Here is a 72,089-nt window from a genome sequence, read left to right on the forward strand (position 1 = left end):
ATATTATTTCTGAATCCCAGTGTTTGGTTGTAACATCTAATGACAACCACTCCATCTGCTGCACGATAACAGGCACAGGCACACACCCACACAGGCTGAAACCACTTGTTTCAAGCAGGGTTGCGGTGAACTGGAGCCTAACCCAGCAACACAGGGCATAAGGCTGGAGAGAGAGGGGACACACCCAGGACAGGATGCCAGTCCATCGCAAGGCACCTCGAGCAGGACTCAAACCCTAGACCAACCAGAGAACAGGATCCAGCCAAGCCCACTGCACCACCGCACCCCCTCTCATAACACGCACCTTTTTTTTCTTTGATTCTGTCAGTGGTCTACAGCGATTGTGATTTATATACAAAATTATTGTTTAATTTGCAGAATGTTTTTGTGATTCCATTAAAGTTTTTATTTAAAATGGCTAGCTAGCAAAAAACATGAATATTCCCATGGAGCAGAAAAGAAAAAGAAAATGAAAAAATGCAAAAAAGTCAAAATAACAGAAAAAAAATAAAAAGTAACTATAGTAGGGAATTGTAATATTGTACTGAATTTCTATTATTATTTTTCTACATTAATATTAACATTAATGTGTGTAATTAGTGGGAAAATATAGCAAAACCCTATTATACAACATAGTATTCATGCATTTCAATTGTTTATATATGGTTATGGTTTAAATGATATAATTCAGTATAGTATTTGTGGCAAAGTTGACTTATGAAAATGGTGTACTTCAAGGACTACCTGCATATGAAAAGCTGATTGAATGAATTCTTAAATCAGACTATTTTTTGACTTATGATTATTATCAGATCACATTTCAGCAATAATTATATATATATATATATATATATATATATATATATATATATATATATATAAAATTATATATTATACATGTAATTTTGATGAACCCACTTGAACACACCAAGACTTGCATTGTCACTGTAATATATGTAGTGCAAGCTAGTTGAATTTCTTCCAGTAGTTACTACTGACTGCTATTTTTTTCAGTTGTTTCATCCACTCAGAACAGTGTCTATCCCTGTGGAAGAGACTCATTAAACAGCTGTTCACTCCATCATTGTAAAAATCTGCTGAAAAACTCCTCCCTGGTCTGTCTCATTTATCACACGATGGTTGTAAACCATGTTTGCACAAAGGTTTACTAGGTAGCACTGGTGTCTCACATATGCAAGGTTATGGGTTTGAATCTGAATCATGTGTCTGTGCCTGTGTGTTTCTGTGTGTGACATATTACCTGGTGTTCCTAGGATTGTCTATTCCACAGTATCCCCTGTACTGAATAAGAGACTTCTGAAAATGGTCAGATGGCATACTGATACTTGAACTTCCAGTTGTAGTAAAGGTATACAAGTATAACATTTTTCAATTAATATCGCATTTATCACAAGAATAAGCAGTTGGTTTGCAAGAATAAAAATAGATTATTACCCTGTATGTAACTGAGGTGCCCTGTAAACCAGATGTCAGGTGTTCCATCTGTGATTTAAATACTGTGGTAAGTGCTGGATGAAAGAGGACAAGTGCTTTACATCAACAAGAGTTAAAGTTTAAGTACTTTTCAGTTTTCTTGGACGTTCTCTGTTGGAGTTTTCAAGCATGCGGGCACTAGATGGAACTGTTGTGCTTAGAAACAAACTGATACAGCAGTTGAAAAATTTTATTTATTCTTTGACTTTACTGCACATTAGTGAATACTAATAGTGCATGAACATCTCTCTAAGGACAAGACAAAAATAATATTTACCTTCTAGAAGATCTGCATACCTTTGTGTCAACTTTTAGACATACATATGCAATTCTTGAGAAAGAGGAAATTCATGGAAGCGTTTTTGATGTTCCAGTCAGAGGTGTTTTATTTATCTATTGGCTGTAATTTCAACTCTGAGCCAAAAGATATTGCATAATGGTGGTTCTGGGGCATGATGTATTCCTGTTCATTTAGGCTCTTTCACACTTTTTGTAGCTTTCCTGTTGACTCCATTGCCATTAGCAATATTGAGTGACTCAGCAGATACTTTTTTTCAGTGTGGCATGCAGTTTTCCCAATTTGTATAGCTCCATGTTTTTACTGCTGCAATTCAGGTTAATTATCATGTAACAGGTGGAATTGTCGCGCCCACGCCATCAGCCCAAGCGACAACACCCGCACCTGAATCAAAGCAGCAAGGTATAAAAGCACCACTTCGACTCACCGGGTTGCAGAACTCCTTCGGAACCACTGCTTTGACTATGTGTCCATAGAGTATACAGATACATTCCCCATCCCTCTCGATCCTCTTTGCCCCTACGTTCCTGATCCACTGGCTCCATGTCTTCGGTTCCAGACCTCAGCTTTACTAAATTGACCTTGGCTCCTTGGAACAATGTTCACCCCTCGACTGACTCTTGCTTGCCCCATGACTATGTTTCTGGTTTGCCCTTTTGGTGTTCTTCATTAAAAGTTAGCGTGACTGGATCCACCTATCCCTCTATCTTCCAGTCTCGTCCATGACAGTAATAGCAGGGACCTGAGCCAGCAATCCTTGGGTTGTGAAACAATGTGCTTAATCATATTGCTGTCTGCTTTTTCTCTGTACTGCCTTTATGGTGCTTACTTCCAGCCCAAAAATGAATTTACAAACATTACTTCAGTGTGAAGCCTCCTTACAATATCCTCAACAGCATGAAAGCAGATAGAACCCTTTACTCTGTCGATTTGGTCTTGTACTGAAAGAAAATGAATCTTGGCCTGTTCCAGCCCAAGTAACCTTTCAGTAAGGAACAGAAAACAATCAACTTGACAGACTCTCCTGTAAACTCAGTGCTAGACTTAAAATGAAATTTGGACCTACTGGCAGGCAGTTTGGGAGCTCATTTGGTGCAGCAGACATCCCTACGATTTTCCTCCCACTGTCATAGAGACATCAACACTGACAGCAAGAAATTGTGGGGACACCATTTATCCGAGTAATTAACAGCAGGAGCCAAATGGACAATAGCTCCCAGGACTTGCAGAGTAAAGCGGAGGGGCTAATAATCATGAATGTGTGTCTTTTCCAGATCCTGAAGACTTTAGGTCGACTGCAACCTCCCTCAGTGTTTAGTGATCACAATGCAGACAGTGTTGGCAAAACTTCCTCAGATATATTCCATTCACTTAAGAGGATTCCATAATTTGTTCCACTGTTGCAAGAGAGTGCCAGCAAGGATTTCCCTTCTCCTCCTAACTATTCATTTTTTTCTCAACCTGTGGCTATTAGGAACAATCAGGATAAATCTGGCAAAATAGTAGGGAAAGAGGACCATCCTCTTCCAACATTTCTCTGTATGCTGTATTGTATTTTTCTCTGAGATGTACATTGCTTGGGAGAAAAGTGTCTGCTAAATACATAAATAAATAAATGTAAATGTTAATGAAAATGCAAATGTAATTGCTGGTGATGTATTGTTATACTTAAGTAATCCTAAAACATTGGGCCCAGCAGTATTAAAGGTGATATTCTATTATAGTAAGCAGTCATGTTATAAAATCAGTTTGTAAATCTCTGGTTATTATTTTAAATACTCCTCTTAACTACAGCTGGTCTTCCCCCTTTAAACTACAAACTCTGGCTTAAGAGGCCTAAGAATTTTTGTTACTTCTGACTTAAATGACACTAATTAATAAAGTTAAAGATGAACTGGCTTCATGGACCTCTCTACCTCTTTCAATATTTGCTAGAATTAATGCTGTCTATATGAATGTTGTATCTCATTTGCTATACCTATTCTAAAGTCCACCCTGTTACTTGTTGCTGATTTATTTAGAGTTAAACACTATGGAAAAATAAAGGCGTAGAACTAAACTCTGAAAACATTGCTACACAGGCAAGGGTGAGGATACTATATTGAATATGAGATTATACTATTGGGCTGCACATATAAAACAACTGGTTAACTGGGCCAGGCTAGGCTAGATTCTCTGTGGACTGGAATGCTGTCTGCTTCATGTTACCCAAGATTTTTAATATCAATATTTTTTGTTCAGAAATTTCATAAGATCCCATCTTTATCTCAGAATTTCGTCATATTCATCACTCTACTAGTTTGAAGAGATGTTAAGAGATTCTTGGGAATTCCCATAGAGATTTCACAGATCTGTCAAAAAGGGCTGCAGAAACAGTTGGTTAAAGAGGTGTCATGTGGAACCAAGGCCACGGGGAAGGCTGGAGCTAAGAGAAGAATTGTTTAGTTGGAACCAAGGGGTCAGGTGAGTTCTCGTTGTCGGGGACGGGCAAAGAGTTGGTGAATCGGCAGTCAGCGTGGGAGCGAAGATCCATAGATGAAGGCAGGGGGTGTGGCTAATGGTCAGAAGCCAAGGGATTAAGAACAGGAACCAGGAACGAAGGAGAACAGGACACAGGCGCAAAGAGAGACAGTTTTCTCAATAAGATTCCGTGAGTGCGAAGGGACTGAGGAGGGTCTTTTAAAGCTGAGTGCTCTGATTGTCATCAGGTGCCCGATCGGCGACAGGTGCTGTTGATTGTGGTGCAGTTGTGGACGTGACAAAAAGTGTTTGACATATAATTTTTATTTGTAGCTCAAACAATGATAAGATTCCGTCACCTAAGATATCATTTTAATCGAGTCAATATGAATTTCTCTAAATACCGAGAACAATGTTACTTTAGTGCAGATCGCTTTCAACACAGTATCGGTTGTTTACACTTGCGGTTGTGTACACTCGTTCACGTAATCGCTACAGAGACTACGAGCATGGTTGAGTGGATGCTGCAGCTTGCTGCCATCGCCCAGCATCAGGAAAAAGTATCGTAATGCATATTACAAGTGTGGGAACAGATCACAATTCAAAATTCAAAGTACATGCATCACTATCCTACCATGGTAACTTCAAAAAATTGTAAGTCGACCCATCGTAAGTAAAGGAGTATCTGTACAGTTAAAAATCAGCTCATTACACACAACAATTCCAGGAGCTTGATCTCTGCATTATACACCATTTTATCAAGTGTCAGTACTGGCTTTTAAAATGTATTAAGGAAGACTTGGGAACAGAACCTTGACTTGTATTTTAGTGACTATGAATGGTCATCTATATGTGCTAAAGTCTTCCCTGTTTGCACCTCCCTGTGCATCCAGAAACAAAATTTCAAGGTAATTCACAGAATCTACTTCAATATTTCAAAGGCTGTTCCCAGGGGACGTCTTAGCTGCAAAACCTCTCCAGGCACTTTGATATGTTTATTTTGGATTGCGATAAGATAGACTGCAGTGTGGTTCATGCAACCATTTAGAAAAACCTTTAACAAAAGTTTTACATTTCTATATTTATTTTCCTTTTAAACCACGACTCAAATTCCTTTTTAAAGACGTAAGCAACTGAGCAGCAAACATTGTCCTTTGCTGCAATTTCTTGTTCATCGTCAAAGTTCAGAGCAGTGGTCAAGACCAAGGGTGTCTGGAGCAGGAGCAGGAAAGCAGGGCTAGGGTGAAGTGGTAGGAAATGCAGGATGAGGAGTAGAAGGAGTCGGGTTGCAAACGCAGAGGGGACGGTTGTCTCAGTGAGATTCCACAAACTGTGAACGGTGGTGTGGCGCCATTTATACTCGATCTTGCTGATTCAGATCAGGTGAGTTCGGGTGGAGTGTGGTTGAGGGTGTCACAATAGCCTGATCAATCTTACATACTTGGTAAGCAAATGTATTTTAATTCTGTGGTCACACCTGAAGTTCTCTCTGTTAATCTGCCATTGACCAAAATTTTTAAGTTTCTTTCTCTTGAAAAATCAGCATTAAATCTACCTTAAAATTTAAGGGAATTCCAAAATGTCTGGATGCCCTTTTGGAACTTATCAGAAGATACAGATACCCCTCGACTTATGTAAATAGACCGTTCTTCAACCCCTTACATAAGTAAAAAATTACATATGTCAGATTCCGCCTCCTCCTCCCACCATTCAACATCATCACATGCTCCTTCATACGTGCAGCATCCTTCACTATTGTATTTATAGGTGATATGGCTAAACCTTCATCCTATGTTATAGAAGATCATTTTCTGTCCACATTCATACCTCTTTATTGTGTTTCATTTCATCTCAAAATCAATTGCTGTCCACTTGTGAGATGGTTCTTGTTCTTCTTCAAGTGCAGGTTTACCACCAAGCATTGAGAATAATGAAAAGGGTTAAAAAAATATACGAAAAAAGCACTACACTAATGAGAGGATTTGTGCTCATGGCTCAAAACACACAAGAACTGGGAAGATGCAGCTTCCTGCCTTGTCTGGTTACATCGACTTGCGCTTTACGTATTTCAGATGTTTTGCATAAAATGAAAGCACTATCCATACATAATGTGTATGTCGGATTTTTTACGTGAAACCGGATTCATTTTAGTTAAATTTATGTAGGTAGAGGGGTATCTGTACTAAAAAAGACTTGCAGATTGTCTGTCATTGTGTCTGACCTGAGTATGTATGTTTTTTTAATTGTCCTATATCAATGCTTAGGAAATCTATACTGAAACCTTTTCATACAGATACTTAGGAAGCCTCCCTGCATGCAAAGCAGCCTCTGGGCATTGAGACGTCATTGTCCTGACAGATGCACTTCCAGCATCACAGTACATATCAAAGCTGAGATGAAGGAAAGCCAAGAGCAATGTGCATTTAGCAGGCACAGATGCACCACATGCTTTTACTGGGCTGGAGTCTGGGACCTTCATTTGCTCCCATTTCCCCACAGAGGGCTGCCAGGCAGAACTGGCTCTGAACGGGTCACAAATCCTTTTAAGAAAATTCCATTACAGTAATCACCGAGACAAGTGCCACCATCTCTGACGGACAGGTGACAGAGATTTTGGCTTGAATCTTATTTTGATTTACTTTAGCTCATGAAGGCTGGTGCTCGCTGTGTGGCAAGTCCAGGGTTCGAGTCCTGTTTGAGGTGCCTTGCGATGGACTGGCATCCCATCCCAGGTGTTTCCCCTCCCCCTTCAGCCTTGTGCCCTGTGTTTCCAGGATAGGCTCCAGCTCGCCGCAACCCCGCTTGGGACAAGCAGTTGTTGACATTGGTTGGTTGGTTGGTAGTTCATGAAGGCTGAAATGTGACTCAATTTTTTTGCCCTCCTTAAACTGCTCTAATGAAACATTTATTCGTTTGTGAAGCCAATCATTTAAGACTGCTGGTGTCCATGTGATAGTCTGCACCATTGTGTGTGTTCTTCTGTGTGTGATCTGTTATGTCTTGTAACCATATTTATTGTATGTCCTTTCATTTATTTGTTCAGGGGACAGCTGGTAACATAGAGATTATAGGTACTGTGCTTGAACCCAAAGGCTGCAGGCTTGAATCCCACCTCCAGCTGCAATACCCTAGAGCAAGGTACTGATTCTAAATTGCTCCAGTAAAGTTACCTACCTATATAAATGGAAAAATAGTTGTATGTTGCCTTGGAGAAAAGCATCATCTCAATGTATTCCTTTCTAGCTTTTCTTCCACACTATTCTAAATGCTTGTCTTTGGTTCATACATTTTGTATTTGAATTCACCTTTGCTGCTAAGCACCGGGAGGAAACTGGTTGTGAAGGATATTATACAAATATACATTGAACTGCCCCATGTCTGTGTTAGCGCTAAGGCCAGGAGAGGTAAGGGATTGGACTCAAGTGCGGGTGCGTTCGTAGGGACAGGAAAAACAGAGGTCGTGCACAGGTCTGGGTCTTTGAGGCACAGACGTCCTTTCCAGGGGCGAAGCAAAACTCGGCAATCGGGAGATCAAGCAGGGGTCAAAAACCAGGAGAGTCAAAAAAACAAAAAGGAAACTGGGTACAGGGAGAATAATGCTGAATGTCACAAAGCCACGTAGGGAGGCATTTGCAAGATTCCACACCTGGTACCAGGACAGCACTGCCTTTATACCTGGCCAGGCTAATTGGTATCTGGTGTTGCCGTTGTGCTAGCGGGTGTTGGCGTGATGCTGTTAATGCTGTCCAATGATTTAACCCAGTCTATGCAGTTTAATTATCATTATTAATAATTTTGAGTGCCCATTTAGATGTCATACTATATAATAACAATTGAGGTTTTATCACCTGTATGAATATATAATATTTATAATAATATTATTAAAAATTAATAATTATTAAGATTTGCATGATGCTAACCAGTGCTGTTTTTGTGCAACAACAAAAATCTGCACGAAAGTGACTTCCTGACACTGAGCCTGGAATACTAACAGAAAGGACTGGAACTTCCTTTCTTTTGTCCTCTCCTGACAATGTCTCAGTAGGGAGTGGGTGATGGCTTTTACTGTTATCTTTTAACAAACATCTCTGAAACAAAACGACATTTATCACATGATCCATTTTCAGTTTGTTCCCTAGGTGTCTTCCTGTTCAATAAATTCCACATCAGTTCAACACTTGGGAACTACTAATGCCCACAGACAAAAGAAAACTTTGCCCATCCTGCGAGCTGACATGATCTACCAGGTGCTTTGACCCGTTACTGCCTTGGAGTCCTGGTTTCAGTTTTTTAGCACAGCGTCACTTGTTACGGCATTTTATTTGGAATGCCACACCTTATTAAGTATTATGACAAAACCTCCTACAACAGACAGTCAGGAATGTGTCTGCAAGGCAGCGTGTCTTACCTGTAGCCCATCAGAAGTGTCTTTATGGTAGCATATAGCATTAATAAATGAGACATTCTAAACAAAATACTATAGTACCCCAGTTTTTTAAGACAGCCTTTGCCCTATGGCTATGATGAGTAGAGCTTATTTCAGGTGGCTCATATCAAAGTATCACCAAACACATTATGCATTTAAGTCGTATTCAAAAAAGAGATGACGCACTCAACTTAAGAATCCAGTTATAAAGGCTTGCATTTATTATAGCGATTTGTTGTAATTAGACTAAGTTTCTTTTACTGTTTCTGTTTATTATATTAGTCGCATTTTCACTTGTCATTTGGAGACAAGAATAAAGGAGCAAGACGCTCCTGGCTCGTGAGAATCGAGTTTGGCTTGCTTTTAAAACTGCGTTAACGTACTGGATGTGCATAACATGCAGGGAGAACGCCTGCGTGTTATTATCATGCACATCCAGTACGTTAACCAGTCAACTCATTCGCCGATACTAGTACACTTAGCATGACACAGAGCGCGAACTGAACTCGCACACGCGTTTTACAAGCCAAGGACAGTAACGTGGAGTTACGGCTGAATAAACAGAGTTTACACTACAGAGATTAAACTTAAAAGCAAGTAAACATCTGACTTAACCAATGTCTGCAAGAACTTCACAACTTACAGTTATTGCTTCCACGGGCGTAGGAAAAACACACAGATCTCAGACGCTTCCACTATGCCTATCCCGACAGTAGTGCATCATGGAAATTAGCACACGTGACACGTGGCGTGCACAAATCGCGTATTAACGGAAATAAAGGTTCCGCTCAACAAAGCAATTAATCACATGAACTAAACAAATCTGCGGGCAGAACAATAAGTATTTCAGTAAACTCGTGGGTGCTCTCATATCTTTGCTTTACTTGTATGCATAAGAGCAATGAGTTATTCGTTATCCTCTCTGCTGGAATTATAGAAAAATGGCAAAAGCCCCCATAGTCTGTTGCTAATTTAGATTCTTTGCACCTCAGCTCTTGTCTTGAAGAAAATTGTAGTATTTGACCAGGGGAAGACCTTAAATGTGATTAATCCATTTATAAATCTCCATGTTTGGCGGAACGAAAGGCTTTTCATGCTGACAAGCTCCATCATTGTCTGCATATAAGTAAGCATGAAAGATTCTGTGATAGTAGTTTCTTAACATCATGCATTACCAGTAAAGAATGTGAGGCTATCTAAAGTGCCAGAATCTCTAAATATGCTACTGCCAGTGAGGGACAATGGTGGTCACTGAAAAAGCGACATAAAGCAAAGGAAAGCAATGCTGGCTGATTAAATATCTGGAACAGATGAGGTGAGAGCATGATGAATAGGGCTTTGAAAATCTCCTGCTGATCTGGAGTCCTGAGCAGTGAAGAAGTCATGCAGAGTGGACAGCAGTGAAGACGACAATTTCCCTGGCTGTTAATCTTTCATTCCCAAAGTGTTTGGTATGATCCTGCCCACAGGGCATCACACTTTTACTGAAGCTGCTGACAGGAATGCTATTTTGAGTCTATCTGGGATGTTATCAGTGCTGTGGAGTCAGAGTCGGAGTCGTGGAGTCGGCATTGAAATCAATTATTGGGTTACTGGAGTCAGAGTCAGTAAAAATGTACCGACTCCGACTAAATGTATCATATATGTCGGCGTATAAATCGATCCAGCATAGAAATTGACCCCCAAAATACACACACACACACACACACACACACACACGCTTTCTGAACCGCTTGTCCCATACGGGATCACGGGGAACCGGAGCCTAACCCGGCAACTCAGGGCATAGGGCCGGAGGGGGAGGGGACACACCCAGGACAGGGCGCCAGTCCATCGCAAGGCACCCCAAGCGGGACTCAAACCCCAGACCCACCAGAGAGCAGGACCCGGTCCAACCCACTGCACCACCACGCCTCCCTCACCCCCAAAATAGTGTGCAACTTTTGGGCAGTGCTGTGGAGTCGGAGTCTGAAACAATTTTTGAGTTACCGGAGCCAGAGTCCAAGGTTTTTTGTACTGCCTCCACAGCCCTGGATGCTATAAAGGCAATCAAAACACAAGGTACCTGGGAATGACAAGCTTTATTCCTTGTTTTTTTCCTGTGGCGTCTATATAACACTGCTGCCTTACAGTTCCTCGGCTGTTCAGGTGTAGGTTGAAATCCAGCTCACTTTGTGTGAAGTCTGGATGTTCTCCCTGTGTTTGCATTGGTTTCCTCCCACAATCCAAAGAGGTGTACTTCAGCTAAATTAATGATGCTGAATTACTTGTAGTGTTTGAATGAGTAGTTTCTACCCTGTGATGGACTGGCATTATTTACCCCCCCAGCCTTGCATCCAGTGATGCCAGGATAGGCTCTGGACTGCCATGACCCAGACCTAGACCAGCAGTTAACAAATGTGAGTATATAAAGTTACAAGCTACATATGCTTTCAAAGAATGTTACTGATGCATCAATGCAATAAAAAATATCTGTTAGTTTATATTCTGGTTCTTCTGGGCACTTCACAGAGTCATCTCCCAACCCATACAGACCCATAATGTTCATGGCTTTTTAGGAATCCGGTCCTTTTGACCACCCTGGTGGTGGGACTAGCGTACATGATATTCTGTGAGAGTGTGTTACAGATTCCTAGCAGTGCACCAAGTGTGTGGTGTGGTGAACAACATTTTCATGAAGCTCAACAAGGCTGGATCCATGTGGTGTCTTCTATAATCATAAAGGCACACAGACTGAACCCAGGTGCAGATGAAAGATGAAATAGACTCCATAGCAGGACAGAGGAATCCGAAAAGACAAGTGAAGACAGAAATGTGAGGATGCAAATTTTGAGAATCTCAAGAAGGATGTCCACATTAGGAAACCAGGGACCAATTTGAATAATGACACAGAGAAGGTGCCCTCTGGTTTTCTTCCACTGTACTATCACTGGGAGCCTGACAGTTACTTACATTTACATTTATATTTATTCTTTTAGCAGATGCTTTTCTCCAAAACGACATACATTTCAGTGAAAATACGATTTGTGCATTTGATTAGGAGAAAGACATAGTTGTAGACATGTGATTCTTAAGTAAACCTAGTTTGTTTCTTTCTGCTTTATGCACCAATGTTTATGGCACGAGTAAGTGCAAAGTCCAAAGACATCCTTTTCAGGTTCCCCCATAGTGTGTAAGTCACATAGAGAGTGTGTTCCACTGATGTATGGATGAGTGACCCATTGTAAGTAGTGTATCTGGCAGTGTAAGTCACCTTGGTGGATAAGCTGTGTGGGCTGATAACGCTACATAGAGTTCATTGAAATTCAAATTGTTCGAATTGGAAGAAACTCGCTATGGTTCAACGAATCAACTCGTGCGATAAAGTTAGAATGTCGGAAATTAGAGCGTAAATGGCGTTCAACTAAACTAAACATTTATTATGTAGCCTGGTCCAATTGTCCAAAAAAATATAAAAAAGCACTTTTTCATGCCAGATCCAAATACTACGCAAAGTTAATTGATGAAAATCAGAAAAACCCTCGCTTCCTGTTTAATACCATCGCTTACTTAACTGGTAAACACAAAGATAAACAATGTATTTCTGCTACCATTACTAATGATGACTTTATGTCATATTTCAATAATAAATTAGTGAATATCCACAAATCCATAGTGCCCTCTAACTCGGTTTTAGCAAGCATAAGCGCTTCTGACGATGATAATATTTGTTGTCTGCACCATTTCAGTAGCTTCGGCGTAATAACTGTAGAGGAAATTACCATCCTAATTCGCTCTATGAAAAGTACTACTTGTCCTTTAGACCCAATCCCTACTAAATTACTGAAAGCTGCAGTTTCCGTGCTTGCAGAACCTATTGTTAATATTGTTAATACGTTGTTACTAAATGGCTGTGTTCCAAAAGCTTTTAAAATCGCCGTTATTAGACCCCTACTAAAGAAATTGGATCTGGACTGTAATAACCCATGTAATTATAGACCGATTTCCAATCTACCATTTTTATCCAAAATTCTAGAAAAAAATCGTAGCTTCCCAAATTGTAAAATTTCTTAATCATCATAATATATTTGAAAAATTTCAGTCTGGTTTCCGCACTGGTCACAGCACTGAAACGGCACTTACACGTGTTGTTAATGATATTCCATTTCTTCTGGTGCTGGTCAGATCTCTATTCTTATGTTACTTGACTTGAGTGCTGCGTTTGATACTGCTGACCATAGTATCCTACTGCGTAGACTTGGAAACCTGGTTGGACTAAGAGGTACCATTCTGAAGTGATGTGAATCGTATTTAGCTAACCGTGAACAATTTGTATTGAAATCTGATGACTGCACCCCCTCCATCTCTACTACGGTTCAGTATGGTGTGCCACAGGGCTCTGTGTTGGGTCCATTACTGTTCTCTCTTCATATGTTACCATTGGGTGACATTATTCGCAAACACAAAGTGAATTTTCTTTCGTATGCCGATGACACACAGCTTTATATATCGCTTAAGCCTGATGATCCATCACATGTGGTGTCATTAGCTAATTGTTTTACCAGTATAAAATTATGGATGAGTAATCATTTTTTTATCTCTAAGTGCCAGTAAAACAGAGGTTCTTGTGGTGGGTGGTGATGCTAAAACTCTCAACATAATCACGCCAATCTTTACAACAAATGGTATTACCTTCAAGCATTCTGATTGTGTCAAGGATTTGGGTGTCCTGCTGGATGGAAAGCTGTCATTTGTATCGCATGTAAATGTATTCACTAAGTTGTGCTTCATTCAGTTAAGAAGCATAGCTAAAATGTGGTGATTCCTTTGCAGACAGGATTCTGAGAAACTGGTTCATGCTTTTGTTTCCAGCAGGCTAGATTACTGTAATGCTTTATTGTCGGGTTGTCCATACCAGACTGTATCCAGGCTACAGTTGGTACAAAATGCTGCTGAGAGAATTGTCACAAGAACTAAGAAGTTTGACCATATAACACCGGTACTTAAATCGTTGCATTGGCTCCCGGTTGCTTATAGAGTTGATTATAAAATCCTACTTTTGACCTATAAGGCAGTACATGGCATTGCTCCGGCTTACCTTTGTGAAATCATTAATTTTTATATCCCAGGAAAATAGCTCCGCTCAGATGCAGGTTACCTTAAACTACCTGTGATCAATAAGACCTCAGTAGGAGGTCGCGCCTTTAGTTATAGAGCACCTAAACTGTGGAATAGTCTACCAGTTACAGTCAGAAATACCCCATCTGTTTCTGTTTTCAAATTCCGACTAAAGACTTACATGTTCACTCAGGCATTCCACCTCGTAATGTAATTCCACCTGCCTTGGTTGTTTATCACCTTTATAAAAATGCATATTAAATTTGCATAAGTAACAAGTTATTAACTCTGTTCCATCTTCTCATTGGGCACTACCTCGCTATATAAGACCTGAGGAGGCCGGCCAGTGTTGACAGAAGAATCCTCTGCTGACGTAGGCTGATGTCCATCTGCCATGACAATCGAGACGTTCCATGCCGAGCTGGGGATCCAAGATGCCATTTACCAACATTATCATTATTGTTACACACTGGCTTACAAATTGTTACTTTCTAGAATGCCCAGGAGGGGTGGGCAACCACTGGCCCGTGGACCCCCAGAGGTTTTTTCCCTCAGCCTTCAGGTGGGAGTTTTTGTTCCTTTCCCCGGCGGCCAATAGGTATACTTATAGCTCTATAATAAGTTCTTCTTTATGGTAGCCATTAGTCGGCTGTCTTCTTTGTTTGTATCTGTTTTTCTTGCTGTATGCCTGTGTTAAAGCGCTCTGTGTCTCTGCATGAAAAGAGCGCTCTATAAAAATAAAAATAAATATAAATAAATTGAAAGTTGCTTTGAAGAAAAGCGTCTGCAGAGTAAATGTAAATGTAAAATAAGGTGCATAAAACGCAGGAAATATGAATCCTGATAACTTTCGTACAATTTTTTTTTTTTTTTTTTTAAAAAGGTACACAAACACACACACACACACATTTTCAGAACCGCTTGTCCCATACGGGGTCACAGGGAACCGGAGCCTACCCAGTAACACAGGGCGTAAGGCCGGAGGAGGAGGAGGGGACACACCCAGGACGGGACGCCAGTCCGTCGCAAGGCACCCCAAGCGGGACTCGAACCGCAGACCCAGTGAAAAGGAGGACCCGGTCCAACCCACTGCACCACCGCACCCCCAGGTACACAAACATTTACATGCAATACATGAATAGCAGCTGTGTAAAGGCTTATCTAGGCATGATCATAAAGTTACAGTGCATGAACATTTACACCTTAGGTGAGCTTGAGAGATCATGGGCAAAGTGAGTCCAGGAAAGGTGAGTTTTCAGACCCTTCTTGAATGTAGACAGAGATTCAGCAGTTCTGAGTGAGATGGGGAGGTCATTCCACGACAACAGAGCCGGAACTGAGAATCTCTGTGCTTTACTTTTCATGCGCAGGAACACCAAGTGAGCAGAAGTAGATGAGTGAAGGGGTCTGGCTGGGGTATAGCGGTTGATCAAGTCATGTAAACAGCTAGGAGCAGTTCTATTGATGCATTTGTATTTAATAACCAAGGTCTTGAATTTGATCCAGGCAGCTATAGGAAACCAGTGCAGAGAAGTGAGTAGAGGAGATACATGGGAACACTTTGGCAAGTCAAACAACTTGTACAGCAGCATTCTGTATCAGCTGCAGGGGTTTGATGGCAGCAGTAAGAAGGCCACACAAGAGAGCGTTGCAATAGTGCAGACGAGATGTCGCCATGGCCTGGACAAGTAGTTGGGCAGAGTCATTTGTGAGGTAAGGATGTATCTGCAGGACCGGGATTTGGCTTCGATGTGCTGAGAGAAAGATAGGCTTGAATCAATCGTCGCTCCCGGACTCTTAGCCGAGGAGGTAGGCAAAATGAGTGAATTGTCCAGTTTCATCGATAGATTGTGACAGGAAGACAGGCCAGATGGGAGGTGAAGAATCTTTGTTTTGGAGAGGTTGAGTTGTAGGTGGTGATCAGACAACCATGCAGAGATGTCTTACAGGCAGGCAACAATGCGTGCAGAAATGTCTGATGCTCCAGGTGGAAAGGAGAGGAATAGCTGGGTATCATCAGCATAGCAGTGGTATTTGAATCCATGGGAGGCTATGACCAGGCAGAAGGAGGAGGTGTAGATTGAGAAGAGAAGAGGACCAAATACCGAGCCCAATGGGACACCAGTTGAGAGAGGCAGAGGAGAAGAAGAGGAGCTCTGCCAGACCACTTGATAGGATCTATCAGATAATTAGAACTCAAACCACCTTAGTGCCGCTCCTTTGATCCCAAGCTGACTAAGAGAGGAGAGTAGAATCCATTGGTTGACAGTGTCGAATGCTGCAGACAGGTCAAGGAGGATGAGGACCGAGGAGAGGGAGGCGGCTCTAGCCAACTGGAGAGCATCAGACACCGCCAGAAGTGCCATCTCCATGGAGTGACCAACTTTGAAACCAGATTGATATCCATTGAGGAGATGGTTCTGGGTGAGGAAATCAGATAGTTGATCACAGGCCACCAGCTCTAGAGTTTTAGACAGGAAGGAGAGGAGGGAGCCTGGTTTGTAGTTTTGGACCAAGTTGGGATCCAGGGAGGGTTTCTTTAACAGAGGTGAAATGAGAGCAGTTTTGAAGGCAGCTGGGAAGGAGCCAGAGGACAGTGAGGACTTGATGATCTTAGAGGGGAAGGTGGAGAGTTGCAGGGAGATGTTCTGTAGGAGTGACAATGGAATTGGACCAAGCAAGCAGGTGGTGGCTCTGTGTGATATTAGGAGGTCAGAGATTTCAGATTCGGAGAGCAGCTTGAATTTGGAGCACATAACTTTGCAGGGAGGTCCAGCGCAAATTGGGCAGTGTGATGCTGAGAAATTGTCTGTGATTGCATTGACTTTGTCTCTGAAAAACAAAGCAAAGTCATCATCAATCAGAAAAGAAGGAGGAGGAGGCGACAGAGGACACAGAAGGGATGAGAAGGTGGCTGTCACGGTGTTCCCCTGGAGTAGATGCATCGGACCCAAGTGCGGAGCACAGGAAGCATTCCCATGGGACAATCCAAAAGACAGAGCTTGGTCCTGTTAGCACGTAATGTATCATTCAGCCATGGAGTGGGAGTGGGGCTTGCTGGTCTGGAAGATAGTGAACAAAGAGAGCCAAGGGTGGACGATAGGGCAGGGAGGAAAACGTAAGTGGCATCGTCTGTTGATAGATCCGAGAACTGTGCAGCAGAAGGGAGAGCGGACAGTGTGGCAGTGGCAAAGCAGGAAGGTGACAGAGATTTTAAGTTGCGGCGGAAGGTGACAATGGGTGCAGAAAAAGGCAAGGAATTAGTGGAGAGGCAGGGTTGAAAGGAAATGAAGACGTGATCAGAGACATGCAGCGGAGTAATAGAGAGGAAAGGACAGTCACAGTTACGGGAAAATACAAGGTCAAGGCAATTGCCTACTTTGTGAGTAGCAGGGGATTGGGACAGGGAGAGAGATCAAAGGACTGTAGGAGCCACAGAAGGCCGCTTGCATGAATATCGTCGACATGCAAGTTGAAGTCACCCAGGAAAATCAACAGAGCATTGTTCCCTGGGAGAGAGCTCAACAAGATCTCAAGGTCATCCAAGAAGCAGCCAAGAGGGCCAGGAGAGCGATAAAGAATAAAGAACAACCATAACAAGAGTGATTGGAACAATGATAGAGACAGCATGCTCTTCAAAGGAGGACAGATCATGCAGGTGGAGAGGGAGACAGAATATGCCCACCGGGGAGAGATGTGCAGGCCTGTGCCTCCATCTCTGCCGGAGGGACGAGGGGTGTGAGAAAGGGAGTAGTTAGTGGAGAGAGCTGTAGGTGTGTCTATGTTGTCTGGGGTGATCCAGGTTGCAGTTAGGTCCAGGAGGTCCAGTGAGAGATGGGAGGTGTAGGCTGGTATGAAGTCAGCCTTTCTCACCACAGACTGGCAGTTCCACAGTCCCATGGATAAATTAAAGCCAGATGGAGGGCTTGACAGATGAGGGTAAACCAAGTTACTGTAGTAGCGGGAGTGTCCAGGTGGTGGCAACATCGCACAGCTCGGTTGCCATAGATAACTTTGATGGGCGACATGTTTGAAGCAACATCCCTCACGGAACACTCTGCCGGTGGCCTCCTTCGGTGGACTCCCACAGCTAGACTCCCTTGTCTTTGTACCCCAAGTCTTCACACCAAGAGCCTGCCACAACCACTGCTGCTATGGATCACCAGCTGCTATTTAAACCAGGCTAATTCATGTCAGCTGAGATTCCTAATCGAAATCCAAACTACTCCAACAGTGGTGACCAAACCCAACAAGCCAACAGACGCGATTAATCAATCAATGGAGTCACGCCCACTCTACACTACGGGACACAAAATTGTTCAGGTGTACATGCACCCTAACAAACCACAAAATACAATTCAACAAACAAATTAATAAAAATACCACCGACAACCACACAAACACACAGCCGATTGCTTCTGTCTATCTGCACAACTACACGACAAGAATGAGCGTTAGGAAAAAGCGGGAGCAACAGTCAACTTACCCGAAACATGACAATGCAGCGACAGACCTCCAACGTAAAATATAATGCACAATGAACAGGATCAACAGCTTCCACACAATTTACTTTGTTGCCATGGGAAGAATTACACACATCCCGTCTGAAACTGCTTTTTCCACACAGGGTCACAGGGAGCTGGAGCCTAACCCAGCAACACAGGGTGTAAGGCTGGAGGGGCAGGGGCACACCCAGGACAGGATGCCAGTCTGTCGCAAGGCACCCCAAGTCGCACTCGAACCCGAGACCCACCAGAGAGCAGGACCCGGTCCAAACCACTGCACCCCTGTGCTACTGCACCCCCACAAGAAACACATGCTTCTTTTTTATATACTAGTTAATACTAGTTTTCTCAGTTAAAGCACAATAAATTACTTTTAAAAATAGTATGAAGATATGCATTCTGAACATATCAGTACAGATACCACAGGCTGATTAAAATATTTCACATTAAGCAATATCTAGGGTGCAAAGGTTTAGCTTTTCATTGCATAAAATTTCCAAACTGAGCACCCCTAACATATAACAAATGTAAGATTACACCTAATTCAGAACCGGTTTGTAAATTGAATTAAAGGCATAAAAGCTTGATGTTTTATACTATCTAAACCATTACAAAAGCTTACTCTTCCTAAGGAAATTGGAGGGCATTAGTATAAGGAAATATAAGAATATTTATGAAGAATCCTGAAAAGAAGTGCTGTTGGAAGCTTTTCATCTCAACTTAGTATTCTACTAATACCCAGTAGGAAAACGTCTATGGGATGACAACTACATAGAAAGATGACTTCATGACTTCTACTTCTGTATTTTATTGTTATAACTCATTCACCATTTAGCTGGCCTACAGCATTTTTGACCTATTTATAATATACAACTGCATGTTTTTCCTGTATCGGGACAACTGGTAGTACAGTGGTTAGAGCTGCTCCCTTTGGCCTGAAAGGACAGGTTTAAATCTCACCTTTGGCTGTAGTACCCTTGAGCAAGGTACTCCCTGTAAACTGCTGCAATTAAAAAAAAAAATTACCCAGCTGTACGGGTAGGTAATTGTAGGTAGATTAATATTGTAAGTTGCTTTGGAGAAAAGTGTCAGCTAAATGAATATATGTATTGACATATATAACTTGACCAAGTACACCACAACAACCTTTACATTATCACTACATGTGCTTAACTGCTGCAGTGGATGGCACCATTACTTTAACCACTTCTTTTTCTTCACCAGCTTTGTATTTCAAGTTCATCTTGTGGTCAGGGGAGCCCTGAAGATAGGTTTTTAATTTTGTCTTTATATAATTAATTTATGCCAGTGGAACCATAATACCATTCAAGACCTACTGAAAGCAAGAATCCCCATTATTGCTAAAAAACAATATCTGTTTAAGTCCCTATGCAGTGGCATGATCTAGTCAGTTGCTCACCTCTTCCACAGGCCTCACAAGGCCAGAGCAAGGGCAAGCCAGCAGGGTGGTGGGATGGTGCATTGATTACACTGGAGAAGCATGTGCCCCAGTGACAAGGGTCTCACATGGCAGTCCAGAATCTCAGGCTCTGCCTTTCATTACCCGTGCCATTCAAATCCAATTCAAATGACCTAAATGGAGAGGAGTCCACTGTTGTCTTTTATATCTGTTTACCTTATTCTTTGTATGACACTTTCTTTTAGGTGTGTAGCTTTTTCAGCTTGTAAACTGCTGTCAAACTGGGTGTTGATATGTTATTTTCTTGAATTTCCTAGCATTATTTAGAATATTTATGGTGTCCGATTTAAATTTTCATTTTCTATTTCATAATTATAGGGAGCATGGTGGCACAGCGGGCTTGGTTGGGTCCCGCTCTCTGGCGGGTCTGGGGTTCGAGTCCTGGGTGTGTCCCCTGTCCTGCAGCCTTGTGCCCTGTGTTGCCAGGTTAAGCTCCAGCTCGCCACGACCCTGCTCAGGACAAGCGGTTTCAGTCTGTGTCTGTCTGTCTGTCTATCTATTTCATAATTGTGTGGTTGATTTTTTCAGATGATTTTCTTGCCTTAGGTTTTCTTTCACACCTGCTTTTAATTTACATTTACATTTATTCATTTAGCAGATGCTTTTCTCCAAAGCGAAGTACATCTCAAAAAAAATACGGTGTGCATTGCATAAGCAGAAAGAGAGACATAGATGCAGACACATGATTTTTAAGTTCATATAGTTTCTTTCCACCATATGAACCAATGTTCATCACACAAGTAGCTGCATAAAACTTTATCCGAATAACCACAATTCCAAATCACCTTATTAGCAATTTTTTTTTACATATATATAAACATTTGCTGGGGGGTGCAGTGGCGCAGTGGGTTGGACCACAGTCCTGCTGTCCGGTGGGTCTGGGGTTCGAGTCCCGCTTGGGGTGCCTTGCAACGGACTGGCGTCCCGTCCTGGGTGTGTCCCCTCCCCCTCCGGCCTTACACCCTGTGTTGCCGGGTAGGCTCCGGTTCCCCGTGACCCCATATGGGACAAGCGGCTCTGAAGGTGTGTGTGTGTATAAACATTTGCATTACATTACAGGAGTAGCTGTGTAAAGGTTTATCCAGGCATGATCTTAAAGTTATAGTGCATGAACATTTACACCTTACATGAATTTAAGAGATCGTGGGCAAAGTGAGTCTTTGAAGAGGTTAGTTTTAAGACTCTATTAAAATGTGGATGAAGATTCAGCAATTCTGAGTGACAGGGGGAGGTCATTCTGCCACAACGGAACCAGAGACGATAACTTTCATGCTTTACCTTTTGTGCGTGGGACCACCAAGCGGGAAGATGTGAAGGAGCGTAGTAGTCTGGTTGGGGTGTTGTGGATGATCTGTTTGGGGTGTAGCAGATGATCAATTGTGTATCATTGCTGCCATTACCTATGTTATTTGGTGCATGTTTTTTGTGCTCTTTGTAATATTTTTGCTGTCACGCAAATTGTTTGGAAGGACTCCATACATTCCTACACCATTCCAACTGTGCTAATGTTATACCACAATATTGCGACACATGGTGTTCAGAGGATATCTCTTCTTGATTGACAGTTCTTGATCCAGCACATGCTTGCTAGTAAGACTTTAAAAATGTTCTTGTAGAGGTCTCTGTTACAGTTACTGAATTAAATGGCAATTGGCACTGCAGTGTGGTGATGTTGTTTGTTTGAGAATGTTATTGCCAGATAAAGGCATGTGGCCTTACAGCTCACTCGCACCCCTCTGTCAAAACTCCCTGAGGTGTTGCATCCACATTAATTGACTGTGACAACCAACAACTACCAGGACAACTGTAATACTCTTCCATGCAAGTTTCCACACACACACACACACACACACACACACACACACACACACACACACACGTGTGCTTGCATGCGTGTGTCCACACACGTGTGCGTATTTCAGTAAATACTTTCTAGTTTTTTTTCCTTTGAAAGCATGTAGACATATTTTTCCTTGTAATATTGCAACTGCATATTTTTGCATTCTAATTTGCTTAAATGTTTATTATCATTATCTGGTGCTTGTTTGCCCCTGTTTTGTCAATTATGTATCCTCTTCTATGATTGCTGTTAAAGCAAAACTATATTTAGCATTTAAAGGACTGGAAACGCTCAGCAGGCATAAAAGTACTAAAGCCTGGATTTAGGAAAGCAAACAAAATATCTACAAACAACTTACCTTTTTTGGGGAGACATGATGGCACAGCGGGCTTGGCAGATCCTGCTCTGTGGTGGGTCTGGGGTTCGAGTCCTGCTGGGGTGCCTTGCAGCGGACTGGCGTCCTGTCCTGCCCTGTGCCCAGGAAAATTAGACTTGCAGGGATGATACGGAAGCTTGGTAAAACTCACAGGTCATTAAAAGATCAGTATATACTTCATGGGGGGTGCAGTGGTGCGGTGGTGCAGTGGGTTGGACCACGGTCCTGCTCTCTGGTAGGTCTGGGGTTCAAGTCCCGCTTGGGGTGCCTTGCGACGGACTGGCGTCCTGTCCTGGGTGTGTCCCCTCCCCCTCTGGCCTTACGCCCTGTGTTACCGGGTTGGCTCCGGTTCCCCGCGACCCTGTATGGGACAAGCGGTTCTGAAAATGTGTGTGTGTGTATATACTTCATCAATGGAGCTAGACAGCTCAGGGTGTGTTTTGGCTCCCTTCTAGGTGAATTATTGGTGGCACCATTTATATTTTTAATTTGATGGATTTCAAAGCGTTACTGTCTAAATCTTGTTAGTTCCCGTTAGCTGTTACACCACCATTAATGTATCTGTTTCTGAGGAAAAAATGTACAATAACAGTCTTTCATATTTAGCTGCTGAAAACCAGAAAATGGTGAACAGTTGAGAGGAACACATTTATGTCAATGTCATAAAATATTTGGCTTAAAAGATGTGTATATACACACACACACAAATAAATAAAAATTTCTTTTCCCCACTCGCCGCCTTTTGCAGGCGGTCTTACTCCTTCAAGCTCAGGTCCTCTACCAGAGGCCTGAGAGCTTGAGGGTTCTGCGCAGTATCTTAGCTGTTCCTAGGACCGCGCTCTTCTGGACAGAGATCTCGGGTGTTGTTCCCGGGATCTGCTGGAGCCACTCTCCCAGCTTAGGGGTCACAGCCCCAAGTGTTCCGATTACCACGGGGACCACTGTTGCCTTCACCTTCCACATCTTTTCTAGCTCCTCTCTCAGTCCTTGGTATTTCTCAAGCTTCTCATGTTCCTTCTTTCTGATGTTGCCATCGCTTGGGATGGCGACATCTATCACTACGGCTTTCTTCCTCTGTTTGTCCACCACTACTATGTCCGGTTGGTTAGCCATTACCAGTTTGTCAGTCTGGATCTGGAAGTCCCACAGGATCTTAGCTCGGTCATTCTCGACCACCCTTGAGGGTGTATCCCACTTTGATCTTGGGACTTCCAGCCCATACTCGGCACAGATGTTCCTGTACACTATGTCAGCCACTTGGTTATGGCGTTCCATGTATGCCTTGCCTGCTAGCATCTTACACCCTGGTATTATGTGCTGGATTGTCTCAGGGGCATCTTTGCACAGCCTGCACCTGGGGTCCTGCCTGGTGCGGTAGATCCCGGCCTCTATTGATTTTGTACTTAGAGCTTGTTCCTGTGCTGCTATGATTAGTGCCTCTGTGCTGTCTTTCAGTCCAGCTTTGTCCAGCCACTGGTATGATTTTTTCGATGTCAACCACTTCTTCAATCTGCCGGTGGTACATACCGTGTAGGGGTTTCTCCTTCCATGATGGTTCCTGTTCTTCCTCGTCCTCCTTCTCGGGTTTCTGTTGCCTGAGGTATTCACTAAGTATCTCATCAGTCGGGGCCATCTTCCTGATGTAGTCAAGGATCTTTGTTGTTTCATCCTGGACAGTGGCTCTGACGCTCACTAGTCCTCGGCCTCCTTCTTTCCGCTTAGTGTACAGCCTCAGGATGCTGGATTTGGGGTGGAACCCTCCATGCATTGTCAGGAGCTTCCTTGTCTTGATGTCAGTGGCTTCTGTCTCCTCTTTTGGCCACCTTATTATGCCAGCGGGGTATCTGATGACCGGCAGGGCATAGGTGTTGATAGCCCAGACCTTGTTCTTCCCGTTCAGCTGACTTCTCAGGACTTGCCTTACTCTCTGCAGGTATTTGGTGGTTGCTGCTTTCCTTGCGGCCTCTTCATGATTCTCATGCACCTGTGGGATTCCAAGGTACTTGTAGCTGTCCTCAACATCTGCTATGTTGCCTTCTGGTAGTACAATCCCCTCAGTTCTGACTACCTTCCCTCTCTTTGTTACCATCCGGCTACACTTATCCAGTCCGAATGACATTCCGATGTCATTGCTGTAGATCCTGGTGGTGTGGATCAGGGAACGATGTCTCGTTCACTCTTGGCATACAGCTTGATGTCATCCATGTAGAGGAGGTGACTGATGTTTACTCCATTCCGTAGTCGGTATCCATAGCCAGTCTTGGTGATGATCTGGCTGAGGGGGTTCAGGCCTATGCAGAACAGCAGTGGGGACAATGCATCTCCTTGGTAGATGCCACACTTGATGGTGACTTGCGCAATTTGCTTGGAGTTGTTTTCCACTGCCCCATTGAGTTCCTCATGAAGGCTCTTAGTGTCCTGTTGATCTTGTATAGTTTTAAGCATTCCAGAATCCATGAGTGAGGCATTGAGTCATAGGCTTTCTTGTAGTCAATCCAGGCGGTGCACAGGTTGGTCTGTCTGGTCTTGCAGTCTCGAGTGACTGTTCTATCTACCAGTAGCTGGTGTTTTGCTCCTCTGGTGTTTCTACCAATTCCTTTCTGGGCCCCGCTCATGTATTGAGCCATAAGCCTGTTAATCTTAGCTGCTATGATACCTGAGAGCAGCTTCCATGTTGTGCAGAGGCAGGTTATCGGGCGATAGTTGGATGGGACTGCTCCTTTCTGGGGGTCCTTCAGCATCAGGACTGTCTGGCCTTCTGTTAACCATTCAGGGTGGGTCCCATCTGTTAGCAGCTGGTTCATTTGTGTTGCCAGGCGGTCATGGAATGCAGTTAGCTTCTTTAGCCAGAAGGCATGGATCATGTCAGGGCCTGGTGCTGTCCAGTTCTTCATACTTGAGACTCTTTCTTGGATGTCTGCCACTGTGATGGTTACTGGATCCTGTTCAGGGAGGTTGCTGTGGTCTGCTCTTAGATCCACTAGCCACTGGGCTTTGTTGTTGTGTGATGCCTCCTTCTCCCATATGTTTTTCCAGCATTGCTCAGTCTCCAACCTTGGTGGGTCTGCTCTTATGTTATTACCCTGCCACTGAGAGTACACTTTGGATGGTTCTGTAGAGAACATCTGGTTTATTCTTCTGCCCTCTATCTCACTTGTGTACCTCTTCAGGTGGTTAGCCAAGGCTGTGAGTCTTTGCTTGGCAGTTTCTAAGGCCTCAGGTATAGATAGCTTGCTGTACTTCTTAGGCAGGGTCTTCATCACACCTTTCTGCAGTCCCGATAGCTGGCTAACTTTCCTTCGTGCTGCCTTGATCTTGGCCTCTAGCCTTCTTTTCCATGGAGGATACTGCTTCTTATGCATGGTATTCATCTTGTATCCAAGCATCTCAAGGATCACTGTTGCTGTGTTGTACATCAGCTGGTTGGTCTCAGTAGGGATTGTTCGTAGTGCTGCATTCACATCTTCTAGTAAACTTTCAGTAAGTACTTCACTTGGTCTTGGTAATCGGCCACAGGGGCTCCAGGTGTCTTCTTAGCCATTATCTTATCTCTTAGGTCAGCTGCTCTTGCATTCAGTTTACAAGGGCTCATTGTTCTTGGGGCTTGGTACCCAATCTCAGAGTGTGGGGATGATGATATCTCCCCCCTGACCTGTCCTGGCTCCCCCTTGCTGTAACATTTGTGCTGTACCTCATCAATCTCTAGTTGTGATAGCAGTTGTTTCTTGCAGATGTTGTAACACTGAGCTACTAGTTGTTTAGGCATTAGTCTTGATGTAGGGTTTCGAAGTATCCATAGGTCCCACATCCTCTTCATGTAACCCCTTTCACTGGGGTTACTTGTGTAGTAGCATTCCAACAGTTCCCTATTCTCATTTCTTGTCCATGCATGCCTTGTTCTAGTTCCAGTAGCCCACTTATCATCAGTATGTCCTGGTTCCCCAACATCTGGCACAGACCTTGTTAATCCAGGCAACATCTGAGCCAGCATGACTCTCTTTGTTTGTTTCGCTCTCATATCCGAGGTAGGCAGAGCCAAGCATAAGGAGGTCTTGCCTAGGCCAGAGGTAGGCCATGACCAGGATTCAAACCCCAGTTTTCCCATGTGAAAGGCAGCAATCTTACCACTACACTATACACTATACACTATACACTATACACTATACACTACACACACACACACACACACACACACACACACACACACACACACACACACACACACACACACACACACACACACACACACACACACACACACACACACAGGTTTCATTCAGATTTACCTTAGTCCTCTATACTTACCCAATCACTCATCAAAGTCAATTAGCATTATACTTAAGAATCCAGACTGAGATTAAAGGGATCCAGATTGAGAAGGAGAACAATATAACTGGTTTTTCATGAGGAACTTGGTTGAATTCAAGTGAGTGGTGCTGGATTTGAGTTGCCATGGCAATGCAGCAAGACCAAGATACATACAAAGTTATGTGGTTTGCTCATGAACCACCTGATGATCTCATTGAACCTGTACAGTGCAATTTAGTGAGATAGTGACCAAAGGTGTGAATCATTATGAAACTGTTGATTGTCAAGATTAAGTGTGTGTATATACAGTACTGTACGTAATAAGGATTAAAAACTGGAATCATAGCATTGTACTGTGTATGTCGCATTTCTATAGTTGATGCCAGCAGGATCAACAAGCTCATTGGGAAGCCCGGCTCAGTCCTGGGCATGAAATGCAGGCTCCCTGATGGAGGTCACACAGAGACAGACTCTGGATAAACTCCAGTCCATCGTGGACAGTAGCTCACACCCACTGCACACCAGCACATTAAAACACAAGAGCACTTTCAGCAACAGGCTGTGTGAGGGTATGGACAACGGATGGAAGCAGCAGTGGAGAATTGAAGTAGTGGACCAAAAGGTTTATTTCCCTTTACTAAAAAGTATTCTTCAAAACACATAAACCCTCAACCAAGTACAAAACAAACATAAAGTTATAAAGAACACGAGGCCTATGAGCCATGGGCTTAGCCCCTTATATCAACATTAATGCATAACTCTCCTATTCACTGCATGAGAGTAACTACATAAGTTTGTATCAATCTCTTCACTAGTGCCCTAATACAAACCTATATAGCAATAGCTCCGCCCTCTGATTATACCATAACAGCCTCAATTTATTTCAAAATACATTTCCCCCAAAAATTACATCTAAAATAAATACTTAAATACTAAAACATACAAACAATACTAAACATTTTTTACTATAAAAATCCCTACATACATCTTATAAAAACATTTCACACTACACAGTAAAACACCCCTGCCTAGTTGGTTGTGCCCAAGGACTCCCCCCTAGATATACCCCAAATAGTTGACTCCATCAGGTTTACAACACAAGGCACCAAACACAACAGAACACCAGACAGCTACATGGTAAGGAAAAAGTCCACAGAAATGTCCTTCTAAAAACAATAAATACATTCACTCTCCACACAGTTACATATACCTGCCATATCTTTATAAAAGAAATATTAGTTAATGACAACCAGACAGATACCGGTAGGCCTTTCCCGGCACCCAATCTAGTTCATACAAACAGTGTTAAATGGAATACAAAACCAGAACAAACAATATAAGAATACAAGATAAAATGCATGTGACAGGCAACAGCAACAAGGTTCAGCGTTACATTGATGGTACTTTGCCGGCATCTTGCTGATTCCTTGGAACCAACTTGCCTGTCACAGCTCAGTCTGTGACAGGCTGGTCCAGTTGAGGTGCTCCAAGGAGGTAATTTCTACCAGCAGCCATGAGGTTCTACAGCAAGTCCTCACACTGTCAAGGAAGTGAATGACCTTTTAATGATCCAGTAGCAATGGACTTTCATGTATCCCACTACATCCTGCGCCACCTTACTTGTGTAAAAATGCTAACATTCATTTACCTATCATTTATCTTATCTACTCACTTATCTTTGTGTCTGTAAGTATGTCTGTGTACTTACGGTGTATAATGTATGCTGCTGTGACGAAACAGAATTATCCCCTGGGCTTAATACAGTTTCATTCATTCATTCATTCATTCATTCATTCATTCATTCATCCAATCATATTTTTTTCTGTGGAGGATGTTTGATAGTAGACTGACACCTAGCATAATTTATTCCTTTTCAACAAGTGAGAATCAGACCATGTGCTTTCAAGGTAGGGGAGAGAGAGTTGGCACATGTTTAGCTTTTGGCAGCCAAGAATCTAAAGGCATCTGACAGGTCTGTAGGAGGCGCTGATGCTCTGGCCAACTCCCTCCAGGTCTGCTGACAAAACTATCACAATTAGTGTTCTAGTGCTGGCAGTCACTAGACAACTGCTGTAATAAAATGTAAATAAATAAGTAATAGCAAAAGTACTCCTAAAATGTGAAAAAAAATGGCACTAAATATTGCAAACACCTTTTGACACTGGACAGATTACTGTTTTGTGCTGGAGCGCATTGCTCCAGTTTGATTATTGTGATAACTGATAAGTTGTCTGTTGAGTTATTGTGCCACCAGATTTCCAACGAAGTGTGGATTCAATTGAAATAGTGACAATTTTCTTTTAACAAATGAGAAGTTAGTTTGCTGTGATGGCAGTTGTCCTCTGTGTTTTTCAAGAGGGATGTAGTCCATTAACCTTTGGAAAATAACGATTCATGGTACTTCATTTCTGCCCCAGTGCTCAGATCTCCCAAATGCCATGTGACACCTGTGTTCAACTGTAAGCTCTGTGGAGCCACTGACCTGGAAGGCCAAAAGAGTTCCCCCATTATCCCTTATCAATACATGTACTAATTAGGAGCATAACACACACAGCTGCCTGTTGATGATTAGCTGCCCCCAATGCATTATCATGAAATGTATGGATTCTGTGTTGAGTATTCTGAGTAGGTTCACACAGTGGAAAAAGTAGGTCTCTGCCTCCAGTGAGTGTAACACATCAATACACTGAAAGTGTGTCAGCAGCACAGCTAGACTATTAGTCCAGTGACAGGAAAGCACACATTCAGTACAGAAGTTTCTCTGGGACAGGAGCAGAGAGTAATCTGTTCCCATCTGGTGAGCCATGGTTCAGCTGGAGCTTTGGACAGTCAGAAACCGGACACTTTCCAGCCCCAAAATGCAGTATGGATCACCACGGCTGGATAGAGCAGTGGCGGCTGCCAGCACCAACAGCAATGGCACCCTTCCTCGGCAGTCTCACGTGAAGGTAGTGCCAGGCCGGCAGGAGCGGGGTTCCTGCTCCTCTACTGCATCTTGCCCCATGTTTTCCGAGCAGTGTGGAGACCCAGTGGTGAAACCACCTCCTGGGTCACCTTCCAGTCGCTCTTCACCCAGCCTGCGAAACTCTGTTGACAGTCTGCAGAGCTCCAGTTCTAGCCTGCAGAGCTCTAGCCCTGGCCAGCACAGTGGCAGCTCCAGTGAGGGCAGCAGCTGGGACACCAACAGTTGGAGCTCAGGTGCCACATGTCTGCTTCGCAGCACCATTAAGAAGCACAGTGAAGAGGTGTTTCGCGCACGCCTAGGCTCTGGCAGCTGGCCTGAGGGGGCCAATAGCACTGAGTTGAGATGTTCAGATGAAGAAAGAGGCAGGGGGAATTTCGCATGGACTGAGCTCCAAGAGGAGACGCAGCAGGGACTGGGGCGTAGGGATTCAGCGCAAAGCCTGTCCTCCAGCCAGGACACAGCCACCATGCTGACACAGCTGGAGCAGAAGATCGAGGCTAAGCTCAAGTTCTCTCAGTTCCTGGATGAGGTCACCTGCAGAGTGCTGGACCCTGGAAGCCTCCAGGCATTCGGTGCACTCCGGCAGCGGGAGTCGCCCAGCCCTTGGTCTGGAACCCTCAGCAGTACTGCCAGTAATGAACCCAGGAGGGGAAATATGGCTCACTCCATCTACCAGTGGAGCAAGAGCCTTCCCAGCTGCAAAGTCCTGGATGCCAGTGAGGCAACAAAAAAATCCCAAGAGGAGCCAAGTTTTCAGGAGCCAGTAAGGAAAACCTACCTTGAGACAGATATTGATAGTGTCCGGAGGGAGGACCAGCCAGAGGCAAACAGCTCCCGTGAGCCAAGGAAGACAAACCCCAAAGATAAGGACAGGGACAGGGAGAGAGAAAGAAGACCCACAGCAGTGCATACTGAAACTTCTCATGAAAGCTATGAGATGATGAAGTCCACAAGTTCCATCTTTAGTTGGAGCAATGGCTTTTCCAGACCCAACAGCAGGTCTACATCTCTGCCCAGACCCAACAGCAGCATGGTAAGTATGTGAAGCAGTGAAAATGAAGAAGGTGCTGTGAATCAATGGAAATCCTCAGACAACAGTCATAGGTTCTCTACCAAAAGGTTTATTTAATGCATTCTTAAACCATTTGTACCAGTCTCCTATGAATATCTGACAAAGGGGTTTAAATATGTCAAACTGCAAATTTCAGACATAAGCATCAACTAACCAAAGGTAGTAATAAGTCTGGGCAGTTTTTGATTTTCTGCCACATTAGTATGCATACAGGCCCCAAGGTGCCATAGAATAGATTTCTTTTTCAAAGTTACATAATTTGTGTTAAGTTACTTATTGTTGTCATCCTAAAGAAAACTTTGCAATAAAATATCAGAAGCATTGTGGCCCGCAAAGTTATTAGAAAGTAATGCCAGAAGACATTGTAAAAAAACCGTGGTGAAAGAAAAGGGGTACACCTACTATGATGCAATAATATTTTCAGTTAACTAAAACAACATGAATCCAAAATGAAAACCTCCAGAAAATACAGTATGAACATTGGTTTGATGGCTGTGATGGAGAACCTTTGTAGGGCTTAATAGTAATTCACTACTGAGCTTTTCCTTACTTTCATAAAGTTCAGGTTAAGAATGTGAATGTACACACACACACTTTCGGAACTGCTTGTCCCATACGGGGTTGTGGGGAACCGGAGCCTACCCGGCAACACAGGGCATAAGGGCGGAGGGGACACACCCAGGACAGGGGGCCAGTCCATCGCAAGGCACCCCAAGCGGGACTCGAACCCCAGACCCACTGGAGAGCAGGACCTGGTCCAACCCACTGCGCCACTGCACCCCCCCATGAATGTGAATGCATATCAGTAAATTGGATGTTACTGCACATAACAAATAGTTCCGCTATAGAGCATTGGCAGTGTTCTAAGGACAACAGTGCTTTGTACATAAGTGATAAATAAAACCTTGATAAATAGTAAAGAATAACAAGCAAACTCTTCATTGTTATAAAGATGCTGTTTGACAAAACTTGCAGTAATTATATTCAGCATGAAATTGTTAAAATTCAGTATTGAAACTGATCCACCGGATGGCTAGGTGCAGTGTGAACAGTGCAACTGATCATGTAAAAAGTAAAGAACCTCTGAAGTGAAGGGATGTCATATCTTTACAAAACCCAAGACATTTATCAGTGCAACTGTTATCACTGTTAGCATGTTGTCCTAACAAAAAAAATAGTTAACCGGCTTAAAATTTAGATTCAGCCACGGTTTCCCAAATCTCACTAATGATAATCTATTCTCTAGTGTAGACAGCTCAGAGATATGCTACCGCTGTAAATTAAAGAGAATAAATTATGAAATGGCAGTCACTGAATTTTCTTTTCATTTGATATTATGTGGTTATCTTAGCTGACGCTTAGGATGTGTGCAGTTTTGCGTCACAAAAAGAAGATGAATTTTTTGCTCATTTAAAACCTGGTGCACCCTCATGAAAAAAATAATGTTTTAGTGAGACTTTTCTCGGTCTCCAGTAAATAAAAAATTATATATTTTGAAGCATAAAACCATCTGTATTCAGGTTTGTCACAGTTTCACTCTAAAGGAGGACGGTCTCAAGCGCAGAGTTCTTCTGTAGTTGTTTATTAAAGCCGATAATCATAATCCAAAAGAGAAGTCAAGGGACAGGCGAAGGTTGGGCGATCGGTGACCAGAGTACAAGGGACAAGGCAAGAAGCGTGGTCGGAATATACATAAGCAATGGTCGAGGTAGGAAAGAGTAACAGGTAACACAATCACTAAGGAAAGAGAGGTCGCTGAACAAGGTTCCGCAGTCAGGTGTCTGTGGCATTCCTTTTTATCCCTGTTCCCATAAGGGAATAGCAGGTGTCGCCGATGTGCTGGTTGATGGAGACATGACAGTACCCCCCCCCAACGGGCGGCTCTGGATGCCCTCAGCAGGCACCCCCTGGAGCGAAGGGCCGGACACTCGGGATGGTCTCAGTGAAAAGATGCGATGAGGTCAGGATCCAGAATGTCAGATGCGCCTACCCAGGACCGCTCCTCCAGACCGTATCCCTCCCAATCAACCAGGTACTGCAGTCTGCCTCATCGCTGGCGCGAGTCCTACAGGGCCCGGACTGTGTAAGTCCGGTCCCCATCAATTGGTAACGGGGGGGACCGAGTTGCGTCCGCTGGCGGCTGGTGGAGGGACACTCCCACCGGCTTCAGGAGGAACACATGGAAGGTTGGGTGAACCCTGAGGTCTGGAGGTAGCTGCAAACAATAGGTTACCGGGGTCACTAGGCACAGGACCTTGACTGGGCCTCTGTAACGGGGCCAGAGCTTCTTTGAAGGGGTCTTCATACAATGTCCTGTTTGGAGAGCCATACTCGTTGCCCCGGCAAGAAGGAAAGAGTGCGCCGATGTCAATCTGCCTGACATTTTTGCTGCTCAGTACAGCGGAGCAGGTGGTCCCTCACCGTACGCCAGGCTCTGTCACTCTCCTGGTGCCAGGACTCCACTGCCAGGAAAGGACTCTGTGACGAGTCCCTAGGAAACAGGGCAGGTCGATACCCCAAGACACACTGGAATGGCGAGATACCGGTGGACGAGTGGGGAGCTGAGTTGTGGGCTTATTCAGCCCACAATAAATAGCGAGACCATTGATGGGGTTGTTGGGAACAGTAGGCTCGGAGGTACCTCACTTACCTGTCTTGTTGAAGGCGCTCAACCTGCCCGTTGGCCTGCGGGTGGTATCCCGAAGTCAAGCTTACCGATACCCCGAGCCGCTTCCAAAAGGCCTTCCAGACTGGGGAGGTGAATTGCGGTCCTCTGTCTGAGATGATGTCTTCCGGAATTTCATATAGTCGGAAGACCTCGTCAAATAAGATCTCCGCGACTTCCAGGACGGTAGGTAATTTAGGGAGGGGGACCAGACGACAAACTTGAGAGAAACGATCAATCACGGTCAGCACCACGGTCTTACCCTTTGAAGCAGGCAGATCCACTAGGAAGTCAAGGGCAACGTGGGTCCAGGGTCGAGTAGGTATGGGTAGTGGTTCCAACATACCCGCGGGTTTTTTAGGCAGGGTCCAGGTCTGAGCACATGTGACACCAGCCTGTACGAAGTCGCGGACATCATCTGCCTGGGAAGGCCACCAGAACTGTCCCTGCAGGAGAGAAAGAGTGCTCCGAATACCTGGATGCCCTGCTTCAGGGGTTTCATGAGCCCACTTCATCACGGCGGTGCGAAGCTAGATGGGCACATACTCCTTCCCGGATGGTTTCCCTGGGGGTTCAGGTTCTTGGGCCTGGACGTCTCAGATGTCCTGGAGCAGCTACCACCTGATAGGGCCCACGATACATCCTCAGGGCAGAATTCTCTCAGGAGTAGTCAGCGCTGGTTTGGGGTCATGGATATGGGATAGGGCGTCGGCTTTAGTGTTCTTGGAACCTGGCCTGTAGGACACTGTGAAATTAAAACTAGGGAAAAACAGCACCCATCGGGCCTGGTGGGAGTTCAGGCATTTGGCCTTCTACAGATATTCTAAATTCCTATGGTCAGTGAGTACAAGGAACGGGTGTACAGCCCCCACCAGCTAATGTCGCCATTCTTCAAGCGCAAGTTTGATGGCTTAGAGTTCCCGGTTCCAAATGTTATAGTTGCGCTCCGCAGGCGTCATCTTTCTGGAGAAGAAGGCACAAGGGTACATCTTTTGGAGGAGTCCCTTGCCTCTGGGACAGGACAGCACCTACGCCGACAGAGGAGGCGTCTACTTTGCCTGAGTCCATGGATATCCCCTGCCGGCTCAGGATGTACCCCAGGAAGGAAATCAGTTGTTGATGGAATAGACACTTCTCCCCTTTGACGAACACTCGGTGCTCTAAGAGATGTCGTAAAACTGCGCATACCTGGTGAACGTGGTCTTCTCAGGTCCAGGAGTAGGCCAGGATGTCATCCAGATACACAATCACACAATGGTTGATGAAATCTCCCAGCACGTGGTTCAGGAAGGCTTGGAAGACCGAGGAGGCATTTACCAGGCCAAATGGCATGACCCGGTATTCATAGTGGCCTAGGGTGGTGGAAAAAGCCATCTTCCATTCCTCCCCCTCACAGATCAGGATCAGGTTGTACACGCTGCGGAGATCAAGCTTGGTAAACCATGAAGACCCATGGATGCTTTCTAAAGCAGCAGTGATCAAGGGCAACAGGTGTGGATATCTTACAGTGGTCACATTTAAACCTTGATAGTCAATGCAAGGACGTAAACCACCGTCTTTCTTACTGATAAGAAGGAAACCTGCTGACACAGGAGAGGTGGAGAGCCAGATGAGACCTGAAGCGAGGGCCTCAGTGATGTATTCCTGCATGGCCCTCTGCTCCAGTAATGACAAGGGATACACCTGGCCCCAGGGTAGTGTGATGTCTGGCAAGAGGTCAATCATGCAGTCCCATAGTCGGTGAGGCGGTAGCTCAGCTGCTCGGGCCTTACTGAAGACCTCCTTCAGGTCTTCGTATTCGAGGAGGATCTCTGGCAGGGGGAGTCCCTTGACCCCCTCCACGGAAGTTGCTCGGCAAGGGAGAGTCAGGCACAAGGCATGACACTTTTCTTCCCAGGCCACCAGTTCATTTGTGCTCCATTTGAAAATGGGGTTATGTCGTCTCAACCAGGGATATCCTAGGATGATCGAGGCGTCTGATGTGCGGATTAGGAAGAAGGTGAGTTCTTCTTGATGACACACGCCCGTCTCAAGATGAAGAGGAGTGGTCTGAGTATCCACTACCCTGGAACCGAGGGGCTGGCCGTCGAGGGCCTTGACTCTTAGGGTGTTTTCACATGTTTTACGTGGAACATGGTGCACTCTCGCAAAGCCCCAACCCATGAAACAACCAGCGGCCCCAGAATCTATCAGTGCATTGGTTTGAACCCGGTGACTCTCCCAGACAATGCAAACCAGAAGGCGTAACTGACCCCTGTGATTCCCGGGCCTCACCTGTTGCTCTCGGGGGTTTCCTTGGGGTAGTCTTACTGGACAAGAAGAATGAAGGTGATCCGGGGAGCCACAATAGATGCACAGGTGCTGCTCCTGACGGCGACTCCTCTCCTCCAAGCAGAGCCGGCTCTTACCCAGATGCATGGGCTCCGGCTCTTCCTCCAACTGAGGAGCAGGACGGACAACCAGTTCCTCCTGCAACCCTTGGTTCCGGCTGAGAATGTCGATAGCGACGGCCGTCTCCACTAAGCGATCAAAGGTCCAATCCTCTCCTCAATATGTGAGCTCGGCCTGGATCCGTGGGTAAAGCCCGTTAGTAAAACAACTAAAAAGGGCCACCGAGTTCCACCCACTCCTCTCTGCAAGGGTATGGAACTCGAGAGCGTATTCAGCCAAGGTCCGGCTACCCTGGCTCAGACGCAGGAGACGGTCACCAGCCAAGCGCCCAGCGTGTGGGGGGTTAAACACGGCCACAAATTTGTCCTGAAAGACAGAGTAGGTGGTCTTTTGGCATGTTCGCAATTCGGCAGCCGCCCATGCACACGCTGGACCCAACAAGGACAGGACGAGTGCGATTTTAGCCTCCTCAGTCTGGTACATGCGGGGAGAGCAAGCAAACACCAATTCACACTGCATTAAAAATTCTTGACACTAATCCGGGGAGCCATCATACCTCTCCGATAGGGCGATGATGGTGTCCGGTTCTGACCTCCCCGGATGCACAGGTGGGGTGTGTCCCTCCATGACCGTAGGCACTGCTTCTGTGGTGGGCTGGAGAATCCCCGCTGTTTGAAAGGCTTGATGTAATCGGAAAACTGTGTTCTCCAGCCTCTCCTGTGATGGCGCCTGCAAACGGAGAGGCGGGCTCTGGGTAGCGGGTGAGGTCGGCATCTGGCAATACTCCGCTGAGTCCGGATAGGAGGTGAAACCTCGTGTCACGGTTTCGCTCCAAAGGAGGATGGACTCAAGCACAGAGTTCTTCTGTAGTTGTTTATTAAACAACTGGTTGATGGAGACGTGACAGGGTTAAAAGTAACACATTTTTCTATAAATTGCCTATCTCACATTACAAAACACACACACGCACTGTCTGAACCACTTGCCCCATACAGGGTCACGGGGAGCTGGAGCCTAACCCGGCAACACAGGGTGCAAGGCTGGAAGAGGAGGGGACACACCCAGGATGGGATGCCAGTCCGTTGCAAGGCACCCCAAGCAGGACTTGAACCCCAGACCCACTGGAGAGCAGGACCCGGTCCACGCCACCGCGCCCCCTCTATTACAAAACAACAATAAATGATAATAAATAACCAAACCTCTTTTGCAATAGAGCAATCTCTTCCAGATACGCACACATACTCACATATCAACTGGACTATTATGGAGAACTACCGCAGTACTGACATATCAATTAGAAAATAACGGGAAAGTAACAACTTGTGAAGCATATAATTTTCTCCATTAAATCCAAAATCTGTGTTGTTCATTCAAAAATTTTGTTTCTTACATGTACACTTATAAAATATCTACTCTTCCCGTAAACTGAAAATACAGGTGGTTATGTTCCCCCGAAACCCATCATAACTCAAAAATATTGTAAGTCGAAAATACATTTAATACACTTAATATACACCTCTTGTCACACCCACGTCTTCAGCGACACCTGGTGCTGATTAGGAGGAACCAACATAAAAGGGGCATCTCGGAAGCTTTTCACTGCGAAACCTCTTCACGAGATACTGCAGGACTCCGATCCCGTTTACTTCATGGTCCCTCGTTTGTTTGCTCCCTCCTTGGTTTCAGACCCTCACTTTGTCAGACTACAGCTCTTGGCTTCCTCTCGGATTCTGTTTGTACATCACATGAACCTCGTCTATCCTCTGACCATGTCTCCTGCTTAACCCTTCAGCTTAATAAAAGACTTTGTTGAGCAATGCACTTGAGTCCATTGCTCTGTGTAGCCCTGCATCATGACAGATGGTTCCACCCCACCTACGGACTCTGCAGAGCTCACCCAGCTGCCCAGTGACTTCGGATCGCAGGAAGCTGTACTGGCGTTTCATCAGCGCATCCTAGAGCAGCTGGAGGAGAAACTCCAAGAACTGACCTCCACTCTCAGGACCTGCAACCATCTCCAGATCCCAAGGGGAACAGAGGTAGCGTCATCCACTGAAACGCTTCCCGTGACTGCAAATCCCCTCAGATGGAGACCTCTACTGGTCACTCCTGAAAGGTACGATGGGTTTCCGGAACAATGTTCAGGATTCTTAATGTAGTGTCAATTGGTGTTCTCCTGCTTCCCACACCTGTATTCCATAAAGGAGTCCAAGATTGCTACCTGGTGGCACTGCTCACCAGTCCAGCACGTTAGTGGGTGACAGCGGGTTGGGGCAGGCGTCAGAAGACCACCTATGCCGACTTTTGTAAGAGGTTCGAGGCAGTATTTTCTTATCCACGCACCTCTCACGTCACCAGTGATCACCTCCTTCACCTACGACAAGGCAACCGGACCGTGGCCAAGTACACCTTAGAGTTCTGGACGCTTGTGGAACAAAGCAGGTGGAGCGAGACCTCCCTCCTTACCTGCTTCATGAATGGGCTCCAACCCTGGCTTCAGAAGGAGCTGATGTACAGGGGAGAGGATTGGACCCTGGACTGCATTGTGGAGACAGCAGTAGCCATAAAAAATCTCAGTCACGCGCAAGCTCCAAGAGGAGGGACGGCTATCCCTACTTCTATCCTCAGAGAGGAGGACCTGGAACCTTTGCGGTTAGGGCAGGGAGGGCTCAATCCAAAGGAGAGCAAGCAGCGCTTTCAGGCTTTTTTATGCTTCTCTTGGGAGCTCCTGGCCACTTCTGTACCACCCCCCCAAGGAGCCAAGTTGGGTTCCCTGGATGACCCCAGACAGCTTACTGTGCCCATTCACATAACCTGGACAGGGTGTCAGGCGCACACCCGCACATTGGTTGACACAGGGGCCACCGGTTGTTTTACAGACCTCTAGTATGCACGGCTACATGGCCTCCCAAGACAACACTGTGATGTCACGTTGCAGGTGAGTGCCCTGGACAGGCAGCTCTTGGGCTCGGGGGTCGTGGACTCCTGTAAGTCTGTTCTCCGCGGCCACATTGGAGCCTGTCACCAGGAGGACCTGGCATTTTCCCTAATTGGGCTCCTGACTCCCCGGTCATCTTGGGGTTTCCCTGGCTGGTTCATCACAACCTGGTGTTCAGATGGAGCACAGGGGAGCAGGTCTCATGAGGTGACCGGTATGTGAGTTCATGCTTACAGCTCCCTTGCTTGCAGGGCCACTTCGGTGGAAGGGGCAGTAGGGGCCCCCCAGGTCGAAATCTCCAAGGAATACGAAGACATCCATGAAGTCTTCAGTAAGGCAAAAGCCACAGAACCTCCCCGTCATCGGCCGTGGGATTATGCAATTGACCTCCTTCCAGGGACTACACCCTCCCAGAGGTAGTGTGTACCCCTTGTCCTTGCCTGAACAGAAAGTGGTGCAGGACTACATCAGTGAGGCTCTGGCTGCTGAGATCATCCGGCTCTCCACTTCACCTGCATCAGCTGGTTTCTTCTTTATAGGTAAAAAGGATGGCGGCCTACACCCCTGTATCAGTTATCACGGGCTCAATGCCATCACAGTCTGATACCCTCATCCCTTGCCACTGATCACTGCTGTCCTTAAGTGAATCCATGGAGCAGCCTGGTTCATCAAGTTAGATCTGCGCAGTGCGTACAACCTCATTCAGGTCAAAGCAGGAGATGAATGGAATACAGCGTTTAGCACCACCATAGGGCATTACAAATACCGGGTGATGCCGTTCAGTCTGTCCAACGCTCCTTTGGTGTTTCAGGCTTTTGTGAACCACATCCTCGGGGACCTCATTGACTGGTGTGTTATAGTATACCTGGATGATAGCCTGGTCTTCTCCAAGACCTGAGAGGAGCACGTCAGCCAGGTATGGGCAGTGCTGAGCCGACTTCTCCGCAATTGCCTGTATGTGAAGGGGGAGAAATGCCTGTTCCATCAGCGTCGGGTGTCCTTCCTGCATCACGTTCCCAGCCAAGAGGGGGTCAAAATGGACCCCCAGAAGGTAATGGCAGTGACCAAATGCACCCGACTCAACACGGTGAAGGCTCTCCAATGGTTTCTGGGGTTTGCAAACTGTTATTGCCAGTTCATCCGTGGTTTTAGCCCCCTCATGACACTCACGACCACCAAGGACTTGAGATTACCGTGGATAGACGCAGCCAAGATGGAGTTCCAGGTCGCAAAGGAATGGTCCACTTCCGCCCTGGTTCTCTGGCATCCCGACCCCTCCTTGCCGTTTGTTTGTCAAGGTTGATGCCTCGCTAGTCGGAGTGGGCGTCGTCCTGTCACAGTGCCAAGGGGACTCGCAAAAGCTGTATCCCTGCACGTATTTTTCATGGAAACTGACCCCTGCCAAGCAAAACTATGGCATCAGAAACCACAAACTTCTAGCGATCAACTTGGCACTTGAAGAGTGGGAGCACTGGCTTGAGGGTACCCTTTCCTTCTCCTGACTGATGACCAGAATCTGGAATATCTGGAGGCAGCTTGCAGGTTCAGCTCCCGACAGGCTCGCTGGGGCTTATTCTTTTCTAGGTTCTGGTTCACAGTGTCCTACACACTGGGATCCAAGAACACCACAGAAAATGCCCTGTCTCATTTGCATCATCCCGATCCTGCTCCGAAGATTCCGAGCCAGTCTCCCCAAGGGGTGTGTGGTCACTCCTGTTTGATGGCAGTTCTTCCAGGACCTGCAGGTGGAACAGGTGTCTGAAGTCGCTCCACCAGAGACACCAATGGGGAAGGAGTATGTGCCTAACCGAATGCGATCCACCTTGCTACAATGGGCACATGACTCTCCATTCTCAGGTCATCCTGTAGTCAGGAGGACTCTCTTTCTCTTAATGGGATGCTTTTGGTGGCCGCCCATTCCTGTCAATGTCCGAGAGTATGTGGAGACCTGTACCGCGTGTGCTCAGGCCTGGACCCCCACACGGAAACCCGCAGGCCTTCTGGAACCCCTGACAATCCCCTGTCGACTGTGGTCACATGTGGCCATAGACTTCCTGCTGGCTCTCCCTGTCTCGGACAGTAAGAGCACAATCCTTACGTTAGATGATAGGTTCTGCCTAAACTCCCAACTGCATTGGAGAACATCGAGCTCCTGTTCTGCGAGGTGTTCCAACAGTTTAGCCTACCAAAGGACATTGTCTTGGACCGAGGGCCCCAGCTCACTTCAAGGCTCTGGCAGGCTTTCTGGGACTGACTCGCGGATCCAGGGGATTCTCACCTTGGGGTACCATCTGTAGGCAAATGGTCAGGCCGAACGCCTCCAGCAGGACATCTCCTATTATTTAAGGTCCTATTGAGCGCAAAATTAGCAGCAATGGGCCTGATTCTTGCTTTGGGTAGAATATGCCCACAATGCTCTTACCCACACCTCCACCGGGTTGTAACTTGGGTACCAACCTACCTTGCTCCCGTGGGAGACCACACCCAACCAGGTGCCCGCAGTGGAGGACTGGCACCGGGAGAGTGGCCAGACGTGGCGATTGGTCAAAAACCATCTAGAGGCCAGCACGGCTTGGTATAAGCACCAGGCTGACCTACACCGGCGAACTTTGTCCGTTGTACCCGGGCAGTGCATCTGGCTGTCCACAAGGGACCTCCGGTTGCGGCTGTCCTCCAGGAAACTCAGCCCCAGATACATAGGGCCATTCAAGGTAATCCGCTAAGTATACCCGGTCACCTACAAATTGCAACTACTGCCGGGCATGAGAATACACCCCACTTTCCATGTGTCCTTCCTGAAGCCTTGTGGGACCGCGCTCTTATAGCTGGCTATGTCCAGCTCACCCCCGCCTCCGGTGCAGGTCAACAGGGAACCAGCGTACACTGTCAAGGAGTTACTGGATTCCCGCTGTCAGAGGAGGGTGCTGCAGTACTTCGTCGACTGGGAGAGGTCCTGGGTGAGTGCCCGTGACATTTTGGATCATGATCTTATTGTAACCTTCCACAGAGATCACCCGGATCAGCCGGCACCACATCCCTGGAGAGACCCCCTTCCTGGCGTAGGGCGGCTAGGGCCGCCCATGGAGGCAGGGTGCTGTCAAGCCCACGTCTTCAGCGACACCTGCTGCTGATTAGGAGAAACCAGCATGAAAGGGGCGTCCCAGAAGCTTTTCACTGCGGAACCTCTTCACAAGACACCGCAGCGCTTCAATCCTGTTTACTTCCTGGTCCCTCGTTTGTTTGCTTCCCCCTCGGTTTCGTATCCTCGCTTCATGAAACTACAGCTCTTGGCTGCCCTTCGGATTCTGTTTGCACATCACATGAACCTCATCTGTCCTCCAACCACGTCTCCTGTTTAACCCTTTGGCTTAATAAAAGACTTTGTTGAGCAATGCTTTTGAGTCCGTTGCTCCATGTAGCCCAGCATCATGACACCTCTGCATGACACTTTCTGTCAGTTGAAAGGCTTGTTTACTAACCTTGTTTAGATCTGTGCCTCTCATCAGGTAGGAGAACTGGGTAACCACCTCCAGTTAAGTATTGCACCTGAGTCCAACCACAGGATTGTTGTGTTTCCATCTCTCACACAGTGAAGGGTAACTGAAAATTCTTATCCATGTTTTTGGCACCAAAGCCAAAAAGAACCTATTTTCTCACTGCCTTCTTGTGGCACTTAAGCCACGAGTTTATGTACAACATTGCAAGTCAAAGTCACACTTATTTACAGCATAAAATGTATATGAAACATAGGTCAGTGTTCTTTGTTATCCTTAAACTGGTATTTGGGAGATTATGTGTGAGCGGGAGACATTTCACCAAATAGGGTTGCACATGCAGTGCTCATTAGAAGCCCCAGTGAATGAACCAGTCACTCCCTAGTACACACCTTACCGACCTTAATATTGCATGGCACTACCTTGTCGTGTTCACCATGACATTGTGGAGAGAAAGAAGAGCATAATGCAGTTCAACAATGTATAAAAGGCAACGCAAGAAATGGTTTCAATAAAATGATAATCACTGTGCCTTGCTTAAAAGCAGCAGAATAGGATATGGATCATGGACTGACTTGGTGTCTCATGACTGGAAGTTATCATTTAGATGTACCTTTACGTGTACTCTGAGAGAGAAGCAAAGTGCTTATTAGAGAGGAACATCTGTAGTGGAAAAATCATCACTAAATGCAAAAAAGTTGTTACCTGTGTTGACATGTAGCAATCGTTTACATTCATTCATTTAGCAGATGCTATTCTTCAAAGTTACGTACACGCCAAAGAACAATACAAAGAGTGTGCAACAGACAGAGGCAGAACCAGGTAGGTTCTTTTAGTACTCATGCTCTTTTATTCACCCTGGTGCAGGGGAGGTGACACAAGGCGGGGGGGGAACGGGGGAACCGGGAACAGGGGTTCGGGAGTAGGGCGTCGGGAACCACCGCGTTGTCCTGGGACTCGGGGTGGAGGGCGGGCTCATGCATGGGATTTGGGGTTGGTGTTTAGCAGAGCATCTGTGCCTCTCTCTCTTCTCTCTCCTTTCTCTCTCTCTTCACTGGCGGACTCAGGGGATGAAGTAGAGCCAGCAATTAGTCCCAGCTGTGGGTGTTTGACCTTGGGGCCCGCCCCCTTCCGTCACCACCTTGGCATGTTACAGAGTGCATTAAATCAACAGAGGTAGAGATTTGGATACTGACCTGAGATTCTTGAATACAGTCAATTTATCACATACCACTGTGTAAACCAGTATATGTTGCACAGAGGGTTTTCAAAATTTAAGCAAATTATGATTAAAAATTATTAAACATTACAAGCATGTATACATCTATTGAGCACTTGGGAGATCGGAGGAGAATTAAAAACACAAGAGGTGATTTCTGAGATGTCAAGGTCATTTAGGAAACAGCCGGAAAGGCCAGAAGGGCAACTGAGAATGACTACAAAGAGTAAGGTCTACACAGTGATAAAGAAAGCATGGAATTCAAAGGCAGACAGGTCAAGCAGGAGGAGAGCGACAACATAATATTCTCACTGGGGAGAGATGAGCAGGCCTGGGCCTCCACCTCTGCAAGTGGGAGAAGGGATGTGGGAGGAGTTGTTGGTGGAAAGGGCTACAGGTGTGGCTGTATTTCCTAGGGTGATCCAAGTTTCTGTGAGGGCCAGGAGGTCCAGTGAGATGTGGGAGGCATCAGCCTGAAAGCCAAAATTGAAAGGACTCTGTGATTAGAGCAAAAACAAAAGGGTGGTACAATTTTTCAAAACCCCTGAGTGATACGCAGTCTACAGTACATAACACTATTGGATTTCGGACTACACTGACAAAACTGTAAATAAATAAATAAATACACAAACAGACAAGTTACTTACATCTATGCAGAATTACACAAAAGAAATAAGGGCCAGGATATGGCAGTAGCAAACAAACTTACAAGTACATGAGGAACTGCAGCAGCACTCTCCTATGCAAATTTAATGTATGCATTTATATTTCTTCATTTCCCTGATGCTTTTTTCCAAAGCATCTTACAATGTTAAGGTCAAAATTATTACATGCTTTCATTCATTTACCCATTTATACAGCTGGGTAATTTTCACTGCTGCAATTGAGAGTAAGTACCTTGCTCAAGGGTACTAGAGCCAGAGGTGGTGACTGAATCTGCAACCTTTTGGTCCAAAGACAGTAGCCCTAACCACTACAATACTAGCTACCCCTTATACTGTCCCCTTTTAATACTACTCTGGTGTGAAAAATTGTTCAAGTAGTTATTATTTTCACTTGATTAAAATGTTCTAGTGTGATGTAACAGTCAACACGTTCAGAAAATGTATGCTATCTGTTTAATACAATGGAAAAATGTCGGTAGGGAAACAAAATGGAAAGAAAGTTTGTTGTTGACCTTTGCTGTCCCGACACACTTTTGTTTGGAGTAGATCACTTCTGCATCGGACGCAAGGGAAGTTTCGAAAATGAAAGGAAGCAACGCAAACCGATCAGGGAGCTCTCCCATCGGCCAATGTTGTCATAAAAAGTTTCTACATGTCTGAATGTTTGGTACGGATCTCCTGCGACTGATCGGTGCCTGGGAGAGAAGTCAAATTTCTTCCGTACTATTTATATGAAGGCAAGGGCTGAGAGCCAAAATCTAAGCTACTCTATGATAAGAACAAAAAAAAGGGACGGTATGATTATTCAAAAATCAAATCTAATTCAAATTGAAAATTGACGATTATTTAAAAATCACTGGAAGAGGGCTGAAGTTGTACAAGGTTCTGTAACTCAAAAGACTATCTTTGTTCATTTCCCTTTCATGGGGTGCCTTGACTAATCAGAATCTCCTGCAACGATTATAACTGATCATTTGCACATTTTGGCTGCTACCCACTCTACTCTGGCACCCTCTCCACATCTCCAGAACATGAAGAAATTTAAGGGTAAGTTATTACAGACGGTCCCTGAGTTATGACGGTCCAACATACAATTTTTTGACTTTATAGTGATGAGATACCAATACGCATTCAGTAGAAACTGTATTTTGAATTTTGAATTTAGATTTCTTTCCCAGGCAAGCAATATGCTGTACGATACTCTCTCGTGATGCTGGGCAGCTATCTGCATCTCTCAGTCTGTCACACGGTTGCTAGTGTATACAACTGATACTCTACAGTGTTCTGTGTTGCCAGTGTCTTTTTGGATACCCCCCTTGTATCTCCGTTGTGTTTTCTGCATCCATCATGTCTACAAAATGCCCATCTGTGTATCCTGCTACTAGTGAGAATAAGAAGAGGAAGGCAATTATTCTTGAGGAGAAACTCAATAGAATTGCCCAGCATGAAGGCAGCAAGCCCGTAATGGCCATCGCACATATGCTAGGCTATGATGTTTGGTAGGTTAGATGTATTAAATGCATTTTCGACTTACGATATTTTCAACTTATAATGGGGACCATCTGTAGTGGTGCTGCTTTGGAAAGCCAGTTTACCATAACTCAATATACCCTTTGGCCTTAAGCCTAGCCCCTGAATTCCCTTGGCACAAACAGACACAATCTGTGCATTTGTTGCTTATAGAAATGTCCGAACATCCCCCTGCAAGCACCAGTGTATGTTCCTTACAAGGCTACTTTCCAGAGAATGGAATAGCAACATCATCTCTGTGGTACCTTGACAACAGAGGCTTCACGCTGCCGCATCAGTGTTAAGCTTTATAGAGGAGCAACGATCTCTCAGCTGTCAGCCTTGGAGGAGAGCATCCTGAGAGACTAAACTCAATACAGGATTCAGTATCAAAGAATAAAATAAAAATGAGATTATGTCAAACATCAACAGCTTGCTGAGACGTAATTAATTGTTAGCCTCCCAGTTAAGAAAGGAAATTTTTACAAAAGAAAATTTGATAAAAATGTCTCCATTAAGATGGAGGGGGGCGTGGTGGTGCAGTGGGTTGAACCGGGTCCTGCTCTCCGGTGGGTCTGGGGTTCGAGTCCCGCTTGGGGTGCCTTGCAACAGACTGGCGTCCTGTCCTGGGTGTGTCCCCCTCCAGCCTTACGCCCTGTGTTGCCAGGTTAGGCTCTGGCTTTCCGCGACCCCGAATGGAACAAGTGGTTCAGAAAATGTGTATGTGTGTGTGTGTGTACTATTCAGATGAAAATGTATAGTAGTTTTTAATCGATAAATGAAATTTAAAGTGGTTAGAAAATGGATAAAAAGGAGATTAACCTATATCTAAATACAATAGCAGTTTTTTTTTCTCATACCAACCATGAATAGAGGCATGAACAAAATTTACTTTCAACAGCTCCTGAAATCGACAAGATAGTATGCAAGGATAAAAAACTATTCATCACACAGGAAGGTGCAAGTTTTTCTGCACTCTTTCCCCTTCCCTTTACACCGCCGTCCTTTGTAATTCTGGAGATGTGCAAAGTCAGCATATTATTCATGATTTTGCACAGTGGTGTCCAGGGGGCATCACTGTATGTTTATTTTGATAAATGAAAGTTAGCATTGAACATACCGTATTTGCAGTTGCAAAGTGCCGTTGTCATGCCTCTTGCTTGTTGTCCTGACGACAACCCAGTGACGGAACTGACAGTGACAGTGTTGCTATGCTGCTGTAGAGCATCACTGTAGAACCTCAGCTTGAGCGGTCTCTTTTTCAGCCCGTGCTCTTTTGTCACAGATCTAGGACCTAGGATTTGTCATGGATATGTGCTTACCTTATTTTTTGGTATTTTGGTATCTGATATTCACTATGATGTTTTATGAAGTGAGCAGGGGGTGCGGTGGCGCAGTGGGTTGGACCGCAGTCCTACTCTCCGGTGGGTCTGGGGTTCGAGTCCCGCTTGGGGTGCCTTGCGGTGGACTGGCGTCCCGTCCTGGGTGTGTCCCCTTCCCCCTCTGGCCTAACGCCCTGTGTTGCCGGGTAGGCTCCGGTTCCCCGTGACCCCGTCAGGGGCAAGCGGTTCTGAAAGTGTGTGTGTGTGTTTTATGAAGTTTCTAAAAACTGCATAACTGCATTCTTATTTTGTGCTTTTCTTGAAAGGAAGACCCATCTTCTTCACCTCTTCCATGATCCTGTCAGACTCCAGCCTCCCAACACCCATTTTTCCTCTCTGGCCACATCATTCCTCTCACCCTCTTCCTTTGGTGTCTCAGTGGTAGCATCCTCTGTCAAGTCAAGAATCTTCATATAGTATATTAATATCATATATTATATTAAAGTGCCTGTGTTCTTGTACCAGGAAAAGTAAAGAACTGCAGAGGGTGGTGAAGTCGACACATCTCATCACTGGTTGTGAACTTCCAAACATCCTGGACATATACGTAGACAGATGCCTTAGAGAAGGCCAGGGCTATCCTCAAGGAACCCAGTCATCCTGGTCACAAACTATTTTCTCTTCTGCCATCCAGCAAACATTTCCAATGTATCAAATCAAAATCAAACAGACTGCAGGACAGCTTCTAACTCCAGACTGTTAGACTCCTGAACAGTAAAGCAGCACACAAAATCAAGAACTCATCTGGTTTTTGTTAGTTTCACTTAATAATTATTAAGTTGACCTAGTTCCTATTGTGTTGTTTTTGCAAATGTTTTTAACTTATTTGTAATCTTAAAGTATGTTACTTTTTTACCCCCCCACTCCCCCATGACTGGAAAAAGATATTTAATTGCCAGCAACCACTATTGTACACTGTATTTTTGTGTATTTGACAAATAAACCATTGATTGATTGATTGATTGATTGATTGATTGAAGGAAACTTCACACTTCGTGTGTTGAGCTCCTATTGTATTTCACACTAACACTCATCTCAAATTTTGAAAGTGATCATTTCTGCCGCTGTCCTCATTACCATTTTGTTGACATAATTATCAGTTTACCCATGACCCAAAGCTCTCATCAACATAAAATGATACAGTCGCACATGAATCTGTAATAAACTATCTATCCCATAATTGGCTCGTTCATTCAATCTGAATGAAAATGCAAAATCCCAACCTTTTTGCATAATTCATGTGGAAGGAAAACTACAGAGGCTGCACCCTCCGTGAGCCTCAAGTTGCAAGCTTGGATTAAAAAGATTGTGCATAACAGGTGCAGTAGGCATTCCCCTCACCCCATGTGTGGAATTCAACAGATGTGCTTACCTGTTACTCTGGCATCCCTCCCTGACTCAGCGGCTGCTCATATATCTGGGCTTTACTGCTCCTCTGCGGCCCCGCCGCATTCATTTTCTCTCCCACTTAATCTGTCACTTTTTCCCTCCCTCCTCTCTGTTAATGCAGACGTAGATTTGTTTACAGGAGCCATAAGAGACACATTTCTAGTTTCTTGTGTTCACGTTTCGCGAAGAAAGAGCCATCTCCATAAGTATTCTCTTTTTTATTTGTTTCAGGCCTCTGATGGTGAAGTGCAGACTGTAAGGTAACCCACTCTTTTTACTTTGCCTCTGTGTTGATTCACCCTTCCTTGCTCTCTCGCTCTCTCTCTCGCTCTCTCTCCCCCCCACTCTCTCCCCTCTCTTGGTCTCTCCTTTCCTCTCTCTCCCTCCTCCCTCACTGCTGAAGTGCTCACTGGCCGTTCAAGCTGTTTAATCTAGCAGCTCGAGCTGTCCGTGATGTGTGCCGTTGCGAGGGAAGGACCGCACGCAGGAATACTGTGACCCAGTCACTCAAAAATGAGACGTAAAACTGACAAACGGTAAGGCAGGAGCAAGCGTACAAAATTGTCCGCATGCTCGGTTCTGGTGGCTCTCTGTTCTGCTTTTCGTACATGTGCGTGCGTGCATGCATGTGCCTGTCCATGCCTGCTCTGTCATTACTTTGTGGGTGTGGGAATATGAGTGAAACACACATCTCTGCCTTGGGAATCGCTGCTGGTGCTGAGCCTTGCTTCAGCTGCGTGCTTCCATCCCTGAGCACGGACAGACATTGTCATTCCAGTACTGGAGACTCAAGGTTTTGTAATAGAGAAGCAAATGTGATTTATAAAGAGTAATGCATTAGTGCTGTATTTTATGCTTGTTGGTACTGGGCTGTTGGATCATGTATTGCAGAATACAAAAAGGAGAGGGTAGGTTTGTTAAAACCTAGCTGAATAACTGCATTTGCTCTATGTGTTTAGTATGTGTCAGCAGACTGGGACAGCTGTGTGTGGCACAAAGTGTCTGTAAGTCTACCTGTTAAGTTGCACTTTGCACCTGGTTCATTTGCATACTAAGACTCATTGTTCTGTACATATAAGCAGATGTTTTGGAATAAAGCGTAGAACTGACATTAAGTTCTTGTTGTTTCTCAAAAAATAAAAAAAATGTTACAACTAGTTGTAATGGGCAGCGAGAATATGAGAAATGTGTTCTTGTTTTTCGTTTGCGTACTTTTCAGTCTGTACCTTTTCTATTGTCGTCATGTTGAGTGAATTAACAAAAACCTCATCACCTCCAGCTCCAAGAGGATAATTGATTTTAAGCATTATCATTACTGGCCATTATAAAATTAAAGCAGTCATCACCTCTGACATTACTTGTGCTTAGGGAATGGTTGGTAGCTGTTTGAAGAGTTTTCAAAGAGCCACAGGGGATGCAGTCAGAACCATCCCCTGGAGAGCACCAGCCTCTTAGTTAGCAAGTAAATAGGAGATGGAACCAGGATTTCAGCCACTGTCCTAAATTGTCCCCCAGGGCCCCAAAACAGAGGAAGTGATGCAAGGAGATCACAGGCCTTTGTGCTGCGCTTGGCTTCATTAATACTGCAGGCAGGATCACATGTGGTAAAGTACCCATGGGGCCACCTCTCTGATGGTGGTAGAAAGGGACACTGGCAATATTAAAGGGATCATCATTACCCAAAATCATACCACTGACTTTCAAAGCCACATTCCAAAGCCACCACATTAGGTTTACTCTTCTTTTATGGCAGTATTAATGCACAGTAGGATGGGTGTTTGGGAGGGTGTCCCCCTACTGCTGCTGAGAATTTGCAGTCATTTTCCTGGGTCAAATTGTTATGATAGCTGTGCTTATTCTTCGTGTCACACATAAAGAGGTGCAAATCAGTAAAGCTTCTCCCAAAGTTGTTTCTTGGCTGCTGTAGCACTTCTGCAGGTTGAGTGCTCACTGTGTAATCATTACCTTTCCTAGAAGGTCTGGTTTTCAGGTTTTTTGGCCACCTGGCTCTGCAAAGAGGGCAAAATGAATTAAGGTGCCTGATCTCAGTTGAGGCAAGTGATTCAGATCATGTTGTATCCAACAAAAATAGTACTGGTGACTGGGAAGTGCAGTATGTAGGCTACCATTTTGCTTGTTTGTTGAGTTTTAATTCTTACACAACACTTCCATTGATTATGCCGTATTGAGTGACGTTGCCTAACTGGTTAATCTTAAGAGATGTTAAAACTCTGAAGGCCTGTACAGCATGGGCATTGTCAGTGAGATTGCTATGGAAACTCATTCCAGGAAGGTTAGAATTAAGACAGAGAGATATCTGAACTTAAATAACAGCAGATTTAGCTTTCCAGTTCTCTGCGGCAATATGGCAGATCAGTAAGGTGAGCCCATAAAATGGTTGCTATGGAAATTAATATTATCAAGTCATCTTTCATTTTTCTTATTTCTTTCATACCATCCCTTGAGGTAGCAAGGTGTTGCCTGGAGTAAATAAGCTTCAGCACAAGAAATGTAAGTTTGTCAGGGTTCTGTGTTTAAACTGTCTCTTCCTCAACTGTCAATCCCTGTTTTGGGTGGGGAGCTGCTGCGTTCAGGTTAATTAGGTCTATATTCCATCATGTGCATCTGTCCGCCAGACATCAACTTTGGTGGTGTTTTGAGTGTGGCAGGGTACTCAAACATGGCATGGAGAAGGACCACTGTCATTGCTCGCTGTCACTCCCAAACGTGTCCAGAGGCCTAATGGTGAAAGCAATCTTTACAGCGATGCGTCACCTAACAATGTTTCACTGAACGACTGACCGCATATACAACAGCGGTCCCCTAAGACTGTGATGGAGCTGAAAAATTCTTATCGACTAGCGACGTCTTAGCCGTCGTAACGTCGTAGCACAACGTGTTACTCACATGTTCGTGGTGGTGCTGCTGTAAACAAACCTACTACACTGCCAGTCGTCTAAAAGTATAGCACATACAATTATGTACAGTACATAATACTTGATAATGATAATAAACACCTATGTTACTGCTTTGTGTATTTATTACACTGTACTTTTTATTGTTATTTTGCAGTGTACTCTTTTTACTTATTAAAAAAGTTTATTGTAAAACAGTATGCTGTGTTACGCCATCAGCAGCATCATAAATCTTGTGTCTACTGCATCTCTTGACTGCATCAAGGCTATACCATCTAGGTTTGTAATGATATTCACACAACGACGAAATCGCCAAACGATGCATTTCTCAGAACGTAGCCCCATCATTAAGCAATGCATGTCTGTATATTTATGGGGGGTGCGGTGGCGCAGCGGCGCAGCGGGTTGGACCGGGTCCTGCTCTCCGGTGGGTCTGGGGTTCGAGTCCCGCTTGGGGTGCTTTGCGATGGACTGGCGTCCTGTCCTGGGTGTGTCCCCTCCTCCTCCGGCCTTACGCCCTGTGTTGCCGGATAGGCTCTGGTTCCCCGCGACCATGTATGGGACAAGCGGTTCAGAAAATGTGTGTGTGTGTGTCTGTATATTTAAAGACATGAAATGTGAATGGGATGCTTCTCCTCTCTTTCTGTCTCTCTCTCACCCTCTGTGTCCCCTATGTCATTGCATCATTTGCCTGCACAAAGGCCAAGCAGTTAAAGAGGGCCTTGATATGGTCAGCCAAAGCTGCCCTTGTGGCCCCGGGATGCTGTCATCCCTTGACATCTAATGTCGTGTAGCAAAACAATCACATTGGCAAATACCACCTGTCATATCTGAATATACAAAAATGACCCAAATGATAAAAGGTAAAACATTTTTATTGAAAAGTTACAAAATACAACAACATTAGCATTTGCTATCTGAGACCAGGCTTTTCTTGCATATATTTCAGACAGCATGATCAGTGGCATCACTAGGGTTGGTGTCACCAGTGTGGTAACTCATGGTGCATCCCCCCCCCGCCCCCCCCCCCCCCCCCCCCCCCCCCCCCGGACCTCCTCCCATACCAGACCATAGAGAGTCCCTAGTAATGTTTTTTGTACTAATGTTACTCGTAAATCGTAATTCCCCTATATCACTGAATGTAGTGGCAATTGTAGAGACATAAACAACTAGCATTACCCCTTTAAATTACAATATTATACGCACAGCCTAAATGTGTTTGCATTTACATAGCTTCTTGTTTTTCAAGTAAAAATTAGGTAAGAAAACAATAGAATTTGAAGTAAAAACATTTAAGAACTACATCAAAATTATGTTTATTTTAACATTATTGGTATAGGTTCACAAATACTAATTAAAACACCAGAAAACTGGACAAAATCAGCAACTATAAAAACAGCAGCAGTGACGGAAATAAGAGCACGTGCTTGTAGCGCATACAGATGAAACCACGTGATTCGAAGCGTCATTGTAATAATGAGAGCTCAGAGTGTAATGCATTACAAGGTTCAAAAAGTAAATTAGCATAGAGTTTTATCCTTGTAGGTATATTGATACATGTAATCTAGGCCTTTTTACGAAAAATGTTTTTGTTCTTATAACTAACTACAGGGATATTTTTATGAACTATAAAAAAAAAGAAATTTCTGCTGAAACACTGCACAAAAATTTTATAGACGGTCATTTTGGTGTCACCCCCTCTGATGGTGGCACCCAGTGCAGTGAATCCCCCCCCACTGATGCCACTAAGCACAATTGTACCATCAGTTTCTAACAAACAAGAGCTGGTCCTCCTTTCCAGTTGAAGGAGTTGGATTTTTTAAATTATTACCTGTCTGTTTGACTAATAGCTTGCTATAGTGCACCTCACAAGTGCAGCAGTTTCCCAATCATATTGTTGTTGTTTGTTAGGCCTTTTTTGTCTGCATATTTGAAGAGTTTTAATTTTAACCCCCTCCCCCAACACTCACCAGTGTTTTGTAACGTAAATGCTGGTAGAGACAAGACCGGCTTTGTTAACAGGAAAATGAACAACTGCACAGTCACTTGTCTTTCTACTGTAACACTGTCCCGTGATTGCTGTGTTGATAACAACTAGGTGCTGTAACAAGCAAACAAGTGTTTTCATTATTCTCTTGCTTTGAGTGTTCCAATGGATGCATCCCTTACTTCACACCCCTGGATTTCTGTTGAAATGCATTGTTTAATCGGTTTTTGGCAATGCCTTCAGCCCTGTATTGGGTGGACTTCACCAAAATGAGACTCCACATATGACACTCTGTTCATGTGTGGTTAGCCAATGGCTGTTTGACACAGCTGAGGGTCTTGTGAGATCACATTGCTGGAATGAAGTCTTCGCTAACACATTAAAGTTGCAGCTTGCCATGGCTTTTACACCCTCACACATTCAAATGGATGGACAGATGGATGGATGGATGGATGGATGGATGGACGGACGGACAGGGATGGACAGACAGATGGCCCAGTAGCACTTTGGAATCCCCTAAAAGGACTTAAATATTGCTGATGAAAGGAAAGTATGCTCTGTCCTGCTTGGCAATCATAACACTCACTGCTGCTGATGAATGGATGGATGAATGCACTGTCTTCAGGGAATGTCTTGAGTTTGGAATTTACACTGACAACATCTGATGCATTTTTAACAGGTTGTCTCTTTTATGAGTGACCTCTCCAACAGATGATGTCTCCAAAGCTACAGATTTTTAAGGACTGGGGGCAAATGAAGCCTGTTTCTCCTTTAGGCACACATTTCTATGCAAAAAGGAAAAAAAACACCAAGAAACAAACTTGACACTTGACCAACTGCATTTTTCCACCTGTGTTCTAAAAAGTTTCTAATCAGTTCCTGACTTTCATTTTTCAGCTTTTAATTTTTTAGTTGTTTATCTTTTTAAATGAACATTTTGTTTCCTATCTTTTCCTTTCTTTGCTTTACAACTATAATTCTGAACTGTTGTCCAGCAGACAATAATGCAGTTGGAACAGTATACATCTCTTTGAGGAAGCGTTTCATTAAATCACATCAATCATTGCATTATTTGTTAATTAGAATTTTATTATGTCAAACACACTAAGAGATCACTTTGATCCAGTATAGTGATGAGGACTTATGCGCTGGTTGTTGAATGAGATCTGCTTCTGTTAATAGATTCTGTTCAGTTCTGGCTCCGTTGTGCTGGAGTGACCTCCCCCTCTCACTCCTAACTGTTGAACCTCTGTCCACATTTAAAAGAGGTCTTAAAACTCAGCACTTCCAGACTCACTTTGGCCACAATCTCTTAAGTTCATGTAAGGTGTAAATGTTCATGCACTATAACTTCAAGATCATGCCCAGATAAACCTTTATGGAGATACTCCTGTAATGTAACTTCAACGTTTATAAATATCTCAAAAAAAAAATTACTAGGAAGCTGATTTGGAATTGTGGATATTTGGATAAAGTTTTATGCAGCTACTCGTGTAATGAACATTGGTTCATATTGTGGAAAGTAGCAAACTAACTGCACTTGAGAATCACACATCTGCATCTAAGTCTCTGTTTCTGCTAATGTAATGTACACATTTAATTTTCTATGAGATGTACATCACTTTAGAGAAAAGTGTCTGCTAAATCAATAAATGTAAATGCAATAGCTTAGTTAGTGAATTAAACCTGCAGTGGAAGATAACTTCTTCTGCTTGTTTGTGCATTATATTTTGCGTTGGAGGTGCGTCGCTGCTGTTCATGGTGTTTCTGGTAAGTGTAATTGTTCTGCTACCGCTTTTTCCCGTTGCCCATTCATGTCGTGTAGCTGTGCAGGTTGATAGATACAGTTGGTTGTGTGTTTGTATAGCGTTGTGTGGCACTGTAATTATTTTGTTTGTTAAGTAGTATTTAGTGGTTTGTTAAGACGACTGTTCTCCGGATCATTTCTGTGTTCCATAGCGGGAGTGGTCATGACTCTGAGAGTTCGATTAATCCCATCTGGTTGGTTGTTTGTTTTGGTCACCATTGTTGGTGTAGTTTCGGTTTCCATTAGGAAGTCAGCTGATAGGCAGTAGCCAAGTTTAAATAGTAGCTGGTGACCCATAGCAGCAGCGGTTGCAGCAGCATCTTAGTGCAAAGACTCGGGGTGCAAAGACAAGGAAGTCTACCTGCGGGAGTCCACTGAGGAAGACCACCAGTACAGCTGTCCTCGAGGGAGCATGCGTCCAACATGTCAGCCATCAAAGTCTTCCATGGTCAGCGAGCCGTGCAATTTCGCCACCGCCTGAGACCTGGGCGCTCTCGCTGCTACAGCAATCTGGTTTATCCTCACCTGTGAAACCTTCCATCTTGCTTTACTTTCTCTATGGGACTCTGGAACTGCCAATCTGCTATGAGAAAGGCTGACTGCATACCAGCCTATGCCTCCCATTTTTCACTGGACCTCCTGGTCCTAACTGAAACCTGGATCACCCCAGACAACTCAGCCACACCTGCAGCACTCTCTACTAACTACTCCTTCTCTCACACCTCTCGTTCCTCTGGCAGAGGTGGAGGCACAGGCCTGCTCATCTCTTCCCAGTGGGAATACTCTATTTTTCCTCTTCACTTGTATGATCTGTCCTCCTTTGAATGGTATGCTGTCTCTATCACTGCCCCAATCACTCTTGTTGTGGTTGTCCTTTATCGCTCTCCTGGCCCTCTTGGCCGCTTCCTGGATGACCTTGACATCTTGTTGAGCTCTCTGCCAGGGGACAACTCTCCGCTGATTCTCCTGAGTGTCTTCAACCTGCATATCGATGACATTCATGCAAGCAGCCTTCTGTTGCTCCTACAGTCCTTTGATCTCTCCCTGTCCCAATCCCCTGCTACTCACAAAGCAGGCAACTGTCTTGACCTTGTATTTTCCCGCAACTGTGGCTGTCCCGTTCTCTCTGTCACTCCGCTGCATGTCTCTGACCACTTCTTCATTTCCTTTCAACCCTCCCTCTCCACTAACTCTTCGTCTCTTCCTGCACTCATCCTCACCTTTCGCCGCAACTTAAAATCTTTCTCACCTTCCTGCTTTGCCTCTGCTCCTCTGGCCGCTCTCCCTTCTGCTGCACAATTCTCAGATCTATCTACAGATGATGCCACTGACACTTTTCTCTCTGCCTTATCTTCCTCCCTTGACTCTCTCTGTCCTCTGTCTTCTAGACCAGCACGCCCCATTGCTACCCCATGGCTGTTTGATACATTACATGCTAACAGGGCCAAACTGCGTGCTGCAGAGCAAAGATGGCGTAAATCCAAAACTCCATCGGACCTGGATGCTTACCAGTCACTATAAGCTGCTTTTCAGTCTGCTGTCTCTTCAGCTAAAACCTCCTTCTTTCACAACAAAATACAGTCTGCATCTAAATAAACCACACAGACTTTTTGCCACCTTCTCATCCCTTCTGTGTCCCCCCACTGCCTCTTCCTCCCTCATCTCTCACTGCTTTGTTTTTCAGAGATAAAGTCAAAGCAATCACTGATAAATTCTCATCATCAACCTGCCTGGTTCGCGCTGCACCTCCCTACGAAGTTATCCTCTACCAAATTCAAGCCGCTCTCTGAATCTGAAGTCGCTGACCTCCTGATATTGCGCAGAGCCACCACCCGCTTGCTTGATCCGATCCCATCATAACTCCTTCAGAACATTTCCCCGCAGCTCTCCTCCTTCATCTCTTCTATCATCAACTCCTCGCTCTCCTCTGGCTGTTTCCCAGCTGCCTTCAAAACCGCTCTAATTTCACCTCTGTTAAAAAAATCCTCCCTGGACCCCAGTCTGGTTGAAAATTAGAGACTGGTCTCTCTCCTCTCGTTCCTGTCCAAAACCCTTGAGCAGGCAAGCTGTGATCAACTCTCTGATTTCCTCACCCGGAAACATCTCTATCAGTCTGGTTTCAAAGTTGCTCACTCCACTGAGACCGCACTTCTGGTGGTATCTGACGCTCTCCAAGCTGCTAGAGCTGCCTCTCTCTCCTCGGTCCTCATCCTCCTCAATCCGTCTGCAGCGTTCGACATTGTCAATCACCGGATTCTGCTCTCCTCTCTTAACCAGCTTGGGATCAAAGGTGCGGCACTAAGATGGTTTGAGTCCTACCTCTCTGACAGATGCTATCAAGTGGTCTGGCAGAGCTCTCATTCTTCTCCTCTGCCTCTCTCAACCGGTGTTCCGCAGGGCTCGGTGTTGGGTCCTCTTCTTTTCTCCATCTATACCTCCTCCCTCGGTCCGGTCATAGCCTCCCATGGATTCAAATACCACTGCTATGCTGATGATACCCAGCTCTTCCTCTCCTTTCCACCTGGTGCATCAGACATTTCCGCACACATTGCTGCCTGCCTGTCAGACACCTCTTCATGGATGTATAATCACCACCTCCAGCTCAACCTCTCCAAAACAGAGATTCTTTACATCCCAGCTGGCCTGTTCTCCTGTCACGACCTCTCGATCAAACTGGACAACTCACTCATTTCACCTAGCTCCTTTGCTAAGAGTCTAGGAGTTACGACTGATGCGAGTCTGTCATTCCCTCACCATATTGAAGCCACAACCCAGTCCTGCAGATACATCCTGCATAATATTCGTAGGATCTGTCCCTACCTCTCAATTGACTTTTCCCAACTACTTGTCCAGGCCATGGTGACTTCCCATCTGGATTACTGCAACTCTCTTCTGTGTGGCCTTCCTGCTAATACCATCAAACCTCTGCAGCTTCTACCGAATGCTGCTGCACAAGTTGTGTTTGATTTGCCAAAGTGCTCCCATGTATTTCTTCTACTCATCTCTCTGCACTGGCTTCCTATAGCTGCCCAAATCAAATTCAAAACCCTGGTTACTGTGTACAAATGCATCAATAGAACTGCTCCCGGCTGTTTACAGGACTTAATCAACCAGTACACCCCAGCCAGGCTCCTTCGCTCATCTACTTCTGCTCGCTTGGTGGTCCTGTGCACGAAAGGCAAAGCTCAGAGGTTCTCGGTTCTGGGTCGGTTGTGGTGGAATGATCTTCCACTGTCACTTAGAACTGCGGAAACTCTGTCTATTTTCAAGAAGGGTCTGAAAACCCACCTTTTCCAGATCCACTTCGCCCAAGATCTCTCCAGCTCATCTATGGTTAACTGTCCATGCATCATAACTCCAGAAGCATCCTCAGATACAACTTTTATTCAGCCATTACTCTGGTATTGTACTGCTCATTTGTGTATCTTATAATATTAAAAAAAAAAAAAAAAAAAAATTCGATGGGAGGGTATCGGGATTTGTCTATCCTGTGTCTTATGCACCTACTTGAACGATGAACCTCGGTGCAGCAAGTGGTAGGGAACAAGCTAGGTTTGCTTGAGACTTTCATGTCTGCAGCTATGTCTCCTTCCCTTAATGTAATGCAGAAATTGTACTTTTGCTGAGATGTACGTTGCTTTGGACAAAAGCGTCTGCTAAATGAATAAATGTAATGTACATGTAAATGCAGCATGGATTGCTGAGGAGAAAATTAAATGTTTACATGAACTCCACTATGATATGTATGTTAAAAATCAACCAGCTACTGCAATCAGTCCTTTGTGATCCTTTTGCCATTATGGTCTTTTCAGAGAGGAGGTCTAAGAACACAGGTTCCACTGTTTTTGTGTAAGGAAGACAAATGTGCTATAGTAAGCAGCCTCTGAGCACCTTGAAGGAGTCAGCGGGGAAACAGTATGGTTCTGTTAATTTCTAGCTTGTCCGTGGTTATTCAATAAAGCATTCACATTTTTCTGCAGATTAGTCAACCGTTTTACCATGAACTGAGTGAATTTAAGAATATTATCCTTCAGAACTGTCTGAATACAAAGAATCCCTAAATAATTGTTTCTTTTATGTTCTCCTTGTGTGCATCCACATGAACATGCAGACATGGTCCTGCACTGTACTTTTTTGCATTTTTTGTGAATTTTAATGAAATGAAGAGGAATTTAGTCAAACTTTACAATATAGTGGAAAACTGGTAGAGAAAAACAAGATGCTGGACAAAAATTGACAAAATCATCATCATTTTTATATTATTTCTGCCATGTTTCGTCCTGAAGTAGAAGGTGGACTCAATTGCGGAGTACACAGGAGTTTATTTAGGGACAGGACAGGAACTGTGGTCGGGGACAGGCGTAGGTCTTCGTACTGCAAACGTCGTTTACCAGGAAATCCAGAGTCGTGGTCGGTGAATACAGGCAACAGGTCAAACACGAAAAACACGGATCAGAACACAGGAAGGTAGAGGTCACGGGAGAAGGACTCAGGCAGGTGGAATGGGACACTGGTGAGAAGCAAAGAGCAGGCTGACTCAAACGAGTTAGCTGTGTTGGCGAACAAGGTTCCGCGTGCTTCTCTCTTTGCTTCTGCCTTATATCCTGCCAGGTCCAAGTGTATCTGATTAGGGTGATGGCGTGGGTGTGGCAATTTCTCCTTTGGAATACAGTGCTGAAGATTAATATGGGCTTCATAGAATTGCCCTAAATTTAGTGATTTTCTTGGATCACAGCCAGTCAACCACTACTGTTAAGGAGTCAAAGCATCCCCATCCAGAAATTATGTGAAAAATGACATGATAATGATGGCAGGTGTATTCAGTCACAGAATATCCAAAATCTTATTTAATGACCCTCCACTTCTCTCAAGCCTGTCAATGAACTCAAGGTCTCATCATATAACCACGTTGTTAAATGGAAAGCATTTCAATAATATGTTCTGGACTTTAATCTCAGGCTGGAATATTTTGAGTCTACCCTGATAATGGTGACAGTTGAACGTGTATTGGCTTTTGACAGTGGTAACTTTATTAGAACTCAAGAAAAATACAAAGGACCTTTAAGTTAAAGGTCTTTGTTGCTTTTACATAGGTTTCAGTTGCAGTGGGCTCTTGTTTCACAGCAGAAAAGTATGCTTGATTACTAAGTTTTGGCCTTGCACTAATATAATATCCCATGGCGTAACAAGTGTCATAATGCATATCCAGAGGTGTATTCATAGTGTGCCTGAAATGTGTATAATCAGTGCTTTCATGGTGAGGAACTGCTATATTATACAAGGCACGAAAGATTGTCTCAGCATCACCTTTACAGATGGGTAGACCAATGATGGGGAAGAGAAATCTCCCATTCAATGCAAATTGTTGACTGATTCATTCTATAAACAATGTTCATCATTTCGTTATTGATTATCAGCACCAAGGAACACCAGAAAAGAGCTATAGAAAGTGAACTGAGATGATCCCATACTTGTACTCTGTTTGAGTGTATTTTGCTACCATCTAAGTTGATTTCTCTCTGTAATCAGTTTTAGAAATAGATAATTCCATCCAACATCAACCGCTAGCCCCAGGCCAGAACCTCACCTGGCAACACAGGGAGCAAGGCCAAGGCGGGAAGGGACAGACCCAGGACAGGACGCCAGTCCATCGCAAGGAACCCCAGACCCATCACACAGCGGGCACCAACTGAGCCTACCAGACCACCACACCCCCTTCGAAAGATCATTGAAGAAACTGTAATTTAAAGTAAATAAGTAAATAAGTATGGTTCAGCAAGGTGGTACAGTGGATAGTGCAGATAGTTCACAGCACCTGGACTCCATGATCGAATTCAGATTCAATCCCTATTCAGTCTGTGTGGAGTTTGAATGTTCCTCTAGTGTTCCACTCCAGCAGTCCAAAGCCATCTGTTTCATTTTATTTGGTCCTCCCATCTAGGGTGTAAGTAGTTTAGCCAAGCACCCTGTGCTTCCGAGATAGGCTTCAGCATTGAGCATGTGCTAGTGGACAATGAATGAATGAATGAATGGGAAAATGTCCACATCTCCAGAAATTTGCAGTTCAAAAATTTGTAACACAGTGAGCTTTTCAATTCACATTTAATAACCCTAGTCCTATCTGTGCTGTTCTGACAACCAAATAAGTGGGTACTGTGCCATAATTATCACGAGTATGATAAAACATGCTGATATGTTCATTTTGATGCAACATCCTTATTTTGGTGGGTTCTGAGTGCAGCTTTCTGGATCTGTGAACACAAATAAAAAATACCACAGTTCTGACCCCTGTATAACCATTCCCACACAAAGAGGATGATTCATTTGTAATTAATACTGGACTGGAAATTTGGCTTTGACACACCTTGTCATGTTGAGTGTGCAGGATTAGGAGAGCAGACTCAATTTCTGATGCTTATTTGCTTTATTTGTAACACAGGGGGTTGCACCCAGAGAACAGAGCAGAACAGTCAGCCTCGGAAGATAGCTGAGGAGAAAGTCTCTTAGTTGGAGGTTCCACGGCCGGGTGCGTCGGAGCGGGTGCTTTAAACCGTGCCCCTGGGGTTGTCAAGGGAGGGGGTCATGCTGGTCGTGTTGTTGCCGGGTATGCGGTCATCAGGCACGCAGTCGTCAGGGACAGGAATGCCAATGACACACCTGAAATGTATTGTGCTGTTTTTCGTAGCTTGGAAGTGCCAGCCCGTCAAACCTAACTGTTGATGACCACTTGTATGGTTTTCTAAGGGAGGAGCAGAAGTGGTTTGCCAGTGCCTTCTTCCATGCATGTCTGGGGACTGCAAATAGAGATACCTAAGTGCCACACATCCTGAGCTGAACGCAAACCCACACACACCCAGCTGCTCAGGAACTGAGAGGCACCAATTTTACCTGTTGTGTCACTGCATTGCCTATAATTTGTGAAACCTCACCAAAATCTCAGGTCTGTATTATGATGAACCACATATTTTGCAGTCAACCAAAGAAACAACCTTTTCCAGACAGTTTTCTTTTTAACTGAAAAAAGTCAGGAAACATCTCTCATCTAAAGGCTGTACTGCTCCAAAACCCAGAGCACACAGCTGGGACACCATAGCAGCAAACATTCCCCACAAATTTTACAAACCGCCAATAAACCACATTGCTTTGCATTGTATGGTGAATTCCCAGGCCTTTTAGTACCATCTACCTTCGAACAACAGTCAACAGAATGTAGAAGCAATAATTATATAATGATGCCAGAATGAATATTTACATTTACTCATTTCACTGATGCTTTTCTCCAAAGGAACTTGAAATGTTAGCTTAACCACAATTATTTACCCATTTATACAGCTAGGTGATGTTACTGGAACAATTTTGGGCTAAGTACCTTGCTCAAGGGTTCTACAGCCACATGTGGGGGATCTAAACTGCAACCTTTGGGTCCAAAGGCAATAGTGCTAACCACTATGCTACCAGCTGTCCCCAATAACAGTGCTGCATCCATTGAATGCAACAGCACCCTCTATTACACCCAGTCTATGTACATTCATTCAGCTGATGCTCTTTTCCAAAGTGGCTTACAATTATTTACCCATTTATATAACTATGTAATTTTACTAGTGCAATTTACAGTAAATACCTTGCTTAAAGGTAGTAAAGCCAGAGGTGGGGAGTGAACCTGCAACCTTGGGGCACAAAGGCAGCTAACAAACCACTATACTACCAGCTGTCCCAACCAGACCCAGAGCACTTGTCCCAAGCGGGGTTGTGGCAAACCAGAGCCTAACACAGGGCACAAGGCTGGAGGGGAAAGCGACACATGCAAGACAGGATTCCAGTTTATTGCAAGGCACCCCAGATCTACCAGAGAGCAGGACCAGGCCAAGCCCGCTATGCCACCCTGCCCCCCACCCAATGTGACTTATGAATTTCTGAATATGAATGTATATATATGTATGAACATGATTCCTGTTTATTTACACAGAGACTGAGGGTGCTGGTTCTGCTTTTCATATTCGGTAATTTATGCAGACATGAAAAATTCTTGCAGACAGGTAACGCTTTATGAAACTTTCCCAGGCCTAATATATATTGTATTTAGGGGTAAAAGAAGCTCTTGTGGAAAGAGTGGGGTCTATATTACTAGCTGTGTGGTGAAGCTCTTTGGACCTCTCAGTTCAGACAGAATTGCTGTCACTGAAGGAATGCTGTTTAAAATTTTTTTGTAACAGTCCTTTTCACCCCAACATTAATTCTCATTATTACTCAACTTCAAGCCTTTTTACACGGTGACACAAAATTATTAGTTTTTCGCCATTCCGTTATTTATTTATGTGGTGTTATTTACATGTCAGTAATGCAAAGGCAAAAAATCAGTGTTTTGAAAATAAGATTATGAATCTCTAACTTATGAAGTAGCAGTCATGTTCCCATGCTGCCAGATGTAAAAAGGGGCTGATGCAAGATTAATGACACCACAGCCAGGTTTGAGGTATTTTGGAAAGGCATTTCAAGTTATTGTGCATTGACTAATTTTAAATAGAATAGATTGTGTTTCCACAGGACCTTTAGTTCTCATTTCCAGCCAGTTATACATTCATTTATGCAGTGTCCTATTGCAACATCCTATAGGCCTATTGCAGAGTTTACATTCCCAGCAGATCTAAAATGCTCAAGGAGGGAAAAGACAAGCACAAAGCCAGTTTGCATCATGCAGCAGCGGAGAACACACTCGCTGATGGCATCGAGTGCCTGTGTAGCCTTTAGCTGTGTGGACTGTGACCTTGTGTCTTATTTTTTTCCCTTTTATTATTTTACTGTTCACATGCTCTTTAATGGCTGACAATAAACTAGCCAACAAACTGCTTACTTCCTTAGTAAAATGTTGGCGATATCAGCCCCGAGGGCACTAACACTGCAGTCACACACAGGCAACATCTCACTAATGTACTGCGACGGCAGAGCATTTGAGTCATTTTACATACTGGCTGTACAAAAAAGACTTTCCAGTAAATGGCATATATTTCCCTTTTTAATATAGATCATTACCCAAACAAAAATATTTAACACAATTAGTTAACTTTTGATAGTTAGGTAAGCATTGCAGGCATGATGTTAGAGCTGCTGCCTTTGGGCTCCAAAATTGTAGGTTTGAATCTCACCTCCAGCTGTAGTGCCTGTGAGTTAGAAGGTCCTACTACTTGAAGTGGTTCACTAAAAATTATCCAGCTGTGTAAGTGAAAGTGTATTTCTGACACTTTTTTTCAAAGCAACTTACAATGTTAAGCCAGCTACAATTATTTACCCATTTATATAGCTGGGTAATTTTACTGGAACAACTGAGGGTAAGTACCTTGCTTAAGGGTGCTACAGCTTGAGATGGGATTGAAACCTGGGGGCTTTGGGTCTAATGGTAACAGCACTTAGGGTTACACTATCAGCTACCCCAGGTAAAGAGTTGTAGATAGTTTAACATTTTAAGTTGCTTTGAAGAAAAAACATGAACTAGCAATAAATGCAAGGACAGCCAAGGGGCAGTGGGTAGCACTGGCACGTAAGTGTACCTGGGATCTGGTTTTAGACCTGTGTTACATTCCTGCTGTCTGTGTTGAGTTTACATGATTTTCTTGTGTTTGTGTAGTATTCCTCTATTAGCCAAAAGATTTGTATTTCAGGTGAATTGTCAGATTTCATCTGCCTTTAGCATGAGACTGTGTGTGAGTGCTTTTCACTGGCCTGGTATCCGATCTACTGTGTACCCCACCTTATGCCCAGTGCTTCCTCTGAACCCTCTGGACATTTTAGACCCTGAATTGGAAAAGTGGTTATTGAAAATGAATGGATGGGTGGTAACGCAATTAATCGGCTGTGAAGTTAATTATACTGTAAATGATTGAACCAAAGAAGTCATGCTGCATCAAATAACCTTCCTCTTCCGACAGCACTGGCTTTCTTGGTAAGATCTCAATCCAAACAGTTTTTAGGGGTCTTCCTAAAAAAAATCCAAACACCTTTATCTTGATTTCCACTGCAAACTTCAGTCGTGTTTCTGCTAGGTTTAACCAACTATATGGATACACAGCCTGTAGGGAAATATACAAACTACTGCCAGACTAAAGGGCTTCATGCTAAACCCCAACTTATACACCCAAAGCTTCACTAGAACATAGCGCAGTCCCCAAGGCAAACGGCTAAATTGAGAGCTCCTACTTTTCCCATGTCAGATGCTGCATGTCCTGCAAATATGGATAAAAAACATTGTACCAAGCAGATTTTTGCAATTTTTGCCCGATATGACTCTAGGTCAATCATGACTCTTTAAATCTCAAAGCCAGTCATTATCAAATATGGTCTAAAAAAGTGAGGGTGAAATTCCATGTACTCCAACTACTTTTTTCAACTAAAATTTGATTTTGAGAGTCACTTCTCAAGTTCTGCAGTGGATTTCTTCCTGTATTGCAAATCATAATCTCCATCTGTCTCGATTCCCCGAGCCAGGGGCACCACAGCTGCAAGGGAAATACATTCACTGGAGCCAGTAACATCCACCAGCCTCCTTCTTCTTTTTCCAAAACAGCATTTCTCCGACCAAAAACTTTTTTTAAGCATCTTAACAGTGGAAGTGTTTGTCTTTGGTGTGAGTGAGGAGAAACACTGTTTTTAATCTCCGAAAAAAGTGACTGAGGATATGAGAAACTATTTCACTTCTTTGGGGAAAATCACATCCCATTCCATGCCTGTTTTGATCAGTGCATCGTATAGTGTTTTAAAAAAATGTTCTGTCCTTGTGCATACACACACATGCTCTCCTTGGCCATGTGCCGACCTGGAGTTTCACCTCACATTGTACAGTTGTTTTCTTATTTTATTATGAACATTATACTGGCTGATTTGTCAGCAGCATGTTTATATGGTACCAGCTGTTCATAAAGTTTTAATGAATGTACTATGTTCTTATGAAGAGTGGAGTTCCAGCTGGGTCTCTTGGTCCAGCAAAGTCATTCTCTACTTTCAAACTTGCCGCAGTTTAGTTCACTTTTGAGCAAAGCCTGCATTATCTGTTTCCAGTGGCATCACTAGGGTTGGTGTCATCCAGAGCAGTAACTCATAGTGTCACTCCCCCCACATGGACCTCCTCCACACCATTCAGAATCCATAGTAATGTTTTTGTACTAATGTTACTCATCAAGAGTAATTCCCGTATATCACTGAATGTAATGGCAATAGTAGCGACAAAAACAACTAGTAAAATTAAAATTACACCTTTAAATTACAATATCATATGCACAGTCTAAATGTTTTTACATTTACACGATTTCATCATGTGCTTAAAGTGAAAATTCAGTAATAAAGCAATAGAATTCAAAGCAAAAATATTTAAGAGCTACATCAAAGCTATGTTTATTTTAATGTTACTGATATAGGTTCACAAATACTAATTAAAACACCAGAAAATTGGACAAAATCAGCAACTATAAAAACAGCAGCAGCGACGGAAACAAGAGCACATGCTTGTAGCACATGCAGAAGAAACCACGTGATTCGACCAGTCACTGTAATTGAGTAATAATGAGAGCTCTGAGCGGAGCGCATCAGAAGGTTCAAAAAGTAAATGAGCACAGAGTTTTATCCTTGTAGATATGTTGATACATGTAAGCTGGGTTTTATTACAAAAAAGTGTTTTTGTTCTTATAACTAACTACAGGGATATTTTTCCTAAAAAAAATACATTTCTACTGAAACACTGCACAAAAAAATTTATAGACAGTTATTCTGGTGGCACCCCCCCCCAAACACCCCCTAGTGACGCCACTGTCTGTTTCTTCCTGTTACAGACACCTTCCCCTGTTTTGTAGCCTGTTTACGATACTTGTCCCTGTGCACAGAAGTCACTGCATTTAGGCGCTATAACAAGGAAATACATAATTCTGCCTTTTGACCGCCTCCTTTTCCTTCAGAGGTGTAAACAACTGCGGGAGAATATGCTTCTGTTAATTGTGAATGGTGTTTTGAAACAACATTGAAATCGATCACATAGGTGTTAGCTGGCATCAGACAGGTGTGCAAACAATGTGGCCATTAAAACTCAGGAGCTGCCCATTATGTCACAATCAGAGAAATCATAGGGGGAGTTTTTGTGCTGCCCATCCTGATATTCGCTGCTTTACAGATGCACCCCTCTGCTGCTACCCATCTCCACTTGGATCAAGGAGAGGAAACACTAAATCCTCACGCCCAGAAATAAGGAACTCCTCTGTATAATTAAATGTGGCTCTCTGGTAATTACAGGGGTGTGAGAAGGATGAACGTGAGAAAAGGTGAGCAACCTATGATTCATGTCACGATAAGAGCCCCACAGAGATGACCATTTGAAATGCCACAGATATTTTATCCTGAGCAAAATTTGCTTACTCAAATATCCCATATATGATTACACAAAAAGTAGAAATGGCTTTGAACAGAACCAGAAAAATAAATCCATGTAGTTGCATTGCGAAGGGTATAGGGGACGTTTTATGAAACAATACTGAGATGGGAATTGAATTTTCTTTTTTCTGAAATGACTCATAGTGCTTTTATCATTTCTTAAAGCGTACCCTGTCTTTTTAAATGTCAGGGATGAATAAGTGGCCTGCACACGTGTGCCTATTCCAAGCAAAAGGCGGAGAGGGTTGTTTGCCTTCCTGGATGCAAGGGACCCAGACCTCCACTCAGACAGTTGGTTAGCACTGAGTACATCCAGCTTGACTTTCACTTTCAGGAGCACCTAGACAGGCATCGCCAACCACAGCTACATGAGTACACTGTCTCTTACTGCTCCTCCTTACTTTAAATGTATCTGATCTCCACACCACTTGTACTAGTTATTAACCCTTTTATTTTCTGCAGTGTAATGTTGAAGGGAGACTAAAAGCGATGTCTATCAGGACCAAAGACAAGGCTCAAATAGACTTTTTTCTCCCTTCCTAAATGTTTATCAGTAGATTTAGAGCACTGTAGGACTGTCTATGTTATTTCTTCAAATTTCAACGTAATGTAATGCTGACAAGTCACTGGCTGTCAAATGGAAGGGAACTACTTATTGTGATGATTATAGAAACTGTAGATAGTTTACAAGAATTTTAACATTTGGTTTTCTTATTGGATAGGAAATATGTTCTCTTCATTACACCTCCACTTTTGCCAGCTGACTGACACATGACGGTGCCCTGTAGCGACCCTTCTTTCATATTGTGTTGATATACCTGTTTCTTCTCCAAAACTTGTATTTCTCAACAATGCCTGAGGAAGAAGGCACCAGCATGTAAACAGTGTCTCCACTGTGCTATCAGTCAGTTTCTGTAAATCATGAACTACATTTGCTGTTCATGTGAGGAAAAAATTTTGCAGGAAACCCCAAACTTAATTTCGTCTTGTACTTCAAAAAGGCTTTTACTGTCTGGAAACACATGCATACATTCAGTGATGTCTATCAGCCATCTTTCCTTCTTGTCAAATTCACCTTCTTCTTGTTCTCATTGGGACAATGTGTATACTGTAGAATGGTTAAAAAAAAATGATTTGCCGGTACTGGCCTCTGTGCATGTCTAGGAGGGTTTAAACATGGGCAAAACATACACATTGTGAGTTGAACTCCAACCCACTGTGCATCAAGAAAGTATTCAGACCCCTTCACTTTTTTCACTCTTATTGCCCACTGATGATCGTCGACAGGTGCAGGGGATGGGCGTGACAGTACCCCTCCCATACCAAGAGCGAGGAAGGCCGCGCTGGTGAGGCACTGGCAAATCCAGATAGTCCCTATGGAAATCAGAGATGAGTGAGGGATCAAGAATGTCACAGCCCGACACCCAAGACTCTTCCTCTGGCCCGTACCCATCCCAGTCTACCAGATACTGGAGCACCCCCTGTCTACGGCAGGAGTTAAGCAGGGCCTTCACTCTGTACGCGGGGCCTCCGTCAACCTGCAGAGGACCTTAAATGGGCCAATAAAACAAGGACTCAGTTTTTCGAGGGGAGAGGAAGCTTGAGGTCCCAGGCTGACAGCCATATCCTTTGCCCTGAGTGGAGAACGAGGTGGTAACAGTGTCGGTCTGCCTGCCTCTTGTACCTGTTGGAACTTTGCTGGAGTTGTTGCCTGACCGTACACCAGGTGTCGTCGCTGTTCTTGTACCAGTCCTCCACAGCCAGGTTCTGGATTTGTTGGGAATGTCAAGGTAACATCGCTGACTGGTAACCAAGTACTCACTGGAACGGAGACATACCTGTGGAACCATGCGGCAAGGAGTTGTGGGCATACTCAGCCCAGGGCAGGAAGCGGGCCAACAGGTGCTGCTTCTGGGAATAGTAACGCCGTAGATAGTGCCCAATGTCCTGTTGTACTCACTCCATCTGTCCATTTGCCTGTGGGTGATACCCTGAGGTCAGGCTCACAGTGATCCCTAGCCGGTCCTAGAACTCTCGCCAGACTCGGGAGGTGAATTTCGGGCCTCGGTCTGACACGATGTCCTCAGGGAGGCCAAAGAACCAAAACACCTATTGGAAGAGGACTTTGGCCATCTGGAAGGCGGTCGGGAGTTTCTGGAGGGGAATCAGGCAGCATGCCTTGGAAAACCGATCCACAACGCTCAGGATCATGGTCTTACTTTCTGAAGGGGGCAGGTCCACCAGAAAATCCATGGCAACATGAGACCATAGACGGGAAGGGATCGGAAGTGGCGCCAGGAGACCGGCCGATTTTTGAGTTGGAGTCTTTCCTTGTGCGCAGGTGGTACAGGCCCCCACATACTCCTGGATGTCGTCTGTTATCAAAGGCCACCAGAACCTGTTGTACAGGAGGGAGAGAGTGCGTCAAGCTCCAGGATGCCCCTCCTCCAGGGCGTCATGAACCCAGTGCAGGGCAGTCAAACGCATGCTGACGGGGACGTATTCCTTCCCTGGAGGCTTGTTAGTGGGCTCAGACTCCTGGGCCTGGGCGGCCTGGAGCTCTTGGAAGACCTGCCATCGGATCAGCGCCACAATGCAGTGTTGGGGTAGTATGGACTGGGGCTGACTCAGAAGCGGGTCAGGGTCATGATGCGAGACAGGGCGTCGGCCTTAGTGTTTTTGGAGCCGGGTCTGTAGGAGACGGTGAACCTAAAACGCGTGAAGAAAAAATCCTAATGGGCCTGGCGCGGGTTCAGTCACCAGGCAGACTGGAGGTACTCCAGGTTGCGGTGATCAGTCAGAACCAGAAACGGTTGGGCCACGCCCTCAAGCCAATGACGCCACTCTTCGAGAGCCAGCTTCATGGCCAGCAGTTAGTGGTTCCCAATGTCATAATTCTGCTCAGTCCTAGTGAGTTTCTTGGAGAAGAAGGCGTAGGGGTGGAGCTTAGGCAGATCCCCCAGATCACCGACCCCAACGATGGAGGCATTGACCTTCACGACCAAGGGAAGCAAGGGATCGGGGTGATGGAGGACAGGCGCTGATGTGAATCGCGTTCGGAGATCATCAAAAGCTTGCTGCGCCTGTTCAGTCCAAGTCAACCGCGTCCCCTTGCCTGCCATGAGGGCCGTGAGGGGTGCGGCAGCGGTGCTGTAGCTCTGAATGAAACACCGGTAGAAATTAGTCAAACCCAAGAACTGTTGCAGGGCCTTACGGTGGTTGTTTCAGCCACTCCAGCACCGCCCAGACTTTCTCGGGATCTATGGCCATCCCGTTTTGATTTAGGACATACCCCAGGAAGGTCACTTCTGACTGGTGAAAGAGACACTTTTACCTTTTTATAAACAACCCATTCTGAAGCAACAGCTGCAACACAGCCTGAACGTCCTAAAAGTGGTGTTACGGGAGAAGATCAGGATGTTGTCCAGGTAGACGATAACGCATTCATTCAACAAGCTCCCCAGAACATGATTAACAAAGGCCTGGAAGACAGAGGCCGCGTTCAACAGACCAAAAGGCATAACGAGGTACTCATAGTGTCCCATCGTGGAGTTTAAGGTGGACATCCACTCGTCACTCTCCCATACACTGATGAGGTTATATGCACTGCAGAGATCAAATTTGGTGAAGATGGCCATGCACTCTCTCTCAAGGGTGGCCGTGACCAAGAGAAGGGGATGTGGGTAACGCACCGTTATGGCGGTCAGACTTCGATAATCTATGCAAGGCCGCAGCCTCCCGTCCGTTTTTCTAACAAAACAACCCGTAGAGGCAGGTGAGGTCGATAGGCGGATTATACCTGTGCTCAAGGCCTCAGTGATGTAGACCTCCATAGCCTTGTGTTCAGGCAAAGACAGGGTAAACACGAAGGCGAGGGGGAGTGGTTCCGGTAGCAGGTCTATAGCACAATCCTAAGGGCAATGTGTGGGAAGCGCCACAGCACGAGCTTTACTGAAGACCTCACTGAGGTCTTGATACACTGAAGAGATGGGCACCGAGGAAGCCCCCTCAGGGCTTTCTATGGATGTAGCCCGGCAAGGCAGTGAAAGCCAAGACTGTCGGTAGCACAGACCCCAGGCCACCAGCTCCCCTGTGCTCCAACGGAACACAGGGTCATGTCATGCAAACCATGGAAAACCCAGGATAACTGGCGAATCCGGGACACAGATCGCATAAAATGCAAGGTCCTCATGGTGACATGCTCCGTTCACTACCCGTAGCACCTCCGTGCTGGACTCCACAACTCCGGTCCCCAGCGGCTGACTGTCCAACGCGCTAATCTGTACCGTAACACCACACGGCCTCATTGGGACGTGACTGCACTGTAGAAACCTTACATCGATGAAGCCCCTCCTAGTGTAAGTTAATAGGTAGGCTCAAATGAGAGTGAAAACAGAGAATGTTACTGGCTTGGAATTCCTTTCGTGGTTCCGGAGGTGGTTGGACCAGACAGTTAGAGCGGAAGTGACCTGCTGCTGCACAGTACAGGCACAGTCGCTCCTGGATCCTGCTCCTGCGTTCCTCTGTGGTTAGTCGACCACACCTGATTTGCATTGGCTTTGCGGGGTTGGGTTCCTAAGATAGGGAGGTTGGCAGGGCTGGAGGTTCTTCTTGCGTGCCAGGTTCTCAATCTCCATGGCCACCTTGATGAAGCGGTCCAGCACCACTGAGTCTGGGATAGGGGCAGAACCTTCTGTCATCGTTGCGAAGGACAGGGCAAGAGATCGGACTCGAAGGCAGGTGCGCTATTTATTACGGGGCAAGACGAAAGAATGGTCGAGGTACAGCTAGGGTCAGTCGATGTGCAGACGTTGTCCAGGGGAATACGTTGTCCAGGGGAATACGTTGTCCAGGGGAATTCGCAATATTCAGAAACCAGGAAGACGAGAGCAGGAGGTCAGGGAGCCGGTGGGAACATATGAGGGAACAGAAGCAGGACTAAAGGGAAACAACAAGACTAAGCAGTGTCCAAAGTAGGTTCCAGGGTTTGTCCTCTAGC

General features: G+C 44.8%; 2 pseudogenes; one reads left to right on the forward strand and one right to left on the reverse strand.

The window, feature by feature from the left end:
• Nucleotides 1-15,025: 15,025 nt before the first annotated feature.
• Nucleotides 15,026-17,762, reverse strand: LOC114912316 (uncharacterized; annotated as a pseudogene).
• Nucleotides 17,763-39,351: 21,589 nt separating this feature from the next.
• LOC114912317 (uncharacterized) lies at nucleotides 39,352-57,979 on the forward strand (annotated as a pseudogene).
• The last annotated feature ends 14,110 nt before the right edge of the window (nucleotides 57,980-72,089 follow it).

The sequence above is a fragment of the Scleropages formosus genome, chromosome 15, assembly GCF_900964775.1.
Source record: "Scleropages formosus chromosome 15, fSclFor1.1, whole genome shotgun sequence".
Lineage (NCBI taxonomy): Eukaryota > Metazoa > Chordata > Actinopteri > Osteoglossiformes > Osteoglossidae > Scleropages > Scleropages formosus.